Source organism: Jaculus jaculus, chromosome 7 (genome assembly GCF_020740685.1).
Source record: "Jaculus jaculus isolate mJacJac1 chromosome 7, mJacJac1.mat.Y.cur, whole genome shotgun sequence".
NCBI classification, from domain to species: domain Eukaryota; kingdom Metazoa; phylum Chordata; class Mammalia; order Rodentia; family Dipodidae; genus Jaculus; species Jaculus jaculus.
Window position 1 is genome coordinate 18317295 of NC_059108.1, and position 72089 is coordinate 18389383.

At 41.9% G+C, this 72089-nt stretch overlaps 1 protein-coding gene and 1 pseudogene across 1 annotated transcript; both read right to left on the minus strand.

Annotated features, from left to right (window-relative positions):
- Nucleotides 1-1776: 1776 nt before the first annotated feature.
- Spart (spartin) lies at nt 1777-38509 on the minus strand. The gene is made up of 9 exons (XM_004660012.2): nt 38418-38509; nt 29490-30301; nt 23531-23728; nt 20640-20807; nt 18380-18503; nt 14229-14423; nt 12247-12405; nt 12024-12114; nt 1777-3341 (listed from the first exon to the last, which is right to left on the minus strand). Exons 2-9 carry the CDS (start codon nt 30297-30299, stop codon nt 3068-3070), a joined length of 2019 nt encoding a protein of 672 aa, XP_004660069.1. The 5' UTR covers nt 30300-30301; nt 38418-38509; the 3' UTR covers nt 1777-3067.
- Nucleotides 38510-44612: 6103 nt separating this feature from the next.
- LOC101617520 lies at nt 44613-45084 on the minus strand (annotated as a pseudogene).
- Between the last annotated feature and the right edge of the window lie 27005 nt (nt 45085-72089).

A 72089-nucleotide genomic window follows, 5' to 3' on the forward strand; every position in this document is an offset into this window, starting at 1 on the left:
CATTGGGAATTAAATCTCTAGAATTTTGTATAAGACATAAAAGGTGCCTGAGCCAGGCTCCAAATACCCAGGGTCTGACAGTGTGGGAATGTCTGCTTGTATTGTTTGGCCTCTAGTCTCTACATTGTGTATTCTTTCAAACCTTTCTGATGCACGACTAACCCATAGATGCTGGAATGTTAGACTAAGAATTGATGATTCTGCTGTAGCACCCCGGTCTTTTGGACCAAGGTCAGGAATCCTCTCTCTAATGTGACCTCTCAGTTGGTGCTCTTCCACCCACGGGTGACACCTGCTCCCTTGGTCCACCACACACTCTGCTCTTCCTCTATTGCACCCGGCTGACCACACAGTCACCTCTCATCTACTCTGAGTCTTATTGTGATTCTGACTGACTGGACTTCCAAATGGCTGCCCTTGCATTCACAGCTCTCTGCACCTCTGCACGGCCACTCTAATTCTGCTGTCACTCAAAAGATCTTTACCTCAGACATCGTATATTCAAAAACAATTCTCTTCTTTCAGCTCCCAGCAAAGTTACTGCCTTCACAAGTGTTTTTTGTTTTTTTTTAATTCAGTGAAAATACAATCTTGAGATATTTAAACATGCAAACTGTAAGACCCTTTTCTGTATCTTAGAGACCGTGCTTCATCCATAGCACACCGTCTAGCAGTCTGGCTTCCAAATATGCCTTCTAAATTTCAGCAGCATGCTGCAGGGAAGAGGGAGGGAGAGCAGCAGAGAACTTCCCGACCAGTAACTGTTTTCCCCAGTGAGTGACCTCCCCAGGGCCCAAGCTGTCTTTACGTAAAACAGCTCAAACAGAATATAATTTAGGTGTTCCAGCCTTTTGTAAAAAATGTCTTATTCTCCTTCCTAGAACACATTGTGAATAGTTTGTTTCATTATTGCTTTTTGAGAATAATGTAAGAAATATTTGGTTTTATTCCTTGGTTTGTTATATAGAGCTCCTAAGACCCCCTGGGATTTTGAGAGAGGAATACCTATTATTCTTTTTAAAATATTTTATTATTTATTTATTTGAGAGATAGATAAATACAAAAATAGGCAGGGAGAGAGACAGAGAGGGAATGGGTGTGTCAGGGCCTCCAGCCCTGTAAACAAACTCCAGATGCATGTGCCCCCTTGTGCATCTGGCTTACGTGGGTGCTGGGGATCAAACAGAGGTCCTTTGGCTTTGTAGGCAAGTTCCTTAACCGCCAAACCATCTCTCCAGCCCCCCCCTATTATTCTTAATTCCTTTTTAAGCATGCCTTAGTGGTTTATGTTGAAGAGGTAACTACTGGGAAATGGAGTCTGTTGTCAGAGGAACCAACCATGAAGTTAAATAGTTGGAACTTTCGGCTGATTTGAACCTCTAACCTTCACGGGAATGGAAGCCGAGATTATTCCTCAGTGGCCAGTAGCTGAAGTATGTGGAGTCCACCCCAACTCTGTGGAGACAGAGCTCTATTTTCTTTAGGTTAAGATTTTCCTGTAAAGGGTCAGATAATACATACTTTAGGCTTGTTTGGCCCCGTGGTTTCTTCTGCCTGCTCCACTTTTGTGCTGGATTGGGAAGCAGGCACAGTTAATAGGTGAAGAGAGAGGTGTAACTTCTGTATAAAGGTGTATTCAGAGAACAGGTAACCAGAACTATTTGGTCAGTAAAAAGTATTTGGAGATCTCTGGTTTGAGGTAAGATTTCAAGCTTGAGGCTCCACTTATTTGGCATTCTATCTCTTAAATGTGAACAGAGAGACTGACCAGAGCTATTCATCTACCAGCCCGACTTTATTTCCACTCTCACAACTGGGACATTAATGGTCCTTGCCTTCAGAAAAAAGCTGCAGGTTCTGCATCCTGGAATACAAGTCCAGTGAGTACATTTGAGGCAAGCAATTCAGAGGCTTCTTAATGCAAAAAGAACATCCATTAGCCAATTTCAAATAAATCTAAAATACCAGCTACTAGAGGTTCAAAAATGATTAGATAACAGCCATAAAACCAATACTAATCACTGAAAATTAAAAAAATACCATTATGTATCAATTTATGTATCTGTAGCTTTAAAAAAATCAGTAAATATTCATGTTTCCTACTATGTCAAAGTGAAAACTACCATGCCAGCCCCAGGTTTTCATACTTTACCTTGATCATGAATAGGACCTTCCCTTTTAAATAACTTAGTATCTTTTTAGTATAAGTTCTAATGACTGAATCCCAAAACGACAATATATTTACCATTAATAAATTTGACATTTTATATTTTTCTTGAAATTTAGTTTCTGAAAAAAAAATTACCAAAGTACATATAAAAACAGGATTTCTTAAAGTATGTTTCCTCTCAGATTAAGCTCACAATATTAATATCAAATCTTAACAATACAAATCATACTGCAAAATTTCCTAGTCTCAACCCTAAAGACTCAAAGTTGTATTTGTATTCAGTTTCAATAGGAAGACCACTCCCTAACAGACAGTAAAACTAACATTATTTATCATGATGAGTTTCTTCTCTGTTTTGAACAAGTCTTATAAATTGTTATCCCTTTTATTTAGGTTCAGGATAATAGTTTCTTTTAGCTTATATACTGAAAATTCTGTTGGGCATCCAAAAAGATCCACAATTAGTGCAAAACAGACAATATTAAATCATTCTTTTCCAATATAAATAGAACTAAGGATACTAAATGTGAAGCCTCATGTATATGTAATTCCCTACTGTGCTTTCTGAAAGCTAGAAGATATAAAAACAGTTTAACATTAGGCTTAAATAGGTGTATAGTACACATTTTATAAGCTTTATTTTTAGTGCAAAAATATTTTAGCCACATTTAGGGAAAAATAAACTGAGACTATAACTGCCTGTTTGTAAAAAGCCAGATGCAAGAATACTGATTCTTATAAGTGGAATATATGCCCCCAATTTTATGACAGTCACTTTGTTGGAATGAATGCATTAAAAAATACTGATTAATTTGGAGGTGTCTACATTTGCCTATCTGACAACGTTCTTCCATCTGGTAGGTAAGGCTTTGGTATCAATAATTCCCAGCACTGCTCTCATTTATCTTTCTTCTTTGCTCCTTTCTTCTCTTCTTTCTCTGCCTGCTGATCCCTCTCTGCACTCATGCTCACAGCTCCGGGTCCTTCCTGACTTTCTCTCTGAGAGCCATCAATGATCTGATAGTCCTCAAGGATTGTGTGTCCTGCTTGCTTTGCTGTTTTCTTCACCATGGCTTTGATGCCAATGTTGTCGATGTTGTAGGCGGTTACACCCACGTTGATGGCAGAGTCCATGGCATGGTGGGTCGCTTCTCCTGCATTGTGCCCATACCTTACAAAAGAAGAGGTGAGATATATACGATTACTGTGTCATTCTTGCAAGCAATACCTAGTTAACAAAACTTAGTTGCAAAAAAAATCAGTTACAAAAACTATTTGGGGCTGGAGAAATGGCTTAGTGGTTAAGGTACTTGCCTGCAAAGCCCAAGGACCCAGGTTCAATTTCCCAGGACCCATGTAAGCCAGATGCACATGCTGGCACATGTGTCTGGAGTTCATTTGCAGGGGCTAGAGGTCCTGATGTGCTCATTCTCCTCCCCTTCTCTCTCCCTCCTTTCAAATAAATAAATATATTTAATTTTATTTAAAAAAAAAAAAAAACTAAGCTGGGTGTGGTGGTGCACACCTTTAATCCCAGCACTTGGGAGGCAGAGGGAGGAGAAGCACTGAGTTTGAGGCCACCCTGAGACTATATAGTGGATTCCAGTTCATCATGGGCTACGGCATGACCCTACCTCAAAACCAACAACAAAAACCCTGTATTTTTTCCTTTAGTAAATGCATGTGTAAAGATAAAAGACTAGCTGAGAGCAGTATAATAAAGACTGCTAAGTACTAATGAAATGCTATAATAAAGATTGTTCAACTAGTCTTTTTTTTTTAATCCCCCACTTCTGGAAATCAAAGGAAAGGTTATGAGTGAAGCAACTGCAGGACCCAGACCTAGAGTTGTCACAAGTGATCTTTTAAACAAGAGAACGGTTTGCCTCTAAGCAGAGATTCCGAGATAGTCTCTTGGGCCCCTCACTCTCCTGCAGGCTCACTGGACTTCTTGTGGTTTCTTTAATCCACCAAGCACACAAAGGCTTAGAACGTCTGTCCTGTGTGACCTCTGTCTAGACTTAACCATGGCTCTTGCCTCACCCTGACCTCTGTCTAGACTTAACCACAGCTCTTGCTCACCCTCCTTGAATAGGTCAACCATTATTGCAAGTTTCTAACTTATTTAAACAGCCTTGGCCCAAATGCCCAACTTGATGCCAACCAATATCCCTTGACTGTTCTTTCTTAAGCCACAGCTTATACCTTCTACAGCTTATAAACGATCACTGTTTATATATTGCTTGTTCATCTCTGAAATATGTACTCCCCAGAGACAGGAATCCTTACTTTATTCTTTAATGTAATGTACACATTTGGAAGACAGCCTGGCATCTAGTAAGTGCTTCATCAATGAGTAAGCAATGCCTGCTCTACACACCTGTGTTTTCCCTCCTTCCCCTCTTCTTTTTTGGGACAGTCTCCCTATGGAGTCTAAACCGACCTCAAAACTCAACCCTCCTACCTCCTACTTCCCCACCTGAGTTTCTTGATCATCAAAAGCAGATCCAACTGGGGTTTTATCGTGCTCTGCCTGCTCATGGACAGGGGCTCTCTGTACTCTCCCCTCTTTCATGCTCTTGAGTTCTATCTAGAACTTAATAAAAACACTTTTTATATAAAAGTAGTTATTACTAGCAAAGATAACACATATATAAAATACAATCTGGGGGCTGCTGAGATTGCTCAGTGGTTAAGGCACCTTGCTGCACAGCCTAACAATGAGGGTTTGACTCCCCGGTAGCTACCCATATAAAGCCAGATGCACAAAGTGGCACACGCATGGGAAGTCTGTTTGTGGTGGCTGGACGATTCCGTTCTGCTCTTTGCCTGAGGTCAGTAACTAGAAGAGCAGCAGAACCAAGAGCCATTCAAGTCCTAACTCTGTATGACTCTGGCCTCTCCTACCAGACACATGATAAGAGAAGCTTCCGAAGCTGCTTTCTGCCCTCCGCAGCCCTCGTGATTTGCTGGGGATGCAGAAGGCAGGGGCATGACAGTCAAGGAAACTATGAAGAGAGCAAGTGGCACTGGCTAGGACTAAATGGGAAGAATGAGGCGATGACAGACTTAGCAATGAAAAATAAGCCATCACTTTATGGAATAGGTCACCTCTGCAAAAGTGACACTAGCAACATAATCTGGCACAGTAGTTTTCAAGTACAGGAAATCCTCCAGGCTTATAAACTTCCATTTCTGAATACTTGGAGCACTCCCATTTTAAGGATGCTGCTTGAAAGCATGCATAATGCTCATATCTCTATGTGCAGAACAGCTTGAAATGCTACACTGTCCTTAATGAACTTAAAATGAATATTTTGGTACCCTGTTAATTTGTCTTGTTCTTCCAGGCTACAGCAAAAATTCCTGTAAACGTGAAAAACAAATACCAAACTAGAAGTCAGAAAATGAGATAATAATACCAGCTCTGCAAATAGCTAGCCATATGACCTGCCCACCTGCCCTCTCAGCATGCCCACTTCTTTATCTCATAATATATGTATACCCGACAGTTCTTTGTGCATCTGGATGATGTGGATTCTGAGGAATCAAACCTGGGTCCATAGGCTTCACAAGTAAGCACCTTACCACTAAACCATCTCTCCAGACCTTGTACTTTGAAAAATCTAAAGTACTAGAACTAAATGTTAGGGCTGGAGAGATGGCCTAGCAATTAAGGAGCTTGCCTGCGAAGCCTAAGAACTCATGTTCAACTCGCCAGGTCCCACCTAAGCCAGACACAGTAACATAAACATGCAATGTTGCACATGCACATAAGGGAGTGCATGTGTCTGGAGTTCAACTGTAGTGGCTGGAGACCATGGCATGCCAATTTTCTTTCTCTCTCTCTCACTTAAAAAAAAAGTGGCCACACGTTCTCCCTCATATGTGGATCCTAGCTACAGATGATTGGGTTTCTGTGTGAGAAGGAAAATACTTAGTAGCAGAGGCCAATAAGTTAAAAAGGAGATATAAAGGGAAGAGAAAGGAAGGGAGGAGGGTACTTAATAAGTTGGTATGGTATATATATAAGTAGAATGACTGAGATGGGGAGGTAATATAATGGAGAATGGAATTTCAAAGGGGAAAGTGCAGGGGGGGGTGAGGGTATTACCATGGGATATTTTTTATAATCATGGAAAATGTTAATAAAAATTGTGAAAAGATAAAAAATTAAAAAGTAAACATTTTTTTTAAAAAGTGTTGGGCTTGCCTCAAATTTATAATATCTATAAAATGGCTTTTTATTAGCTTTGTTTAAATATGTCCTCACCTATCAACTTTGCTTCCCTATGATCCTTAGAACTAGTTTTCCTAGTAGACATTTATTCTTCTCTTCCCAGCTAATTGCTCCATTCTTGTTGTCTTTTGTACTTAAGATGCACTGTTCAGAGCTCCTAGAAAACAAATATCTGGGCAAGAATATATAACTGATTTTTTACTTTTTATTTATTAATCAAGTAGAGCTTAAGTTAAAATTTTATATATAATACTACAAGTTTAGGTACAATGAAAAAAAATGTATGTCCTAAAATCAATGGACTCTAATTTAATGGTTGGCTCGGATTTTTCAGACATGCCCAATATGTTCACAGATGTATACAGACAGGCAGAGCATTCCAAGTGATTCTAGATTTTACTAACCATATCTCAGCATAACATTGTTCCTGTAAGTTATCTCTAAACCAACTTGAATATGGCCTTTTAAATTATTCTTTGAGATATTAGCCTGAAATACTTAAGGTAGAATAGATTTTTATTCATCTATTCATCAAAGGTAAACTGGTTCTGAGTAGTTTACAAAAGACTGTAGGTGAGTCCAAGGAGTTTAATTTTCTTTTGAAATCAGCACAAAATAAAAAAAAAAAAAACAAGCAAAGGCATGGCACAAAGTCATGTCTCAGCAGACCCACTCTAGCTCTGGTTGCATCATGATCTGAAGAGCATGAGAGTGGAGGCAGAGGAAGCAACTAGGAAACAGCTATGAAGAGGAAGAGAAGTGTGGGTCTATGGTAGGTACAGTGAGGTTTGAGAGCAAGAGACGGATATAAAGTCAACCGGACGTGGTGGAAAGGTTACAGTGGTATGTGACTGGGATGTCTGAATCTGAAGAGCGAGACAAAAGTTAACAAGAAGATTTGAGAGTTTTTGGCACACAGGTCAAAATTATGTCTGCAGGTATACATGAGAGTCTCCAGGAAATTAAAACAGGCCCAGAGCACAGAAAAAAGCAGCCTGTAAGAACAGGTATGAAAGATGTCAGCCCTGAGACCCAGGTAAGCAGACTGAAACACTTAGGTGATTTATAGACCGCTAGCTCAGTAATCTTAATAAGTATTCAGTACTGAAGCAAAGTCAAGAGCAGAGGTAAGCAAGCCTGTGATTAGACCTTATTCACATTTCTGGGAAAAATTTTTCTTAAATTAAAAAAGCCATGTCTTTCAATTCTAGTGATAACACAAACTACACAGGATGCTGGGTAATATATAACACACAGCAAAAGCCAAAGTTAATAAAAGGGAGACTAATAGAGAGAGGGAGGGAATATGATGGAGAGCGCAGCTGTGAAAGGGAAAATGGGGGAGGGGAGGGAAATATTATGGTTTATTGTTTGTAAGTATAGAAGTTGTCAATAATTTTTTTCTAATAAGTAAATCAACTTAATGACCAAAAACCAAGATGAAATGAAGGCAGCATAAGGGAACAGTCATAGCTGTGACTAAAACTATCAGTTATTCAACAGAGCTATTACTCAGTGGAAGAGCACTGCCCATTATGACAAGACTCTGAGTTCTATTCCCGACACTGAGCAAGGAAATAAAAAAGATAAAGATATTAAAGGTGTATTTCTGTAAGTGCTAAATTTGTATGAGTAAAAAAATGGCTATCAAAAATATGTACCTTTGGTCTTCTGTGACATATCTGTCAAGTACAATATATAATCAAAACAAGAGAGTCAGAGCTTAATCTTATTACAAAGGATCTAGACTACCAGAATCAATTCTGAAAAATTTGTCACTAGCACAACAAAAATGAAATACAACAGCAATGAAGGACTTGGAAGACATACTTCAAATGGAAGAGCAATGGGAACAGTGATGGTATTTAAGTCTTTGTACAGTTACTGTATGGGAAAGAGAAGACTGATTCTAGTTACTTCCTGAGTAGATGTTACACAGATCTGGTTTCAGAGACTAGGGCATTAACCACTGGACGTACTTCTTAGCTTCTAATTTAAAGGCCATTTTAATTAAATTTTATTCTAAACAAAGCAATAAAACACTGTGCCATGTATTAGTAAATTTCTTACAAGAAAGTATTATTAAGACTTATGTTGCATAAACATATGTTCAAAGATAAAATATTACTAGGGAAAAATAAATTGCTCTAATTTACTGGAATTATATTTTTCTCCTTTAACAATTTAAAGTGGAACAAAAGAATGTAATGGTAAAATCTAGAAGAGTGATGAATTATTTAAGTATCATATTGTAATTAAGTATAGCAAGTTAATGTTACTTATCGCTTTTCATTGTTCCTGTAGATCTTCTGTAATATATTCTTTTCCCCAGGCATAATGTACAGAGTTTAGGTAGATTTAAAACAACTAGTAAAGATGGCTGGGGAGTTGGCTAAGGTGCTTGCCTGTGAAGCCTGAAGGACCCAGGTTCGATTCCCTAGTATCCACATAAACCAGTTGCACAATGTGATGTGTACATCTGGAGCTCATCTGCAGTAGCTAGAGGTCTTGCCATGCCCATTCTCTCCCTCCCTCCCTCTTTCCCTCTCTCTCTCTCCCTCCTCTCTCAAATAAATAAATTAAATTTTGAAAAACCAACTACTTAAGAGAGTGATACTTTATAAGCACCGAAAGAACAAAATTTCCTTATTATTCTAGCATCAACTGGATTAGAGTAAAACATAAATGTCACTTTACTTTCACAGTACAATAAATGTAAGTAAAGATGTAAAAATATAAATTTAATTAAGAACCAAATTGAATGAAATGATGAATACCTTTTTTCCATTTCAGTTTTGTCACTGAACTGTTACTGACTCAATTCTTTTAAAAGATATGTACTTTTTAATACTTTTAAAAAGATATTTTTAACTTCTTGGCCCACATTATCTTCATAGGTACAAAAGTAGAGCTACCTGGACCAATTCCTTAATTCCTCCTTGTTTTCCCACCTTTCCAAGATTCTGATACCACTTAAGTTGCTGCTAAGAGGTAATCACCTTTACAGTCACAAACACCAAACTGTGTAACTCAAGTCTGTGTTCTTCATGCTGTGAATGCACAGCTAGTTATCTGTGTGCTAAGAAATGACAGTCTCAACATCAGTCACTTCTGCCCTAAAAGACACTTTTGACTCAATTTAGCTCTTTCACAAGAATCTACTTAACTAGTTATGGCTGGCCCACTGAAAGAAACTCAATGACATAATAAACCAAGGCATATTGATAAAGGTCAATGTTATAAGTAGGAAGAAGTGAACTTGAAGACCTGAAGTATTACATTTCTATCAAAATGCCTTTCAGATGCCATCTGCGTTTCCTTATCCAGCTCTTTCAGTAAAAACAGAAAGCCAACATGACCTGTAACGTCACTTTGGTTCAAAAGTATACATGCCCCAAACTGAACAGATGAAAACAATTTAAGATTAAAATTAAGTTTAGTATTTCCTACGCTAAAAGGAATCTAAAAACACAGCAGATAGAACTAGAAAATCATTTTAGAAGTTCAGATGACCCACCAAGGACAATACTGGTCCAGCATTGTTCTCTGAAGAGCAGAACACAAGTCCTAATGACAGACATTTGTTTTAGGGACAGACTCTAATAAGTTCCTTAACTCTTCATGTTTTGCTTTCATTGTCTATGACATAGAAATGATAACAGTGTTAAAAATTAATACCTATGAAAAACAGGGAATATAGTACCAATATGTAAGTATGAACTCATAAATATTGTCAATGAATTTAAGCAAATGACTATGAGTACTTAACACCATTAGAACTTTTCTTTTTGCTTTGTAAATAGGTATTAAGATACAAATGAAGCTGGGCATGGTGGTGCACACCTTTAATCCCAGCACTCGGGAGGTGGATCGCTGTGAGTTCGAGGCCACCCTGAGACTCCATAGGGAATTCCAGGTCAGCCTGAGCTAGAGTGAGACTCTACCTCAGAAAACCAAAATAAATAAATAAAATAAAACCAGATACAAATTAACTCACAGCTAAGGTCCTTCATACTAAATTCAGACCCTGACTCCTCTAGCACTTACTATATATGTATATAGTATATAGCATACATGTATATATGCACTATACTATATATGTATATAGTATATAGCATATATGTATATATGCACTATACATATGTGTGTATGCATATATATACACACACATGTATATATGTATATAAATATATATATAGTAGTAAGCAAGTAGAAAGAATAAAAAGAGGATATAATATAAATTCTATAAATATACAAGAAACTCACAATGAAGCTGTTTATAATTAATAAAAACTAATAAAATTATAAGAAGATGAAGAAGAGAAGATAAATAAAAGATAGTACTTCAAATTTCTTCTTTTCATGCCATGGTGTCCATGTTTAAAAGACCTAAGGGCTTAAAAATCAATGATATCAAACCAGGGCTACTTAAAACTCCTCTTCCTTGTATAGTTGTGGGATAGCCTACTTGTTCCTCTTCACATTCACTCAAAACTCAAACATTCCATAGTACTCACCACAACACAACCTGATGGCCAAGCCCGGTGATGTGAATAAGCTCTCCTTTCCCATGTTTCTCTTAAGCAGTTAATCCACAACCACTCCCCAAACCCAAAGCAAAGGGAGAACACTCATGAACCCTAAGAATGCCACAGCTCCTCTCCCTCCCCTCTGTGCTTGTTCTCTTTTGCATGCATGTCTATTACATCTGCCTCTATTCTCATCCACTGACTGTACTACAGACTTTCTGCCAGCCCTGTGGATGGAGCCCTTCTCTAGTGGAGCTAGTATAACATCTCATTACTATCTCCTACATTCATTTTGCTGTACTATCTCTGCTGTGTCTCTCAGCCATCAAAGCTATCTTTCCATGCAGTCAGCATGCTTTTGGAGTGACCATCTTAGCAGGACAGAGGTCTGTTACAGAACTGGATATAGAGACAGTATAAACTAGTCTCCTGTGACAGGGACACCTACTCATGAGACAGACACCTAGGCACTGCATCATCTGTTGGGATAAAGAACTCTGCAAGCTGAATTTTAAATACCCAAGACCACCTTCTCTGGAGCTCCAACAGGGCTGGAATATAATTTGTAACTACTCTCCAGAGACTTCAAAGCCAAATGAGAAACAAATTCCACCAATTATCAGATTAGCTTGTACAAATCATTCATTTCTATTTTGCCCACTAAAAGTAGAGCCACCATCTGTCTATTCCAATATACATTTACAGTGGTAATTAGCATCAAAGTGTGTCCTAATTTTAGTAGTCATGGCATACAGAATGGGATGTTAGTAAAGGGAATTATAATTCAAGTTGTTTTTCAGACAAGCATCATTATCAAAGAAAGTCACATTGTTAACAATGACTACATTATTCTAGGCTTTTAAAAAATTAATTAAACTTATTCTTTTTGTACCAATGAACATTTATAGCTATTAGTAACACAAAGCAAATTCACAAGAATTCTACTGTCATACTAATAATTCTTCCTATTTAGAAAACTTGAGTGAAAGAAGTTATTTTTGTTAGAAACATGGAGAAAAAACTACATAATCACCTTAACCATCACAGAATTTAGATTCAGACTTTAAAACAGAGTTTAACTTACTTGTATCTGACAGTCTGCACAGTTTCTGCTGACACATTGTTAACAATGCATCTAGCTGCACATTCCAATCCCTGCCAGACAGTTGAAAATCCTGTAAATATAATTTAAAGTAAGTAAATCCAGCTCAAAGCAAGCAGCCACCTAGCATGTACAAACCCCAGGTTTTATCTCTAACACCAACAGAAATAAAAACAAACAAAGAAAATCCAGGTCTTTTAATTACCCTGAACACTGCTCGCTGCAACCACCATGGCGCCGTCCAGGGTGGACTTCCCATCCTTGTCTCTCTTCAGAGCCTCTGGAACAAGTTTGCTTCCGTGCTTCCTGACATGTGGAGCCAGTTCTTTGCCAACACAGTTTGCTACACTGCAGACTCCATCAACTCATATAATCATAAAAAACACTTAGAATCCACTCACATCTTGGTCTTACTATTAATATTTATCAATGTTCTTAAATCTAAAAGTGCTTCAACCAGGCATGGTGGTGCACACCTTTAATCCCAGCACTCAGGAGGCAGCGGTAGGAGGATGGCTGTGAGTTCAAGGCTGCCCTAAAACTACATAGTGAATTCCAGGTCAGCCTGGACTAGAGTGAAACCCTACCTTGAAAAACCTAAAAAAAAAAAAAAAAAGTTTAAAAGTGCTTTGTTTTATATTGTACCATTTCTACTTAAGGATGAGAGCCTAGGGGCTGGAGAGATGGCTTAACAGTTAAGGTGCTTGCTTGCAAAGCCTAAGAACCCAGGTTCAATTCCCCCTACACACATAAGCCAGATGCACAAGGTGGCACATGCATCTGGGGTTCACTTGCAGTGGCCAAAGGCCCCAGCGCGCCCGCCCATTCTCTGTCCGTTCCCTCCCGCCACTCCCCCCCACCGCCACTCTCAAATAAGTAAATAAAAAAGAATGAGAGCCTTTGAACAAAAGCTGTAAGCAGTTCGCAGAGTCTACTGACAACCCCGCCCCTTGGATTTGCACATGCTTCTCGGGTCTTCTACTTAAAGAGAAACCATCCATCTTCATTTCTGCTGATTCAAAGACTAAGTGCCATACATACATTTGATACTTAGCCTTACACACACACACGTACATGCACGCGCGCACACACACACCCCATCTCACTAAGTTTAAAAGAAACCCGCTAAGGATCTACCTCTGCACATTATAAAATCAAATTGTAATTTTTAAAATTTTATTAGAGACAGACAGAATGGGTACAGCAAGGCCTTCAGTCACTGCAAACAAATACCAAATGCATGTGCCACCTTGTACACCTGGCTTACATGGGTCCTGAGGAATTGAACCTGGGTTCTTTGGCTTTGCAAGCAAGCACCTTACCCACTAAGTCATCTCTCCAGCCCATAAAAACATCAAGTTTTAATGCTGTGAATATAAACTGACAAAAAGAGACTCAGCTTGGGAAGACTGGCACCAGAACCATTGAGTCAGCTTGAATACAGGCTTCCCTCTCAACCCTCCCTGACAGCCCTGAACTGTGGTCCTCCAAAGAATGCATCTCACTCTTAAGTGGACTCAACTCTCAACCTTTCCAACACATTAACCCTTTAACCAGTTGCTCAAACTTGAATGTACCAAAAGGAATCATGGAGGGATCTTACAAATTGATCAGATATGCCAGGCACCTGAAATTCTGTATTTCTACGACTCCCAGATGAGCTGATGCTACCGGTCCAGAGGGGAAGCAAGGTAAAACTGTGTTATCCTGCTTCTTTCTTTGTGATAATAAACCATCTAAATGAATATTTAGATTAACCACAGATTATTAAGTTCTTTCCTTTTTTGCATTTGTGTGTGTTATGTGCAAGTTCATATGCCCTTGGCACATGTGTGTGAGCACACATGCGTATGCAGATGTATGTGCATGTGTGTGTATGTAGGACATATCAATGTCATGTGTTTTCCTCATTCACTCTTCACTTTATGGTTTTGTTTGTTTTTGCTGTTTTTTTGAGACAGGGTTTCTCCTTGAACCTAGAGCTCACTGATTCAGCTAGACTCGCTAGCCTATAAGCCCTAGGGACCTGCCTGTCTCTGCCTCCTTAGCGCTGGAATTACAGGTGCATGCTACCACATGCAGCATTTGTATATGGTGCTGGGGATCTGAACTCAGCTCCTCATGCTTGCCCACTAACCTAGTCCCCAGTCCTAGTAAACTATAACTGAAAAGAAACAGGTACTTTACCTAAGAACTGACTGACTTTCGCTGCTCCTCCTGTAGCCTGCTTTGCAATATAAAGTCCCCTGGTGACAGCCGGACTGACTTCCACTGGTTTTTCTTCTGGTTGAATCCGTTCTCGGAGTTTAGAAGCCCCTTTCTGGATAGCTTTGCCAGTGAATTCAGCCCCTTTTACTAAACCCCAACTCACCCAGGAAGCACCTTTTTAAAGAAAAACTTAAAATTAGAGCCAGTCATATCTTTAAGCCCTTTAATAAGTAACATTACCAAGAAGAATAAAAGCTCAATATTTAGATCCCAAATATGTCATACCATAAACTTTCAAGCCAACTAATCTCAGTGTCCAATACTTAGATCCTACATCTCTGTGGCAAAGCTGTACTGGTTTGTGTTCTCACTATTGCCTGTGGAATCTCTGTATGTTACTGACCATGGGTGTTAGAGACTAAGTATGAGTTCTGGTACCATTTAAAGACAACATTTGGCAAGACATCCCAGACATGTTTGTCCTTTTACTTTAGTCCAGGTACCATTTTTTAGTGAAATCCTGAGAAAGACACAAACAATACAAACTTGAAACCTGAAAATGTGTATTTCAAAGATCATGGGTGAGCTATTTGCTTTAGACTGAAGGAGTTACATAGAGAATCCCGTTCCTTCCTTATCCCAACCCCAAATCTCTGGAACTCTGCACCTTTTTTTGTTTGCTGCTCGAGTAACAAAATATGACACACTGAGAGGAAAGGAGAGGCCTGGATGGCTCAGCCATGTCATGAGCCAAGGTGGGTTAGCCTGTTTTGTCCTGCTGTGTGCAGTTCAAATGCCAGAAGTAGTTGTCAAAGAGACAAGATGGCAATACAGACAAGAGGTCCAAAACCAGTAGAAATGAAGACAAAGCAGCTGAAGAGAGACAGCAACAAGAGGATACAGAAACACAGTGTCTCCAATGACGGGAAGAAGGGCATTGCCTTCCTCTGTAGAGCCCAGGACTTAAAATGCCTTTTCTCTTTGGCTAAGCTTGAAACAATAAGCTTTATAAACTGTTCACATAAAATATGTTAAGGATGTTCTCTCAAGATCTGTGGCACAGTTTTGTGATTTCTCCAGTCCATAGTATGAAGTGACAAAATGAAAATTATACCAATTTATTTAAAACGTTAACAGTGAAAAGTGATATATAAGTGGAAAATGTAGTTTATCCTCTTGTTTCAGTCAATAACCCATGTTTATCTCTACTCTTCCTCACAGTCCTACCCAGAAAACAGCAGTAGGAAAGTGAGGGGCCAAACACAGGCAGGCAGATTCCCATAAGCACAAAATGCATGAAGACACCCATTTAAAAAACTTTCTGAGTTCCTAACTTATAGGTTAAGAAGGTTTAAAAAAGGAAATAAAGGTGAGGAAACAAGACTGCAAAATAAGTGATAGTGAAACACTGGCACTACAACTAGGATTTTACGAAACAGGAAAGAAGGACTCTTTTGATGACTGAGAAAAATGTATGAAAATGAAATATAAAAAGTCACAGAACTAATGAAGAGAAATATCAGAAGTGAATAATTAATACCATGTCATGGAATACAGGCAAATATAATAAAACTGCAGATACTGTAATAAAATAACAGCATATCATTGGTAGCTATGCCTTTTAAATGACACGAGTTACCAAATATAGGCTGGCTTTCTTCATAATTCCAAATTGTGTACTCTGCAGTGTTGACATACGGAGATGAGCAGCAAAAAATGAATGTTTGCTGAATAAATACAAGGTAGATCAGTAACTTAGATATCTAAGTCAAACCTAACTACTATGGTTTCTGGAACATTGGTTACTTTCAATGAATTAAAGAAACCTACTATTTGTATTTGTTATTAAAAATAAAAAACCCAAACCACAGCTTTCTACCCTGGGCACAGCTGAAATCCAAGATGACTTTAATGAAAAATTTCAATAGTTTTATAATGATAAAGTTAGTTTTAGAATACTGATTGTTTCATATTTGGTTTCTGATATTCTTTATCTGGCTAGCAGAGTAGGAATTTGGTATACTGGCTACTGCAACCTGAGGACTACTGAATTCCCACTCATATGACAGAGATCTTTCCTTGCATTTTACTTAGCTCTTAAAAACCTGTAAAAGTGACTTATTTTAGCCTTCAGTTATGTCACCAGATCTACAGTTGTTTGAATATAAGACTGCTGTCTGGAGATGCTCTGCTTATTCTTTATGCTCCATAGTAGAATGGTGACCTCGGTGGGAGTGACAGTCTCAAGACCACACTAGGTAACAAGTCTTACAGAGAATTTAATCAAGAATACAAGGGCTTTGTTATGGGTATTCTTTAATAGATTAACCCAAATGGAAAGTTCCTTGCCATAATCTAATGGCACAAAATGATTCCTAAAATATGTGATTTTGTAGAGACTGTAGATGGCTCTTGCTTGCTGTTATCAGCTCAAGGTGAAATATTACTGTGGGTGGGCAGAAAGTCACTGTGTCCTATGTGTCTTTGTTAGTGTTTTTGTTGCTATGAAAAAATCCCTGAGGAAAACAACTTGAAGGAAGAAAACTTATTTTGGCTCAATTTCAGAATAAGTTTTAGTCCATGGGTTAGCTGTCTCCATGGCTTTGGACTGAGGTATGGCAAAACATCATGGTGGACGGGCATGTTGGAAGGAAGCTGCTCACCTCATGGCATTAGAGAAGGCAGAATAAAACAAGAAGAAGCTGGGACAGGCATATCTTCCCAAGCTAACTGTAAGAGACTACATGTAGACATGCAATTTAGCACTTTTAGATTTAAGCTCTTCCAAACCAGATGCCAGAGGGGGGAGCACAGGATAATCAGCCCCAACTGTCAAGTCACTAGTGAGCCTCTGAGTGTTCCTAACAGGTTCTTAGATGTTAAGAAAGCATACACAAGCCATCCCTCCACTTTCCTTTCTGAACAAAAGTCAACAAACAAACAAAGTCTGTTTTTTTGTTTTTGAGATTTTTTTTTGGCTGCTACCATGTTATCCCTATGCTCCTTGCATGCATCATCGAAACCTCCAGAACTTTTAAACACACTGTGGTGGTTTGATTCAGGTGTTTCCCATAAAATTAGGTGTTCTGGATGTTAGGTTCCCAAGCTGATGACAACTGGAAATTAAAGCATCCTGGAGGCAGTGTATTGTTGGGAGCAGGCTTATGGGTATTATAACCAGTTTCCCCTTGCCAGTGTTTGGCACACTCTCCTGTTCCTGTTGTCCACCTTATGAGGGCCAGGGGGTGATGTCCACCCCTGCTCATGCCATCATTTTCCCCTGCTATTGTGGAACTTCCCCTCAAGCCTACAAGCCACAATAAACCTATTTTTCCCACAAGCTGCTCTTAGTTGGGTGATTTCTACCAGCAATGTGAACCTGACTGCAACACAAACCTTTCAACTGTATAAGATAAGTCCCTCTATTGTTTTGCTGCAGTAACAGCTGACTCACATAATCTCAAAGACAGATAAGAATTTCCCTTTTTTCTGGGGGGGGGGTAGGCATCTTAAACTATTTGTACTGCATAACAAAATACTATAAATTTGTGGCTTATAAACAATATAAATTTACTTCTTTGCACTCTGGAGACCGGCATATGTGGTACTCATGAGGGTCTGCTTCCTAGTGCAATACACAGCACCCCTGTTTTTCCCAGGCACATAACAGCTCTCTGGGGTCTCCTTAAAAGCAGTGAGTCATATTCAGGAAGGATCCCCCTCATGCCCCAATCACCAAAGTCCCCATCCTCTAACACTAGCACTTTAGGGAAGGGCTAGCATTCCAAAATTCAGATTTTTGAGAAGACCCAGACCTCAGCACACAGCAGCTAGGGGAGGGTTAAGGCAGACATTTTAAGAGACAGAAAAGTCATTTTATATTCACAGCTACTTTTCACTGGTGCTTCTCCTAAGAGCAAAATATATGAGACTATGCCAGGAAAAATGTATACTTACATGAATAGATGGTATTCTAAAAACTAGTTCTTTCTACTGCTGAGTATTTATTTCTACGTTGGCAATTAAAAATGAAAATACAAAGTATAGGTTTTCTAGCACTCTCGTAAACAATGTTTTTCTTAGGTTCCAAAGTTTAAAGCTGTAGGGGAAATTCAGCATTACTATGATACCTGACAAAATGTTGTGAGCCACCTTTGCACTCCATTCAGGTAATTCCTTAGCTTTTTCTTCTGAAATTGGCTCACAGGGTACCATATGACTCAGATTAACTTCTTCACTTGAAGTATCTTTAGTCTAAATAGTAAAAATATTTTAAAATGTACAAAAGTAAGTATGAAAGCACAAATTATAAGCATTATATAAAATATCAAGCCAATGAATATTATCCATAATTAATGAAAACATCAACTTAAGTTAATATATGTCATAAAATGCAATACCAAAATTGCCATAATGGTCAGAACTGTTCAGGCCTCATGTAAGCTTCCAGTGACAAGAACTACGTTTTGATATAACTCCAAAACAGCACTTGCTAAATAATATCCAAATTGGCTAACTTTCCTCTTTCTTTGACAAGCCTATGAGTTGCATCATATGTAGAAGATATCTTCCCTACAACTTTGCATGCCTATGTATAGCACTCATGTCATGACTAAATAAAGGAGGATACATCTTAAAAGGCCTGGCTCTGTGCTAGAAAGGTGGCTAAGGCACTTGCCTGTGAAGCCTAGGGACTCAGGTTCGATTCCTTAGTACTCACATAAACTAGATGCACAAGGTGGCTCATGCATCTGGAGTTCGTTCTAATGGCTGGATGCACTGGTGCACTCATTCTCTCTATCTACCTCTTTCTCTCTCTCTCTTAAATACACACACACACACATACACATATTACTAGCTCTATTATAAGCCAAGTAAAAGTCCAAATGCAAACATGATTATGTATAAACATGCACTGAACTGACATTCCTTTTAAATACCAGCACTGGACATGACGTGTTCATTGCACTCAGGAACTCACAGCACCTGTGGTGACTGTACAGACACACCACAGGCCAGCCGTCATTCCCTCCTGGGTGAAGGAGGGGCTTCTGAGTTCTTGCCACTCCCTGACGTGCTAGTGATAGTTAATGGTTGCTGAAAGAAGAGGTGTCATTCTCTTCAATGATTAATCCACTAGTATGTCGGGAGAAAATAGGTTCAGCAGAAGTGGGTGGGGGGTATGGGAGTGTAATGTGGTCCATATATCAAATTACAATGTTCATATGAAACTGTCAGAGAATTGTGAATATTTGTTTGACTATGCATGAAATATCCTTGGGAAAATGGCATGTTAATAATTACAAGTCTAGCAAGAGGAGGTAAATAACTATCAGACAGAAAAAGGACACAAACTTTTTACTACATATCCTTTTGTTCCTTTTGTATTTGGTTTCTTGTAATTAAGTTTTTAAAAAATCTTTAAGAATAAAATTTTTCTTTGAACCATTTTTGACTCCTAAAGTTCTCATTAAACTGTTGTGAGATATTTAGGAATATATATCACATTTAACTTTGCAAGTCAATGTAGAATATTCATTGACATTCATTAATTCCAAAGAAAACTAATATGGACTACAGCAATGAACAATGCAAAATGTCCGTAGCACAAGGACTATGCAATGTGCTTTCATTCATATGCTGGCTGTGTGGCCAGCGCTCACTGATCTTTCAAGACCCATCTTGGTCATAATGTCCCTGATGTCTCCATACCATTGCACTAAGCTTATCTCTTAGGCCAGGCTGTACCTTTGGTCTAATCAACAGACAGAAAGTATCTCTGCTAATCTCCTATCTGCTAGCCAGTAAATTTCTTGAGATTGGGGATTTTAAGTTTTCCCAACCTGAATACCCAACATTCTAACACTCTATATTTAATGAACTCTCATTCAAATAAACCATTTAGAGTATGTGTCTTATTTGGAATTTAAAGAATGAAAAAAATGTAAAATATATTAGAAAATAGATGTCAGTTCTACTACTCATTCATGAAAAGAATAAGGTTTTGAATAATAATGGCAATGTAAGAAAACAGACAGGAGCATATCTAGATCAAAGAGAACAAAAAAACTATTGAAAAAGTATGCATTGTCATTATTGTGAATAAAAAATTCAAGCCAGGCTCATGCCTTTAATCCCAGCTATCAGGAGACTTAAGATAGGGAGGACGGCCAAGAGTCAAGGCTAGCCTAGTCTACAAAGTGAGTTCCAACTCGGCCTGGGCTACAGTAAGAAACCCATTCCTTGAAAACAGGCTGAATACAAATACTTAAAAGGGGAATGTTATAGAGGACCATTTTCTGCCAGTGACCAGTTTGTGTTATGTCCTTCGGCGAATATAATCATATACACACATTAGCCAGATCTCACACACTCCTTTTTGCTACTTACCTTTTTCCCACGTTTTCCTTTAGGATGCACATCCTTGGTGCCTTGGTCTAACGCAGGACCCAACTGCCTCACATCAGTTCCAGAAGCTTCCTTCTGGGAGCCAGAGGGGTGTTTTGTGCCTCCAGGGATTTGGAACTCATTTTCACCTTCAGCCCTATTCCAATTGGCCTAAGGAATTAAGAAACTAAGTGTAGCTCAAAGTAGACTTTTCAGACAACTTTCCTCTAGGGACATCGTATCATGCACTCATGATAAACTTGCTCAAATATCAGTGTCTGACAGTCCTTAAGTAACTAATTTCTTTTCTCTAAACTTTGTGTATGTGTGCAAGCATATGCATGAGTTAATGTGGGAGTGAGCATGTGCCCTGTGCCACTGTGAGCATGTGGAGGTCAGAGAACAGGCTTAGGGTGTCAGTCCTCGCCTTCCACATGGTTTGAGACAGGCTCTCTCACTGGCCACTGTGAACACACAGACTAGCTGGTCTGCACACTTTAGGATTCGCCTGACTTCTCCTTGCACTGCATGTCTGGCTTTGAGTGGGGATCCGAACTCCAGTCTTCAGTGCAGCAAAAGCTTTAAACAACTATCCATTTCCCAGGTCTCTTCTTTAAATGTCTATTTCACTTTCTACCAAACCTCAAACCCATTGAGGTACTGTTATACAACATAGAGCTTCAGAGAAAGCACAAAAGGGAAGAATAAAACATAACTAAAAGCAGCTGTTGGAATCAGTTATCATCATATTATTACTTTTGAATTTAATGAATAATAAAATTTAGGAAATATTTAGAAGACTAAAATTAATTTAATGGCAAATTCACAACACTCACTATAACTACCCTATTGTTGGAAGACTTTGTTTTGTGCAATCTTCATTTAATACTGTAGGTGTTTTCTTAGCAAACACTTATGAATGAATGCTTAGAAATAAAAATTATTGGGCTGGAGAGATGGCTTAGCGGTTAAACATTTGCCTGTGAAGCCTAAGGATCCTGGTTCGAGGCTCGATTCCCCAGCACCCACGTTAGCCAGATGCACAAGGGGGCGCACGCGTCTGGAGTTCGTTTGCAGTGGCTGGAGGCCCTGACGTGCCCATTCTCTTTCTTCTCTCCCTATCTGCCTCTTTCTCTGTCACTATCAAATAAATAAATAAAAATAAACAAAAAAATTATTGCGAATGTAATTTACAGTTGAAGTTCTGAACAATACAGAAAATGAACATACTGTAACCTCAAATCAGTCAGTCTCTTTCCTGAAGGCCAGCAGTATAGGTCCAATGATCATGGAGGTAAAGGAAACAGCAGTACTGTATTAGGTCTGGGACTACCAACCAACTTATTTCTTCAGGGAGAAACCATGTCCCAAATGATTCCCTGTGAACATGTGAGGCCACATCATTCTGTATGGAAATTGTTTTGTTAACACTGCTTAAATACTTGCTGGATATTCTAATGTGTTGGCATGTTAATAGTGACTGTTTCATTTGTATGGGAGTATATGTGTATGTATGTGTGCACGTGTGTATGTGTGTGCATGTATAGATCTCATATATTTGTATTTATCTATCTATAACTTTCTATTCTCCTATTCTTACTTGCTACCCTACCATTTAACATAATAATTGGTTAATAACAGCCCAAATACCTGCTGATTATATTATCAAGTTTCTGGCCTCATTAAATCCCATATAATTGTCAATATTCATAAAAATATCATTTTGCCAAATAGGAAGAGCAAGAACACCTAAAGGAAACCCCTGTATACTAATCCATTTCAGCTCCCTAGCAGACAAGTGTGTGCACAGAGAAGACTGGCTAATAAATAAGGTGCATTCACGAGATGATTGCTATGGCTTAAGTATGTAATGTCCCCCAAGGCTCAAGTGCTGGGTCTCCCACCAGCAGATCTAGTAACTGACAACTGAATGGATCATGAGGGCATGAACTTACTGGAATAATCTGTTCATAAGGATCATCAGTGGAGGAACTGGAAGAGGGACCTAACTGGTGAAGTGGACTTTATGGGGTGTGCACTTGCAGGATATCTTGTCCTTGGCGCCTCCCCCAGCCCTGAATGCTGCCTGCCACGATGTGAGCAGCCTCCTCTGCCAGGCTCTCCTGCCATGTGTCTACTTGTTGCATGTTAAACTCACAGCCAGCAGACCAGGAGGCAAAGTATTTTCTTCTTTTCTCTACAACTAAAAGATAACACACAGTACTTTTTGTCTATCCCAAAATGCCAATGTGACACCTAATATTTTCAAAACAATCCATTTGCTAAAGCTAAAATTACCTGCAATTTGGTTCAATCAAAAAGTAAACCAGCTGTGGAAATACTTACCATTCACAGAGCATTACCATGCCAGTAGAGGAGAATCTCCACCACAGCTCAGTGAGGTGGATGCTAGTACTATTTCCCTCATTTTATGATAATGAATATAAAGGACAGAGAAGTTCAATAATGGACTCATTAAACAGCTACTAACTGGAAGAATCTGAATCCAAACCCAGGAACTCTGACTCTGGAGCCTACAATCTTAACCAGTAAGTGAATCAAATTACCGTCCAGAAGTTATAAAGAAGGAAATTATATACTACCAGTCTCCTAACCTTGATCACATTGAAGGTTATTTTAAGTTTTCCAAAAAATGTATATATATATTTTAATTTAAGAAAGGGAACGGAGAAAGAACAAGCACATCAGGGCTTCCTGCCACTGCAAACTCCAGATGCATGTGCCACTTGTGTATATGGCTTTAGGTGGGAACTGGGGAATTGAACCCAGGCCATGCATGAAAGAGCCTTTAACCACTGAGCTACCTCTACAGCCCTGTTACAGTGTTTCCAAAAGCAGCAGCGCTCACTTCATACCAAAACAACACAAGTTACCTGGAGCCGAAGGTCAGACATTTGTCTTAACAGATCCTCAAAGAGTTCTCTATCATCTTCTGGTAGCTCAGATGATAAAACCACTCCCACAAAGCAGCCTGCTGCTTGTAACATAGTGTCAGGAAACATATAGGCTCCCACGGTGCACTTCAGAACTGGAGATCTGTCAGGAACTAGAGGATATAACCAGTCACACACCTGAAAGAATTTTAAGAATAATATGAATGGAACAGATTTTCATAAAATTTTTATACTAGAAAGGTCATATAAAACCACCATCATTAATAAATCCCAAATGAATATTAATCTTTTGCTAGCCTGATCATCCTGTAATAAAACTACTAAAAATACTGTCATTCTACTAATAACAGTCTTGAAACTGATGGCCATAAATAGTCCTGTGTTTAACTAATGATGATGCTAGCTTTAAATAAATGATGATCAAGCAAATTAAAATTCTCGCTTATTCTAATTAGACATCCCTTTGTGTTGATAAACAAACTCAGGGCTGACAAGATGGTTCATTGGTTAAGACACTTGCCTGCAAAGGCTAACTACCTGAGTTCAATTCCACAATACCCACATAACCCAACATACACACAGTGGCACATGTGTCTAAGTGGAACATGCGTCTGGAGTTCACTGCAGTGGCTGGAGACCCTGGCATACCCATTCTCTGTCTGTGTCTCTTCTATCTCTCTCTGCTTGCAAATAAATAATTAAAATTGTGACAAACAAATAAACTCAAATTGCTTTCTAGTATTACAAATATATATATACTTATTTAGGGCTAGATAAATAGCTCAGTGGTTAAGGTGCTTGTCTTCAAAGTCTAAGAACCCAGATTGGATTCTCCAGTACCCACCAAAGTCAGATGCACAAGACAGCACATACATTTGGAGTTCATTTGCAGAAACTAGAGGCCCTGGTCCACCCATTCTTTCTACCTGCTTCTCCCTCTCTCTCTCTTTCTCCCTCCCTCAAATAAAATTACAAACAATATTTTAAATATGTATTTAATCCTCATAACATCCTCTGAAACTACCTAACATTCTAAATTATTTTAACTAGTACATAAAACCATAAAAACTTGCACATATTAATGGTGTGTACCAAGTAATGAATGCTTTGATGAATGTGTATACTGTATAACAGTTAAGTCAGGTTTAACATAATTAACTCCTCATTTATCACTTCTTTATGTTGAAACCTTTCAAATCTGTTCTGTAGGTTTTTGAAGTGTACTGTACATTGTTATCTGTAGTCACCCTATGCAACAGCATACCTGAACTTGTTCCTACCTAATTGTAACTTAGTATCCACTAATGAGCCTTTTTATCTGTCCCCTCTGCCCCATTCATCTTGGCTAATAACCATCATTCTATTCAATTTTTTTTAAGAACAGCTTTTAGATTCCATACATGAGTGACAGCATATGGTGCCTGGTCATGCTATGTCTGGCTTACTTCACCTAATATCATAATGTCTTGTTCCATCCAGAACAAATAGTATTCCACCAGATATATGTAGCATATTTTCTTTAACTATTCATCATATGATAGGCACTTAGGCTGTTTCCATTTTAAAAGTGGTGAGGATTATTGTCCTTTGATTACCAGAACTCTGAGGCACAGACAGGTCAACTAAGTTGCTCAAGGTTAACAACTGAAAAGTGATGTTTGGACCTGCACACATGCAATTGAAAGCAGAAAAGTAGAACAATTATTTTAATTACAAACATAAAACATGTTTGCTATTATTTATTTTGTACTAATCCCAAGAGAAACTGACATCAAGGAGCTATGGACTGAAATTAAAACAAAATGACACAAAAATCTGTGATCCTGCAGTGCCACATGGGTAGGTTGGCTTGCCTAAACGGTCAGACTTAAGCTCGTATCTTAATTCAGAACATAGTAAGTTTAAGTTAGAATTCCCAAATGCTTTTATTTCTCATGGGTTACATTCTTTTAGTAACCAAAATGTAACTGCTAATACCTAGAACACTGTGTCTTGCTATAAAGAAACCTGGGAAGTCACACTACTAAAATGTGATGTGAGGAACACCAGTTAAGAGTGTGAGATTTCATAAGGACAATGGAAAATTCGGACACTATCATTATCTCTCACCAACACAATGTACACAGGCAGTAATACTAGAGACTTATTCTTGGAATACACCTAACATGCATTCCAAATTCTTTTTCTTTTATGGATTTTTCTATTCATTTCAAAAGCCATTATCAGCAAAAAATTCAAAAAACAGTATCTTTGGATATACTCAAACTTCAGACAGGTTACAATAATGCCAATTACGATGCTTTCTACAGCATAACAGACAGATATACGACGTGAAAGGATGCAAGGCAATTTAGAAACTGAGTACATACTTATTTTTCTTAACTTTCTAAAAATTCCATTCATGATGGAAATAAGAAGGCAGACAATACAATAACCTATTATCTAATAGTATGGATATAGATTTGACAAAAGAAGCTAAAATGAATATACTTGGTAAAACTATTATTCTGTGACTTCTGGTCATCTCAATTTCCCTGGAATATCCCTAAATCTGATTGGTGAGCTTTTCCATAACCTGATTTCTCCCTGTTTCACTTTCAGAGGGAAATCATATGTCTATGTTCTGTATGAGATACAATGGGTTTTTAATCACATTAAAACAAAATCCAAAAGAAAAATAGTCTTTGAAGTCTTAGAGCTCCAAGGCTGACTTCTTAAAATAATCTTGTTCTCATTTCTTAAGTAGAAAAATGGTGATTTGTTATAGCATAGAAAATTTTACCTAATGTCTAGCACTTTGAGAGTTTATTGTCTATATTTTAAGGCAAACACACTGAGTAAACATATGTTAATACCTTTTTACAACACTCTGTTACAATTATCTGTATATATGTGAGAGCTTATTAATGAGACACTAACTAAATGCAAGGTACAATTTTACTTTTATTTCAGACCAAAAATGGTACTAGGAAAAAGACTGAAAATCAAATTAAAAGGCAAGTGTACAAATCATCTTAATAGTTCAGATCATATAACCAAGTACAAGATATCTGGGGTTAACTTCCTACATCTCCGGTTGCAAACGACACAGTTTTGTTTTGTTTTGTTTTGTTAAGCTTTATGCTACGAGCAGCACTCTTCTATCGACATCAGCAGAGATGGTCACTCTTATGAGCCCTTCCCTGGCCCTACTCAGTAAGTTACTCTTTCTAATCTTCGAGCTTCTTTTACAAAATAATCTAGGCATTATTATTGTTCAGTAATAATTCTTTCAACAATGTCCCAAAGTATCTCTTATACACAACTCTAATAAGCCTCCAACTACCTTTAAACAAGTTTCAAGTTGACTTCCATGTAAAGCTGCATAAATATTCAGAGCACACCATCCCACAAGGAGAGCGAGTACAGAAAACCACAGCCATGACTAAACCACCTCATCTGGACTCTAGACAAAAGCAACTGCCCTATTTACACAGTGCTCTCTCTTCAATAAAGCTCCTTTGTTATACTCAGTGTAAGGTCCCGGTTTCAAGATGCCAAACTGCCCATGCCTGTAGCCATCCTTTCAGAGACCCTGACATCCCTAGATGACCACCTTCATAATACCTCAGAAAAATCCACAGCAATGTCCCCATACTAACCTTACTTAGGGCAAATCTCTGCTCTTGGACCAACTGCATTCTGGTCTATTTGTCTGGGATTTGAGCTTCTAGACAGACATTTCTCAACCACTGCCTCACAAGGTTGGGGATGATAATGTACTTGCTCAGTGGCTGTGTGTGGGAAAGAACTGAGAGAATGAAATACAGAATGAACTATGAGAATGAATGGAGAAGAAGACCTGCAGGAATACTTATGGACTTTACAAATGATTTTCCTGAGCGTGCTTCTTTTGTCTTTAAGGTTTTTAAGGTTTTTCAAGGTAGGGTCTCACTGTAGCCCAGGCTGACCTGGAATTCACTATATAGTCCCGGGGAAGCCTTGAATTCACGGCGATCAACCTACCTCTGCTTCATGAGTGCTGGAATTAAAGGTGTGTACAACCATGCCTGGCTTCCTGAGAATGTTTCTGTGAGATGCTTTTTTCTGTAAGTTGCTATCTTGTAACTTGCCCTGAAGTTAATCATACTAAGACTTAGCTTGCTTAACGTAATGTAATCGGGTTTCCTCTGCTGTAGTTCATCTTCGCGCTGAACAGCACAGATGACCAACATTGACAAGGGATGTTGAGAGATGCTGGCTGAGCTTACGCCAGTCTTTTCCCCACTTCCTTAGAATGTGCAGGTGTGAGACAGATTAATTACAACTGAAGGCAATGGCTGTGAACAGGAACAAACTGCCCCATAGGAATGCTGAAAGAAACAGGTGGGCTTAGAGTGATAGATAGCATCATAGAACGGTGTGTGCACACCTGCATATTCTGGGTCAGCAAAGTTCACCAATCCTGCCCCTAAATCCTTTCTTTGAGAAAATGTTTAAACACATTTTACAGTCAATGTTCCTTGTTCACATAATGCTGATTCCTTATGCATTGCTGCTTTTTTTTGATTTTTTCTGCTGAATAAACACACCCATGTTTGCTTGTCGTCAGGAATAGCAGGTGCAGGGGCATCAAAAGCAGAGGTGGCCAACAGCAGAAGCACTGGGTTCAGTCTTGGTTTAGACACATCTAAGGGCTAGTTTTACTTACTTCAGGCTCTGCTGTGCTCTTGAGTAAGGGAGTCCAAGAGCCGGTCTCTGTGATTCCAGGACACTGCCCTAGTTGAGCAGATGCACTATCGAGCTGTGCACAGCAATGCCAGGATCCATCTGCTCTGCAAACAGCAACCATCCTTTGGATCCTTTAGATCAAAAATGTCTCCGGACACTGAATGCTTGTAGGACAAAAGTGCCCTTGTTGACTGGTTCTAGCCTAGTTCAGGCCCTCAGTTTGATCTGGATAAATGCTGTGAATATTTTAGTTTTGTATTTCACATGAATTGCATAAATGCCTTTTAAATTTTAAGTACCTATGTTTCTTCTTCAGATAGAAGAATGAAAAGCTTAAGGCCAACCTCTGTGATCTCTTTTGGGTCCTATCATCACAAAACAACACTTTGTAACTTAAAAAAAAAAAAAAAAAGATAAAGAAAGGCCAGCAAACAAAAGCAGGGATGGCAGGGCTCACTTATTAAGTCTCAGGGAAAATATACAAACAGAAAGTGGAATGTGTTTTTTGTTCCTATCCTGGACACATTATAAACAGTAACAAATACAAATAATATCCTCTGCAGGCTGGAGAGGTGTTTCAGTGGCTACTTGCACATCCTGTGTAAGCATGAGGGTCTGAGGGGCCTGAGAGTGCCTGAGTGCTAATTTCTAGGACCTACATAAACAGCTGGGAATGGCCACGCACATCTGTAACTCCAGTCCTGTGGAGAGCAGAGAGCAGAAAATCTCTGGGATTGTGAAAGGCAAGCTCTGGATTCCACCGTTATAATATACTATACGTATATTATATAATACACTAACATATATTATATAATATACTAGCATATATAATATACAGGTGGGTGAGTATTGGAGAGGATGTCCGCTATTCTTCAGCCACCACGGGCGACTCTAAGGGCACCACATCAGAAACGTACACGTGGCTACACCACACACACAACCACACCACACATACTACACACATTAAAAAAATGAAACAGAGCCGGGCATGGTGGCGCATGCCTTTAATCCCAGCCCTCGGGAGGCGGGAGTAGGAGGATCTGTGAGTTCAAGGCCACCCTGAGAATACATAATGAATTCCAGGTCAGTCTGAGCCAGAGTAAGACCCTACCTCAAAAAAAAAGAAAAAAGAAAAAAGAAAAGAAAAGAAAAGAAAAAAGAAAGAAAGAAAGAAAGAAAAGAAATGAAGAAAAGAAACATGCTAACATGTATTTCAATTTATGCTTACCTGAAGAAACCCAGGAGGTCGGTTTAGAGCTGCATCCAGAGAACTATCCAGGAACCTCACAATTCGAAGGTACCCAGGATATGAAGGTGCACTAACCTCTCCTGCAGGATTTACAAAAAAAATCTGCACTCCATTTGGTATTAAAATCAACTCATCTGCATCTAGCCCTAAGGTTTCAAGAGGAGGTGGCTGTGTGTGGCTCCTGTAGAAGTCTTCTCCACCTGAGGAGACCTCCCCCGAGTCTGTTCCATAGGACACAGTGCGGTGGCCCTCGGCCGCCTGTGGAGTGTACGCGGGAGGGGCTTCTGCTGGACAGCTTGGTGACGGGGCTACGAGAGAAGGCGCTGCGGCCACTGGCCCTGCACTCAGAGCTGGAGCGTTCCCGGGCACCTCGGCATGCTGAGGTGGAGAACCGAAGCACTGAGGTTCAGGTAACTTTTCATCCGTGTCTTTGGGTGGGAATTCTGGATATAACTTGGGCACCTCCTGAAGATCGTGCCGCAGGGAAGTGGCAAGGCCCTTCTCTAGAATCTCCAGCCTGGTGCGCACATGCTGCAGTGTTTCTTTCATCTTCTGTTGCATCTGTCTAGCCGACTCCCACGCAGGACCTGTGTGCTCAGGCTCTGAGGATACAATGCTAATTCCTCTGAGCAAGTGTCCTATTCCTTGCTTGTAGTAGTTTTTTGCTTCTTCCTTCTGACCCAATTCATCGGTGTTCAGTCCTTTATTAACAAACATAAAGGCCTTCTTGTATGCTTCCTTGATGATTCCAACTTCAGCAGGTTCTCCATTTTGTGACTCTTGCTCCATCTCTGCAAAACAGAAAATATCCCAGCTGTAATTATCTCACCTGGCTCTCTGTTTCCTTATTGCTTGCCTTTCCTACCTGAACATACTTTAAGGACAGGCGTTTTACTTATCTCAACTTGTTCACTATTGCAAACCCCAAGCCTGCTCTTAGTTATGACACAAAGAAAACACAAAGTAGCTGATCAGTGAATAAATAAATGCACTTGGCTTTAAGAGAATAAATCAGAATATATCTTTTAAGTTTTGTTCTCATTTCTTATAATTTAGTTCCCCACCAGATATCCAAATATGTGAAATGTTAGAGGTGGAACGAGACTCTTATTCTAAAATTCATTCTTGGTTTTTGTTTTTGTTTTTTTTTTAGTTTTAGGAGATATGGTCTCACAGTAGCCTAGGCTGACCTGAAATTCACTCTGTAGTCTCAGGGTAGCCTCGAACTCACAGTGGTCCTCCTACCTCAGCTTCCCAAGTGCTGGGATTACAGGCATGAGCCACCACACCCAGTGTAAAATTCATTTTCATAAACCCAGATTGTGTCTAGCAAATTAAAATTGAGTTGAATCACACAATAAGAAGAAGAAATGATGGAAGACTGGTAGAATCATTAATATTACCTTTTACTTAGAGATAGCACCTGACAGAAATAAACAGGCTTTAAATTGTAAACTTCTCTGAGGAGTATGATACAATCTCATTCCATTCCTCCCCAAATGTGAATCATTTTTGTCCAGTGTGTCCATGTTCTATATGCTACTCATCTGTGTGTGTGTGTGTGTGTGTGTGTGTTTGTGTGTGCATGTGCTACATAGTAGCCATTGTCCTTTATCACAACTGCCAGACTCCAGTGTTTGTGTTCAAGCAACCCTTATTTTACTTAACATTGGCCTCAGAACACAACAAGTGTGATGCCAGCAACCTGAGCATGCCAAAGAAAAGCTATAATGTACTTCCTTATGTGAAAACCTGAAACTTCTCAACTTAGTAAAGAAAAACTTCGAACATTAAAGATGCTAAGATCTGTGTTAAAAAGGCAGCAGGGCGCCAGTCATGGTAGCGCACACCTTTAGTCCCAGCAGACGTGGGAGGACTGCCATGAGTTCAAGGACACACTGAGTCTACAGAGTGAATTACAGGTCAGCCTGAGAAGGGTGCACTATAAAACCCTGAGTCTATACGAAGATTTCAAGTGAGGGATCCACTCAAACAAGTATCATCAACCACTTGCTACAAGTAAAGCGGTGGTTACAGATTTAGCAGTTTGAGAAACAAAAACCACTGGAGCTGCATCTGCCAGTGAAGAACCAACCTTCTGTTACATTTATGCCAGCTGAAGAAATTAAGAAAAAAGGATAATCATGACAAGCCCAGGTCCTCTGACAGAACCTACATTCATAAACATGCAGAGGCGGCAATCGAGCACAAAACATGGAAGAACAGAAACTTCTGATTCCAATGTCCTTCCAAAAGATCTATGCAAATATCCTTCAATGCAAAGGATTCCCAGCCATGGAAACCATCTACTGCTGACATCCAACAATCAACATGTCACAGTATAATGAGCCTGGATCAACCAAACATCTAATACTACATCAGTTCACTGGCAACCGGACACCTACGTCATGCATTTCCCACAGGCCTTGTTCCAGCTTACATCAATACCACAGAAACTCAATACAATAAGATACGTTAGAGGGACACCACACTTGTATAACTTTTAGAAAAGTATATTGTACTTATCCTATTTATTACTAGTTTATTGTTAATTTCTTACCATGCCTAACTCATCAGAGTTTTAACTTATCATAGGTATGCATAAGAAAACAGTATGTCAATGGGCTGGAGAGATGGCTTAGCGGTTAAGCGCTTGCCTGTGAAGCCTAAGGACCCCGGTTCGAGGCTCGGTTCCCCAGGTCCCACGTTAGCCAGATGCACAAGGGGGCGCACGCGTCTGGAGTTCGTTTGCAGAGGCTGGAAGCCCTGGTGCGCCCACTCTCTCTCTCTCTTCCTCTATCTGTCTTTCTCTCTGTGAATGTCACTCTCAAACAAATAAATAAATAATTAAAAAAAAAAAAGAAAATAGTATGTCAGTGTTCAGTATTATCCACAATTTGAAGCATCCATCAGGGTTTTTGGACTGTAATTTCCTTAGGCTTATAAGTGTGTGTGTGTGTGTGTGTGTGTGTGTGTGTACATGCAGACAATTAAGGACCACAAAAAGATAAAGCAATGCAATTTGGTTGGAATGAACAACATGCAGCAAAAAGCAAAACATTTTAAAACCCTAACAATTATATCAGCAAAAAAAAAAAAAAAATGATGATAATGGAACTGGAGAGATGGCTTAGAAGTTAAGGCACTTGCCTGCAAAGCCTAAAGACCCATGTCTACTCTCCAGATCCCAAGTAAGCCAGACACACAAGGTGAGGCAAGTGCAAGGTCACACATGCCCACTAGGTGGTGCAAGAGTCTGGAATTCGATTGCAGTGGCTGAGGCCCTGGCGTCCCCCCCCCCCCCGTATCTAAAATAAAAAAGGAGTAACAAGCTGGAGAGATGGCTCAGTGGTTAAAGCTTCTTGCTTGCAAAGCCTAATGCCTGGGATCACTTCCCTACCACTCATGTGAAGCCAGACGCAAAGAGGAGTGCATGCCTTTGGAGGTGGTTAGCAGCAGCCCTGCAGTGCCGATCCTAATCATTCATTCTCTTTCCTCCTCTTCTTTTTCCCCACATCTCTCTAAATAAATATTTAAAACAAAAAATACAATTATCTACAAAGTAACATAAAGAGAATGACAGCATCGACAAAAGACATGCAGACCCCCACAAAGGACACTCAAAGACTAGCTTCCAGAAATTAAATACAAAATAGTTGGAAAGACAAGCTCAATAGAGGGATAAGGTTATTTTTTTTAAAAAAAAAAAAAGGCCTGAAAGCAAAGCAAAAAGAAAAGCAGATGGACAAGAAAAAAGAAACTTAGGACCTACTTTATAAGGCCCAACATCCTAACATAACATAACAACATAACATAATTCATAAACACAAATACAGTAAATAATGGATGAAAGAATGAAAGGAATAATTCAGAAAGAGTAAGTAATTCCAAAAATGGAAACAAATTTATAGATTTCAATAGACCAACTGACAAAGGCTGAAATAGGGACAGGGTGCTATGGAACTTCTAGAATTTAGAAAAAAAAAATGGTACATTTAATTCATAACCCTCAGAGAAATTTACTTGCAATTCCAGCCAAATAGCAGCTCAGGTACTGTTTCCTACATGCCACATCTAATGAAAAGAATCCCAAGGGTAACAATGGAACCCCCAAGGTTCCCACAATGCCACTATGCTGTAGGGCCGGACTGGAAGAGACTCCAGAAAACATCCCTTCAGAAAACTAAAACTGACAGAAGACTTAATGTGTTTCTAAGTTTTGAGGAGAGATCTGCACAACTTTGGGGAGGAGTCAGTTTAATCAGTGATTAATTAGTTTAATCTAGTGGGCATGTGCAACCTTATGCTAACAATGCTAACATCACCTTTGTGTGTCTGGCTTACGTGGGATATGGACAGAGATCTAACATAGGTCCTTAGGCTTCATAGGCAAGCACCTTAAACACTAAGTCATCACTCCAGCCTGTCTCTAAATTTTTTAAATTCTTACTGAGAACTTCATATGGACATACTGCAAATTGGTCATATTCACATTGGGTTATACTCTTACATTTCCAATCCTCTACCCCATTCAGGTGAGGACCCTCCTCAGTAGGTTTACTGATAATCACAGTCATGAATTCACCACTCACTCATTCTCTGTGGTGAGGGGACAACACCTCAGAGTACACCTTCCCACCCTGTGGCTTTCACATTCTTTCTGCCCCCTCTTCCACAGTGTTCCTCCAGCCTTGCAGGGTGTGCTAGAAGTCTCCTTTGTGCTGAGCTCTCAGCAGCCTCTGACTTTCTGCTTTGATGAGTCTCCTCCGTGTCTACTGCCGTCTCCCAAGAGGAGATTCTCAGGCTAGCAGTGAGAGCAGCACTCATTTGACCTGATCTTGATGCAAAATGATGGGATGAGCCATACCAAAAGATGGGGAAATGGATTAACAAAAAGTTTGTGCGCATGTGGTTACAATGGGGTGATGGAGCTAAAGCTCATCTTTACTATTAGGAAGTTAATTGATAACGTCTACAACTAAAAAGCCAAAATGTAAGTACAATTTTCAGATATACAGGAACATCAAGAATTTAGTAAGAGCCAGGTGTGGTGGCGCACGCCTTTAATCCCAGCACTCAGGAGGCAGAGGTAGGAGGATCGCAGCGAGTTCGAGCCTGAGACTCCATAGTGAATTCCAGGTCAGCCTAGGCTAGAGTGAGACCCTACCTGGAAAAACAAACAAACAAACAAACAAAAGAATTGAGTAAGAAAACAGATAGAAACTGCCTTTGGGAAGAAAGAGGAAGGCTGAAGTGGTAGAAATGACTGTTACTGCAAATACTGCAAAAATACTTAATTCTTTATGTATATGACAAAAATTAATTACTAACTTAAAAACAATAAACAGATCTATTATGGAAGCATTGTCTAATACAGTTATAATCTGAATCACACAGATAATTTTTTTTTTATTTTTCAGGAGCCATGTTTAAAAAGATTAAAAAAAAAAAAACCAAAAAACAGGGCTGGAGAGTTGACTCAGCATTTAAACGTACTTGCTTGCAAAGTGTGATGACAAGGTTCAATTCCCCAGCACTCACATAAAGCCAGATACACAAAGTGGCACATGTGTCTGGAGTTCATTTGTAGTGGCAGAAGACCCTGGCACACCTATTCATTTTCTTTCTCTTTCTCTCTCTCCCCCCTTCTCTCTCTCATAAATAAATGAATCAGTAAACAAATATTTTTAAAAGATTAAAAAACTGGGCTGGAGGGATGGCTTAGCGGTTAAGGCATTTGCCTGCAAAGCCAAGGGACCCAGGTTCGATTCCCCAGGACCCATGATAGCCAGATGTGCAAGAGGGTGCACATGTCTGGAGTTCGTTTACACTGGCTGGAGGCTCTGTGTACCCATTCTCTCTCTTCCTCTTTCTCTGTCAAATAAATAAATACAAATATTTAAAAAAAAAAAGATTAAAAAACTGGTAAAATTTTAACGACAGCATTTTATATATCTAAATTGATTGGAAAATATTTCAATATATAATAATTACTAGTAAGGTATTTTACCTTTCTTTGTATTAATTCTTCCAAACCAGGTCTGTACTTTACTTAACGTGTATATCAATTCCCGCAAACACCATTAAGATTAACCAATACCCACATATGCCTACTAGCTCCAGTGCTGGACACTGTAGGTTTTTTATATTTTATTTATTAGTGAGAGAGAGGGAGAGAACGGGTGCACCAGAGCCTTCAGCTGCTGCAAACGAACTCCAGATACGTGTGCTGCTGCCTTATGTGGGTCCTGGGGAACTGAACCTGAGTCCTTTGGCTTTGCAGGCAAGCACCTTAACTGCTAAGCCATCTCTCCAGCCCTGGGCACTGTAGTTTTAAAGATTCTTTTCTTGTTGACTCATTAAAACTTACAAGAAAGCAGACTGTTGCAGAAGCAAGCTACATTATTAAAGTGCCACATAAACTGTAGTCTAGGCTCAGTAATAAAATAACCAACTTCCTAAAACTGAAAAATAAGTCACGACAGTAAAGAGAACATATTCAGCCCAAACTTTAGAAAATATCATAGAATCAATCATATACAAACCAGGACATTTGCCCTGGCCTGAGCTCACTATCAAAACTACCACCTCCCTTTTCCTGGAACTCTGTGTTGCTGCCATCAGCATGCCTTCCATGGATCCTGATCCCTTTCTTCTCTCAGAAACCATGGGACATCCTGTCTTTCACTGTCCCTTAGGGTGCAAGCAGGCAAAACAGTAGCAAAAAAAAAAAAAAAAAAAACAGTAGCAAGAGAGCCGAAGCCTATCATTTCCTCAGCACAACTGTTTACCAACTGTTGTAAAAAGATTATTAAAAAAAAGTTATGATTCATGCATTGATTTTGAAATGTCAGTCTCAAGTATTAAGTAAACAATGCTTACACTAGCATAATAGTCAACTCATAAACCAAAAACCACTTCCAGATAGCAATGGTGTACTTAAGTTATATTATTTAAACATTATAAGATGTAAAAGGTACAAAGGTGCCTACTTCAAACAGCTATGTGGATGTGTCTAGGCTCTACTTTTGTACCAGCAAAAGTAAAATTCTACACAGAGGAACTGGGGAGATGAGCAAAAGCGCTATTTCAAAGGCAAGCCTGAAAACCAGCCCCAGGGTGAAGGAACTGACACTGAGGACACTCGGACACCTACCAAAGCAGAGATCCAGAGGCTCCTAAGAGCTCATCACTGAAGCTGACTTAAAACACACCAACCAAGGTTCAGGGAATTTTGCAGAAGAGGGAGCAGAAAGATTCTAAGAGTCACAGGTTGGGACTGCATGCCCAGAGGCATTGCGTCCCACCAATAACTGACTGCTGCTCTCACAAGGTATAACCCACAACCCCAAGGGGATACCAGCAACCTCACTGGCGAGGGCCCCAGCGAAATGGGGGCAGGGAGGAGGGAAAAGAACCAACACACGATGTATCCATACAAAGCATGTTCTTAAATAAGAAAAAAAAATACTTGGCAAGTTGGTTCAATCACGTGGCCAGTGAAAGTGGTGAACAACAGCGCTTCTGGGAAAAAATCACAGGTAGTCTTTACTAATTCTGCACTTAATCTCCGTAGAGTTAGAGGCAACAGTTGCCCTAATGCCTGCCTTCCTGGCTCTTTATAAAAAGGGAAAAGGTGGATGTGTTACTGACGTTACCAAGTGGTAATTGTGGAGTACAAGCGTATTTATGGAGTACAAAGTTACGTTATATTGAGTTTTTTATTACAATGTAGAATGATGAAATCAATCTAATTAACCTTTCACATCAAATATTTGACATTTTGGAAATGAAAGCATTTGAAATTCTTATTGAAATAAATGCACAATATTTAATTAGCTATATTCACCACATTGTACAACGGATCTGAAAAAAAAAAAATTACTGCCTCTGCTGAGGAGAAAGCGTAAGGAAAGGACTTTTTATTCTATGTGTATTTAACGCCTCTGCCCACCCTACACCTTTTCCTGGCTTGTTAGGAAAACTGTGTTTCAGAAAGCACCATGAGAGAGAGAGACCACATGCCACCCAGGAAGGAAGGTTTCCTGAACCCAACAGGTCACTTAAAGCGCCAATTAAATCGAGCACTATCAGAATTTTGATAACTATCTAAAACCGGGGGCATTTTAATATTACCTTTATTTACTCGTCTATTTGCTCGGCTAAATTTCAAAGAAAAGTTGCTAACTAAACTCCTAACTATTTGAGGCCTTTTTCTTTTTTTTACCGTGGCGATTAAAAAAAAAAAAATTCTGAACACAAACTCATGGAGTTGAAAGACAATAAAACAAACCTCGGGGAAAATCCTTAAAAAACTAGTATCAATTCAGGACAGAGAGAGAAACCAAGCCAGGCGCGCAGCCACGCCATAATGCAGTGTCACGGGGCAGCGCGCAGAGCAAGGGAAACTTTGTCCCGGATGTGGGGGGCGGGGGTCTCCGGGACCCTGGGGGAGGGGAAGGGGGGCTTAGTCCTAAATCAGCAGCCAGGAATGTGCTGGAAAGAGGAACTCCTGGCTGCCCGCTGCCCCGCCGCGCTGGGCCTCCGCGGACGCCCGAGCCCAGGGCGGGGAGGATGGCGACGGCCGCGGGCAGCAGAAGATGCTCGGTCCAGGAGGACCACGGCCCGGGCTCTCCATGGCAACCGGGTACCGCCGGGCCGCCTAGGGGTCCCGAAGTCCCAGCTGAGACGCACCCAGGAACAACTTCTAGAAACTTCCCTGCCGAAATGGCACCCTTCGAGGAAAGCTCATCCGGGCGAGCGGGTTGGACGGGAGCCAGACGCCGCCCGCCCGCGCCCCGCCGCCCCGGGGCCCACAAAGCGCCACGTCACGCGGGGGAGCCCACTCGGGCCGCCCGCCCACGGACCCGTCACCAGCCCGGCCACACCAAGCTCTGCCACTCTGACCTTCTCCGGGACGCGCGGGAGGGACACGCCGCCGTCGGAGCGGGCGCGGTGGGTGGAGAGCAGAGCGCCGAGAGCCAGCGGCGTCCCGAGCACCCCGCGCGCGTGGGCCCCGCTCGGCCGCTCCGGGGACACGTCGGCCGCCCCGCGCCTGCGCAGTCTCTCCGGCCAGAGGCCGGGAAAGGGGAGCGGAGTCACGCACGGGTGCTGAGCGCCCTTGGCCGCTAGAGGGCGCGCTAGGGGCCCTGTGCCCCTGGAGGCGTGGGGTGGGAAACAAAGGGTGGATGCCCCACTCTGGAGCCTAACCCCTATCTTCCTGTCTACCTTATCCGGAAGACCCGTGGCAAACTACTTTAGAGAAGGCGAGGTTCATTCATCTGTTCTCCCTGGGGAACTTTTGCAAGATTAGTTTTCCTATGAAGAAATGGTGAGGATTACCAAAAGGGGAAAAGTTCTTTAGACCTGTTAAGTTTAGTAGAGTTGATTAGAGAGAACCTGATTTGTGAATTTGAAATGCACCAGTTTCTGAGAATTTGAATTAACATTATGATCTGACAGCGTTTGTAGCAAGATGGAAGAAGGCCTAGGACAATTAAATTAGCTCCAGTCTGGTCAATCAGCCACGCAGTTATAGATAAACTAGCTGCCTGTAGCTTAATTAATTAGTCACAGGTGCCTTCTGTCACTGTGTGCACAACTCATTTACTATGATTAACCTCTAATAGTTGGATCCAATGCAGGTACAGGATCCAAAATCCATGCCCCCACCCGCAAGTTAGAACAAAATAATAGGGGAGGGGGGTTAATGCTGAAAAGAAGTGACAGAGGAGTGTTCAGCACTGAAACATCTCTTATCACACCGTCCAAGGCTCAGGGTTCATTGCAGGACTCCTTACAATGCAACCGTCCAGATAGAAAATGACCTTCATATCCACGACTTCTTAGTGCCTAGCAATACCTTCACAAGACCCTCTTAATAGGAGAAAAAGATGATGACATCAAAAAAAGAGACTAACAGAGAGAGGGGATATGATGGAGAGTGAAGTTGTGAAGGGGAAAGTGGAGGAGGAGAGGGAATTATGGTTTATTGTCTGTAAGTATAGAAGTTGTCAATAAATTATACATTTAAAAGGGGGATGGAGGAAAAAGTATTAAGGGGTGTATCAATCATCCATATAATAAAATAATTTTGTTATTTTTCTAGACTTTGCCATATCTATAGTATTTGTTTACTTGTTAAATTTATATTTTTTAAAACGCTTATGTTATTTATTTGAGAGAGAGAGAGGGAAGGAGGGAGGGAGAAAATGGGCATGTTAGGACCTCTAGTCACAGCTAATGAACTCCAAATGCATGTACCACCCTGTGCATTTGGCTTGTGTGGATACTGGAGAATCAAACCTGTGTTCTTAGGCTTCACAGGCAAGTGTCTTAAGTGCTAAGACATATCTCCAGCCCAAATTTATAATTTTAAGATTTATTTTTCTCTGTATATTTGTATTTTCTTACAGAAGGTCACCAAAATTTGAGTTCATCAGGCACCAAACATCCCACACATTCTTGAGCTGATCGTACTTGAGACTAGCAGAAAATAATCTTTAAAAGCATGTAAAGTAAATTTTCATATTTAATATATCTCACTGAGGTAAACAATGGCTCAGATGTTTCAGATAAGGAAGAATTCTCATTTTTACCCAGACACACAGATATAATAGAGATGCTTGGCTGTCTCTTTAGAACACCCTGGGGCCCCTGACCCGGCACATGAGGTCACTCACTAAGGAATGGCAGCCATCACACATGCAGGGCTATTTCAGTCATGGGTTTTCTCCCTTTTATACATACCAGAAGTATATGGCTGACACCGATACTTTCCAGGGTGCTATCCCCTGCATACCCGTAGCCTGGAACTAAATTACTTCCAGCAGATCTTTTGTATGCCTGATGAACTGTAAGAAGAGGATAAAGAAGAAATTCCTTTTTTTTTTCTTTTTCTGAATGCAATACTAATTTTAAAGATGCTTAGTTGATTTTCTCTCTTTTCCCTGTCAATTTCTTTGGTGTGTGTATCTGAACCCAGTTGAATTCTGTTTGTCAGTGTCTGGGAATCAATTATGTATTAGAGTGAACAGGACTCTCCCTCTCCCTCCTCCCCCCTCCCCCAGTGTCACAGCTCTTAATCTCCCCTTCACCTGTTCCCTACAAGTCTTCTATCCTCCCTGATATTTTTACCACCACTAACCCCCCCAAAAAATTAGGGTTTTTATTTACCAGAGACAAATTGTAATATGAATGTCCAGTTGTGTTAGCTTGTGCAGTTGGTCAAATCTTTTGAAATTATTCTGAAATTAGATCACTGTTGAAAATTGGCCTAATATAATACCAGCACACAATAGCTTATTCCTTGTCATCCAGTAGACTTGAGGCTGTCCTGTTCCATCATGTCTGCATAGACATGTCCCAGCAGATCCACAGTCATAGTAATAGAGCCCGCTGTTTAACTTCTTAATTTAAATAACGACTAAAAGATGCAAGAAATAGGTTTGTGTCATCTTTACACGACTTTCTTCAAAGATAACATCCTGTATATCCCTATATAGCCACAGGGTGTTCTCAAAGCCAGAACATTTGCATTAAGACAGTAGTGGCAGCTAAAATTTGAATTTTACATTTTCAAGTGCAGTGAATTTCTTTGGAGGGGGAGCTATACCATACTGTGACATTTTCTAGATCTCAGAATATATGCATGTAACCACCATTCCACACTGCTTGGTTATGAAAGGTTGGTTTGTGTCCTGAGCCATAATCAGTTTTGATTCTACATACTTTCCCTGAACTTTTTCTTTCTTATCCACAGTGACGTCAGCTGTCTTGCCTATCTAGAGAGTGCTAACACATAAAACCCTAACCTCTCCCTTGGACGTGGCTCACCTTTCCAATGCTAAGTTCTCGGCACCTACCCGACAGTTCATCTGTATCTTAAACTTTAATATCCAAAATTGAACTTGTATTCCTTTGCATTTAAATAGGCTCTATTTGGGGATTGGCACCCTGTAGCCCAGGCCAGAAACCCAGGGACTATACTGGATGCAAATGGATGTTAATCCAATCCCACATAATGAAAATAGCGGACACAGAGCAGCCACTGTGAGCTGGTGGAAATGTCCTACACATATCCTCCACTGATCAGCTCAGTTCATCCTGACGGCCATTGTACACATTGTCAGGAATAAATCCAAGTTTCAGGAGGACTGAAACTTACACGGCTTAGAGAGCCACATAAGGCAAAAAAGCAAAAATTCACTCATAGCAAGGTATTTTTTATTGGGGCTGGAGAGATGGCTTAGTGGTTAAGATGCGGGCCTGTGAAGCCTAAGGACCCAGGTTCAATTCCCCAGTACCCATGTAAGCTAGATGCATAAGGCAGCACGTGCATCTGGAGTTTCTTTGCAGTGGCTAGAGACCCTGGCATACCTATTCTCTCTTTCTCTCTCTCTCTCTCTCTCTCTCTCTGTGTGTGTGTGTGTGTGTGTGTGTGTGTGTCTGTCTGTCTGTCTTTCTGTCTCTCTCCCTCCCTCTCAAATAAATAAATAAATTTTATTGATTATTTATTTGCAAGTACATATAGAGGATAGATTGGGTGTGTCAGGGCCTCCTGCCACTGGCAACAAACTCCAGACACATACACCACTTTGTGTATCTGGCTTTACATGGGTGCTGGGGAATTGAACCCAGGCTGTCAGTCTTTGTAAGCAAGTGCCTTCAACTACTGAGCCATCTCTCCAGCCCATGTCCATGTATTTTTATATGCGTAGATGTTTGTATGAGGTACATGTTTGTGTGCATGCATGTGTGTGGGTGCACATGTACATGTGTGCCTGTGAATATGGAGGCCAAAGGACAAAGTTGGATGCCATTCCTCAGGAATACTCCCCACCTGTTTGCTTGCTTGTTTGTCTGAGGCAAGGTCTTCCATTGCCCTGCAGCTTTCTGAGTAGCTAGACTGACTGGTTAGCCAGCCTCAAGGGTCTGTCTGTCTTTTCCTCTGGTATTACAAGCAGGTGCCACCATGACTGGCATTTTTGTTTGTTTTTCGAGGTAGGGTCTCACTCTAGCCCAGGCTGACCTGGAATTCACTATGTAGTCTCAGGGTGACCTCAAACTCATGGTGATCCTCCTACCTCTGCTTCCCAAGTGCTGGGATTAAAGGTGTGCACCACCATGCCCGGCCAATGACTGACATGTTTCTGTGAGTTGTGAGGATCAAAGGCAAGCACTTTGCTGACTGAGCTGTCTCTCGAACCTGAAAGTTAGTACGTAGAAAGTGAATGCTTGGGCTGCTACAAGTGAGGCAGCCTGAAGAGTGATCTTTGCTCTCTGTCTTTGTGATCTACTTTTGAGGGGGAAAGATTCTTTCTTTCAATATTTTATTTATATATTTGAGAGAGAGAAAGAGAATGGACATGCCAGGGCCTCTAGTCACTGAAAATGAACTCCAGATGCATGTGCCTGATGCATCTGGTTTTACATGTGTACTGGGGAAACGAACCTGGGTCCTTTGGCTTTGCAGGCAAGCACCGTAACCACTGGGCCATCTCTCCAGCTCAGGAAGAAATTCTTACTGCTGTTTTACTGTAGGACATCTGGGACTCAGAAGCACCGCGAATGCAACTGCCCTGAGAGGTCTCCTTACTCCTTTGACTTTGGAATGATGACAATTCACATTTTGTGTATGTTACACCATAGAATAATGACCACATCCTTTTGTTTCTGGAATTCCAGAAGGTAGGGGAATGTCTGCGGCGCATTAGGTGGACAACATGAATAAACCAAAAGTGCTACTTCACTAGAACACCCGGCATTAGGATCAGAGCTCACCCTTAAGTCTCCTTACCTCTTCTCCCACAGAGCCAGTCAAGTCTTCAGCCCCCGCCACTGCCTATCAAGCTTATCTACGCTCATCTGGACTTTTGTACAAACCTCGCCCTCTCCCGTCTTTCTCAACGAACCCTTTGTTTACGTGTGACCAGTGTTTCCTAAAACACCATTTGCTCAATTCATTCTTCTGTGGAAAAGGATTTAGGGACTCCACACTGCCTGGAAAGGAAAACTCATTACAGTAGACGGGATTTTAAAGCCGCCATAAATCTGGTCTGAGTTTCCTCACCTCTCTCCTTTCTTTACATTGTTTCTGTGCCAGCTACTCCATGCCTGCAGCTGTTCCAGAACAGACTGAATGACGCAGCTGTTTGCTCCATGTTGCTCCCAAACGCCACAAATTCCGTGCATCCCTGTGGTGTCTCTCCACCAAAGCTGTCACACCACCATCAGTACCCATACCATTTTCAACACCAACCTTACTGGCATGTCTCCACCTTCTGCACTTCCTTCATGATTACAAAGATGACTTTTATTTTTCTTCTCACTCCAACTCCTTGCACCACATAGGAATAATGTTCTCCACTTGCAGTTCCAACAAATAATGTTAAATATCTGGGCATCTATTACATATATATATATATATATATATATATATATATATTCACTGACTTTGCCTGTGATACTCAACTTAGATTCCATTTGAAATTCTGAATGTGGTTAAGATCTGAATAAACAATACTAAAAATTTGAAAACCTCCATGCATGTTTTGCTTTAAAATTGTTTAATCAGCCGGGCGTGGTGGCACGCATATTTAATCTCAGCACTCGGGAGGCAGAAGTAGGAGGATCACTGTGGGTTCGAGGACACCCTGAGACTACAGAGTGAATTCCAGGTCAGCCTGAGCTAGAGTGAGACCCTACCTCGAAAAAATGAAAAAAAAAAGTATATATATTTATTTTATTTATTTTGAAACACAGAGAGAGAAAGAGGGGGAGAGAATAGATGCACAAGGGCCTCATGCCACTACAAACAAATTCCAGATGCATGTGCCATTTTGTGCATCTGGCTTTACATGGGTACTAGGGAATCAAATCTGGGCCATCAGGCTTTGCAAGTCAGCGCCTTTAACCACTGAGTGATCTCTCCAGTCCAACACATTTGTTTTTAAATAAAAGTCCCTCATACCATAGAAACACCCCATGCCCCGAATCTCAGGATATGTTCTCCATTTAACACACAGTCATAATCAATATGTTCTCAGGTCTCTGTCTTCTATGGGGGGATCTATAGAACAAGTTGTCTGTGAGATTTGTGGTTCAGCACAGAAATAGGAATGGCAGTGTTTCATTTATAATGAATGAAAGTTCTATGGAACTTAATTTCTTAGAAGGGCGAGGTATACCTTCTTCTCTTTTCATTCTGCTGATGTAAAGAATCAAGTCACCAAAATCCTCTTCCTCCTCTGCTGTGGCATCTTGGTACTGCTGATACTCGGAGACCAGGTGGTTCATGTTGCTCTCAGCTTCAGTGAACTCCATCTCGTCCATGCCCTCACCTGTGTACCTTCTGGCGGAACATGGCTGTGAACTGCTCTGAGATGCGCTTGAAGAGCTCCTGGATGGCCGTGCTGTTGCCAATGAAGGTGACTGCCATCTTGAGGCCACGAGGTGGAATGTCATAGACCGCTGTCTTGACATTGTTGGGAATCCATTCCACGAAGTAGCTGCTGTTCTTGTTCTGCACATTGAGCATCTGCTAGTCCACCTCCTTCATGGACATGCGGCCCCGGAAGAGAGGATTTTGGAGAAGAGGCTGAAGAGGAGGCCTAAGCAGATCCCTCCCTCACCTCAGGCTTCTATTTCAGTTCCCTCCACTGCCCCTTTCCAATCCTTTCCATTTGTTTCTGCTGCCTCTGTCCTGATTTTCTTTCTTTTTTTTTTTTTTTTTTTTTAAGGAGGGTAAACCATGCCTAACTCTTGGGTAGGCACTCAATAAATATTTGTTGAATGTCTCCTCTCTTACCACTTTGGAAAATCTAGATTTCTACCATTCTGGATTACCCTGTATCTCCTTCTATACTCACTACTCAGAACTGTCCAATTAATATTTCTGCATTCAAAACAACTTTCCAGTAACTTGAGTCTCCTCCAAATCATATTAGGAACCAGCCTGGTGCTGAAGAACCCAGATAGAGTGGCCATTATCCGGGGTTAAAGGGAGAGGTAGCAGGTAGAAGTCACTGAGGAAGGGTTAGGGGCTTCAGTCAAAAACAGATTCGGGGAGACAACCAACTGAGGCTTTAAATGTCACACCTTCCAAGTCTTTCCTACTTCATCTCCCAGCTTCAGGTGAGGTGTTAACAGTATTATCTCAATTTGTAGTCTTTTTTTTTTTTCCATTCCAGCTGTCCTGAGCCCTTGATGGCCTACGCCCCCCCCCCCCAACCTTGCCTAGCAGATTCCTTCCTTTCCCTTGGCCAAAGACTTATTGATTGGAGAGGGGTGAAGCCTTGGTCTGAACCTCCAAAACCCTGGCCACTTAAAAAGTATATCCCTGATGGGTGGAAAGGTGTGTGCTGCCACATAGATGTTTGGGTCACTCCCCAGAGGAGAGGTAAATGACACCCTCCATCTTCATGATATCTTTTTGCTATTGCTGTTGACTTCCTACCCTTTATTTTGTCCTATCCTACACTTCAGATTTCTATTTTGTGTTGAACTTGCTTTTTTTCATATTGAAAAGATGACATTGCCCCAAGAGCCAAAAATAAATGGGAATTGACAAAAAAAAAAAAAAAAAAAAAGAATCAAGTCTCAAACTGGAATGGTCGTTCAGTGGTTAAAGGCACTGACTTGAAAAGCCTGATGGCCAGGGTTCGATTCCCCAGTATCCATGTAAAGCCAGAGGCACAAAGTGGTGCATGTGTGCATTTGGAATTTGTTTGCAGTGGCAGGAAGTCCTGGAATGCCATACATGCTCTCTCTGTGTCTGCCTCCTTCTCTCCCTCCCTATCTCTCTCAAATAAATAAATAAAATATTTTTGAAAAGAAGTCTTGGGCTTGAGAGATGCCTTAGTGGTTAAGGTGCTTGCTTACAAAGCTTAAGGACCCAGGTTTGATTCCCCAGTACCCACATAAACTAAATGCACAAAGTGGCACATGCATCTGTAGTTCATTTGCAGTGGCTAGAGGCCCTGTCCCTAACTGCCTTTCTCTTAAATAAATAAGTAAATTAATTAATTAATCAAACCTCATAGCCAACATCATGACAAAGAAGTGATTCTAGAGGCTTATGAGCAGTACTTTTTCAAGGCCATGAAATCAGATCTGCGTTTGCACACCTCCTCTGTTGTTATCCACCTTCCCCTCCTTCCTTCCTCCCTTCCTCTCCACACAGAGTTTTGGATTTGACAGAAGGAGAAATAACATAGGAGGCTGTAAGCAGAGGTCTGCTGCAAATTGCTTATGTTGGGGGTAATTTCATCTCTCTGCCATAAAGACCCAGGCTTCATTTGTAAAGTAGCTGACTGAAAACTACTCATTGGCCCTAGTCCTATCAAGTTTAGCCTACAATGTATTCTCCCAGACACTAAGAAATTTCTTTTCCATTCATTATTTCTATGAAATCTTAAAATGTGCATCTATAAGCTGGGTATGTATGGTGGTGCATGCCTTTAATCCCAGTACTCGAGAGGCAGAGATAGGAGGATTGCTGTGAGTTCGAGGCCAACCTGAAATTACATAGTGAATTCCAGGTCAGCCTGGGCTACAGTGAGACACTACCTTGAAAAAAAAAAAACCTGCATATATGTTTGTGACATGGGACATGTTTGTGTGCACCCATGTATTTACCTGGTGTGAATGTGACTCTGCCTCAGCCTTCACCACCCTAAATGGCAGCCAGGCATCTCAAGGTTTCCAAAATGCTTCTGAATTGAGACTTTCTGCTAGATTTAACCTATACAACAGCACTTCAAGCCTTCCTCTGAAATGTCACAAATGCATCAAATCATTTCACTTCTTAAAGCTACTCACTCACTATATTCTTGGCACTTTATATTTCCAGAAATACCTGTAACATCTTGCTAAACAGTCTCTGATGATGCACAGAGCAGAGCGTTCAATGGGCGGTCTTGACACGAGAAGCATGCTGTATGAGCTTGCACCGGATGACAGAACCACTCCAGCTCCCAGAAGCATGTGGTTAGTGGCAGACATGCAGCACCCACTGTAGTTCACATCCATGCGGCTCAGCACCAGAGGCTCAGTATTGCTGCACTTCACACCCATGTGGCTCAGCACCAGAGGCTCAGTATTGCTGCAGTTCACACCCATGTGGCTCAGCACCAGAGGTTCAGTATTGCTGCAGTTCACATCCACGTGGCTCAGCACCAGAGGTTCAGTATTGCTGCACTTCACACACATGTAGCTCAGCACCAGAGGCTCAGTATTGCTGCAGTTCACAACCATGTGGCTCAGCACCAGAGGCTCAGTATTGCTGCAGTTCACACCTGTGTGGCTCAGCACCAGAGGCTCAGTATTGCTGCAGTTCACACCCATGTGGCTCAGCACCAGAGGCTCAGTATTGCTGCAGTTCACACCTGTGTGGCTCAGCACCAGAGGCTCAGTATTGCTGCACTTCACACCCGTGTGGCTCAGCACCAGAGGCTCAGTATTGCTGCAGTTCACACCCGTGTGGCTCAGCACCAGAGGCTCAGTATTGCTGCAGTTCACACCCGTGTGGCTCAGCACCAGAGGTTCAGTATTGCTGCAGTTCACACCCGTGTGGCTCAGCACCAGAGGTTCAGTATTGCTGCAGTTCACACCCGTGTGGCTCAGCACCAGAGGTTCAGTATTGCTGCAGTTCACATCCACGTGGCTCAGCACCAGAGGTTCAGTATTGCTGCAGTTCACACCCATGTGGCTCAGCACCAGAGGTTCAGTATTGCTGCAGTTCACACCCATGTGGCTCAGCACCAGAGGCTCAGTATTGCTGCAGTTCACATCCATGTGGCTCAGCACCAGAGGTTCAGTATTGCTGCACTTCACACCCATGTGGCTCAGCACCAGAGGCTCAGTATTGCTGCACTTCACACCCATGTGGCTCAGCACCAGAGGCTCAGTATTGCTGCACTTCACACCCATGTGGCTCAGCACCAGAGGCTCAGTATTGCTGCACTTCACACCCATGTGGCTCAGCACCAGAGGCTCAGTATTGCTGCACTTCACACCCATGTGGCTCAGCACCAGAGGCTCAGTATTGCTGCAGTTCACACCCATGTGGCTCAGCACCAGAGGCTCAGTATTGCTGCACTTCACACCCATGTGGCTCAGCACCAGAGGTTCAGTATTGCTGCACTTCACACCCATGTGGCTCAGCACCAGAGGTTCAGTATTGTTGCAGTTCACACCCATGTGGCTCAGCACCAGAGGTTCAGTATTGCTGCACTTCACACCCATGTGGCTCAGCACCAGAGTCTCAGTATTGCTGCACTTCACACCCATGTGGCTCAGCACCAGAGGCTCAGTATTGCTGCAGTTCACACCCATGTGGCTCAGCACCAGAGGTTCAGTATTGCTGCAGTTCACACCCATGTGGCTCAGCACCAGAGGCTCAGTATTGCTGCAGTTCACACCCGTGTGGCTCAGCACCAGAGGCTCAGTATTGCTGCACTTCACACCCATGTGGCTCAGCACCAGAGGCTCAGTATTGCTGCACTTCACATCCACGTGGCTCAGCACCAGATGTGTAAGTGCTCCATAGGTATAATGCCACTGTCGTTCTCACCCGCATGACTTAGTACTAGATGCTACAGAAGGACCCTAGCTTCTATCCCCGTGAAAGAGCAGGGACCTGAACATATTTTTGTTTGTATGACAAATGCTACCAACTAGTAACATTGTACAAGATTACCTTTAGCCTATGTGCATGCATTTGTTGTAAATGAAACATCAGCTATCTTATTATGTACACACAAATCTATTCAGATCTGAACATAGCTGTGATACTGGATTATTTAGGGGAATATAAAGGAAAAAAATCTATGTACGTTCAGTATGAATACAATTAAACAATTCCACCCACTCTTTGTTGAATGTAGAGAAGCAATGTGGAGAGCCTGGCCAGGAGTAAACAGAACCTGAACAAGAGCGGAGAGAACATTGGCTCTCCTGGCCTGCAGGGGGCAGAGGAAGCTTGTTTAAAGACAGTGCGGAGTTGGTGGTCTCCGTGAGCCTCACACCTCCACTTCCAGACACTTTCCTGCCTTATCCCAGTTACCATCCTGCCTTGTGGCTTGAATCATCATTCCAGAGTCAAAGCTTGTTGTCATTGGAGGCTTCACTTGGGGAGATTTGTGCCAAATAGGTAAGCTTTGCCCTCTAAAGGGCATGGAGGCTCATAAGCTACTGAGAAACTGCAGCTTTGTTAAGTGTAAGAAAGTAAGAGATTCATAAAGTCAGGCTCACTTTGACATTCTGAGCTCAAGTCTGGTGTAAAACTGCCTTCCCAAGGGTCTATATATCCTTGGGAATGTGTTGTTTTGTTTTGTTTTTGTTTTTTTTTTCCTAAATAATTCTGGGGCTTATGACATTCATGAAAGAGTGGATTTGGTAAAGAAACTTCCTAGGAGTACAGCCCAAAGCTCTGGGTGCTCCTGTACTGGGCCATGCCTCTTCTCTGAAGAATCTCCTTTCTTCGCGGTGCACGTGGACCTTGTGAGGAAACTGCCCTGAACAAACAGCTGCAGCCGCTTCCCCGCTCCTCTTGGCAGACTGGTTTCAGGTTCTAGTCTAACCTTGTCGTTCATCACAGGATGCTTCGGTTGGCTACGAATGCTACGTTTTGTTCAGACTCTGAGCTTCTAGACGTCCCTGTGTGCCTGCAGTCCCGAGGTGCCTGGGGAGTGGCTGTGCCTGATGGTGGGAGATTCAAGAAGCTGTTTCACAAGAGGTATAATCCCATCTCTCACTACCTGATGTAGATTCCTACTGCGATTTGATGGCCTTGGCCTTCCAAAGGGTACTCAATAACGAGGAGCCAGGAATTCTACTCTCTAACTCCGCTGCTCATTACCGCTGCTTTATTTTATGCATCTGAGCTCCAACTATTCTGTGACATGGGCCCAGCGTCTATAATATGGGCCTCCTAACAGCTTGGGGACATTTTCTTCAGGCTGTATATACAGAACTTAAATTGGGTCCTAACTAACTACTGTAAATCTAGAAATAATGTAAATCATGCTTGACTCTCTTTATTCTCAGAATGGCATTATTCCAGGAGCAAACAAAAATAAGTAAATAAAGGCTTGGATGAGGAGGAAGAGCTATTACTCGTGGGGTCTCTAGTGGAGCACATGGCCTGCTTCCCTGCAGGTTTCTGAGTTCTACAAAGTTCTTTGTAGGTTTCTGGAGAAACAGACCAGAACTCTACTTAGATTGCATTGGCCGCACTAGGATTCTGAGTCGTTCCCAGATGCAGTGTGGTGATACTGCAGGGGTGCGCTGCAACAGGCTGCAATGGTTAGAGGAGTAACATGCACGAACGCCCTTCGTCAGCCAGCGTGCTCACTTGTCCTCTACCCCAAGACTGTCCTGGCCTTTCTGCTTTCATTCCATTCTGAGGGTCACCTGAAGGGCACAGATTCTCAGCATTTCTGACTCTTCCTCTCACACCTGCATCTGAGCCCACAAAATCCGCATCCCCGTTTTCCTTCTGTGGCCACTATTCTCATCTTCTAGTCTTGCTTTCCACGGCAACAGCCTTCACACTTTTTTTCACCCGTATTGTGGGAATAAAAACTGTCCCTGGTTAAGGAGGTAGGTACATGGAATACTCGGGAGGCTGAGGAAGAGGATGGTGAGTTTGTGGCCAGCCATGGCTACATAAAAAGACTTCACCTTGAAAAACAAAAACAACACCAAAAACATCAAATTTTCTCATCCTAGCCTTTTCTTCTATGTGTTTATTTACAAACAAATGATTCTACATCTCAAATTTCCCACACAGAGAGCCGGCACCTTCTCCTTGTTTTCTCAGTAGACATATCTCAAATTGCCCACAGAGAGCTCTGTCAACCACTGTCATCCTATTCCCATTCCCCTTGAGCAAGCTGTTGTCATAATTTATCATGCTGAATTATAATTTTTTTTGAATTATAATTTTATGTACTTGCATCCTCTAGAAAAAAACAACTAAAACTTGTAAGAGTACCTATATGATGGGAACCATTTTTGAATGTTTTTTAGCAAGAAAATGGCAACTAAGACACTAAGTGCTAAGTCCTCCTGCCAATTCAAGATCCTTAACTGAGTTCCACCTCCAAAGCCTACATTTGCTACAGGTTCCAGGGACGGGGGAATAGGTACAGGAACCATTATTCAGCTTACCACACTTGGCAGCCTCAGGCCAATCACTGTCTTCAAACTGCTCCAATGATGAAAAATAAGAAACAGAAAGAAAATTTGTGAACTCTAGAAGGACTAAACAAACATGAGGTTTCATACCCTCGACCTCTTCATTTTTAAGAAAATCTCACCAAACAGAGAGTCCAAGGAAGCAGGTGGTGTTTGACTTTAAAAAGACAGGCTAAGGCTAGAGAGATGGCTTAGCCATGAAGGCACTTGCCTGTGAAGCCTAAGGACCAAGGTTCGCCTCCCCAGAACCCAAGTAAGCCAGATGCACAAGGTGATGCGTGTGCACAAGGCCATGCATGCACACAAGATGGCATACACATCTGGAGTTTGAGTGCAGTGGCTAGAAGCCCCGGCATGCCAATTCTCCCTCTCTCATAAATAAAAGAAGAGACAGGCTAGCATCTCATTGCCCCCACGGCCAGAACAAGCTACTCAGAGACTAGGGCTTAGGACAGGTTTGGGAGGTGCGCATTGCTCACAGTGATATCTTCCTCTCTACAGCTAAGCCCTGCAAGAAGTCAGGGGTCAAGTGAGAAATAACTGATATCTCAACATTGTTGGAGCAAGAAAAATGTCACTGGCTTCTATTTAAACCTCAGCATGGTCCAATATCCCTTCAAAAATATTGTTCTCCTGATTGAAATATATCAGCAGCTGATACTCAGTGGCAGTTGAACCAGTTTGGAAATGTCAGGATGGCTGGATCAGCGTTGAACACGGAGGTATAGAGGTAAGGGAGTGGGTGTTGAAAATGGTGTGTGGCCACCCCATGGGGAAATGCCAACAGCCCTACTGAGGTAGGACCTCAGCGGATTGGGGCAGGGAAGAGGGAAAGGATGGTACCAACACATGATGTGTCCATACAAAGCACATTCTTAATTTAAAGAAAAAAATTGAACGGTGTGTGGGTTGGAGGAGGACAGGGAGGTGGAGACCATCCCTGCAAGTGGTATTTGATAATTAACACCATAGCTGTGAAATAAGAAAGAAAAAAGTTACTGATTATTTTAGGAGGTATAACTTGTGAGTATAATTAAATTAGCAGGCTTAAGCACTGACTTTTCCAGAATATTATTAGCAACTTAATAAAATAGGAAGCCATCTGTACTCTCAGAGGCTGATAACTAATGGGTCCATATAGAACATGTAATATAACTGAAAATAGTGTGAATTTACCATATGCGATTATACCTGAAGACTGCAGTTTCTTTAGGTTATCTGATGAGGTTTGGAAGACTTCCAATTGTTCAAAAGAAAGCTTTCTGCTATAATATGACAAACTTAGGGTTATTTAAAAGTAAATGTCAGCTGTATGTGGTGACACAAACTTGTAATCCTAGCTACTTGAAATCTTGAGGTAAGAGGATTGCAAGTTGTAAGGCAGCCAGAGCAATATGGGGAGACCCTCAAAATAAAATAGGTAAGGCTGGGGGTTCAGCGTCAGAGTGTTTGCCTAGCAGCATGAGGCCCTCATGTCACTGAAGCATGCTGGGGAGGCCAGAGAATAAATCTTAAATACTTAGAAATATCTTCAGAGTTCAATGGATTTTTAAAAAATATTTTTATTTTTATTTAATTATTTGAGAGAGAGAGAGAGAGGCAGGTAGAAAGAGAGAGAATGGATGCACCAGGACATCTAGCCACTGCAAACGAACTCCAGATACATGCACCACCTTGTACATCTGGCTTATGTGGGTTTTGGGGAATCAAATCTGGGTCCATAGGCTTTGCAGGCAACTGCCTTAAATAATAAGCCATCTCTCCAGCCCCCATTTTTAGATTTATTTATTTATTTATTTATTTGAAAAAGAAAGAGGCAGGGAGAGAGGTTGAGAAAAAGAGAAAGAGAGAGGCAAGCAGATAGAGAATGTGTGTGCCATGGCCTCCAGCCACTGGAAACCAACTCCAGATGCATACATCACCTTGCATCTGGCTTATGTGGGTACTGAAGACTCGAACCTAGGTCCTTAGGCTTCACAGGCAAGTGCCATAAAGGCCAAGCTATCTCTCCAGCCCTCTTCAATGGGCTTCTGTGTGAGAAGGAAAATACTTAGTAGCAGAGGCCAGTAAGTTAAAAAGGAGATATAAAGGGAAGAGAAAGGAAGGGAGGGGTGTACTTAATAGGTTGGTATTGTATATATGTAAGTAGAATGATTGAGATGGGGAGGTAATATGATGGAGAATGGAATTTCAAAGGGGAAAGTGTGGAGGGGGGAGGGTATTACCATGGGCTAATTTTTATAATCATGGAAAATGTTAATAAAAATTATGGAAAGACAATAAATAAATAAAATACAAAAAAAAAAACCCTGCTTCTTAAGCCAGAAACACAGCTTCTCAGGAAGCTGTAGAAGGATTGCTTGAACCCAGGAGTTACAGGAGAGACAGAAATGAGGGAGTAAGAGAGACAAAGAAGTGAAAAGATAGGAGAAGAGGTAAGAGGAGGGAAAAAAGAAAAGGAGAGAAGACATGTTTTGACCTGACTTTTTAAAAATTATTTATTTACTTATTTATTTAAGAGAGAGAGAGAGAGAGAGAGAGAGAGAGAGAGAGAGAGAATGGGCACACCTGGACCTCTAGCCACTGCAAATGAACTCCAGACACATGCACTACTTTGTGTATCTGGTTTACGTGGGTACTGGAGAATTGAGCCTGAATCCTTAGGCTTTGCAAGCAAGCACTATAACTGCTAAACCACCATTCCAGTCCCCAAGATATGACTTTTATTTTAAGTCATCAGACCCAATGCACATAAATCAAAAATATGTATCTAGCCAGGCATGGTGGCACACACCTTTAATCCCAGCACTCGGGAGACAGAGGTAGGAGGATCTCCAAGAGTTTGAGGCCACCCTGAGACTACATAGTGAATTCCAGGTCAGCCTGAGCCAGAGTGAGACCCTACCTCGAAAAAAAAAAAAAAGTACCTATAAACTTTCCAGTGAGCCACATAATGTTATTCATTGGTTGACTGAGCATAAGACAACTGACTCTTCCACCAGGCCAACTTGAGCTGGCACTACCGGAGTAGATGCTCAAAGAAATACCAGGTATTGTCTTTACAACATGGAGCTGAAGACAGCAAGGAGGCTCTTGGAGCAGAATGGAGGCTGGTCCCCTCTTAGAACACTGGGCTAATAATACAGATGCCACAGGGAAGCTTGCTGGCAGATGACAGAGATTTGGTCTATAGTTTTGTTAGGCTCAGGGCAAAAAATATTACTAATTAATTTGAAGTCAGTGAGATCCTGGGGGAGCTGATTTGATCAAACCAACAGGGACACTATTTAGTAAAGCTGAGAACCACTGTTAACTTGTATTGGGAACAGAAACTGGGATGATAGTTTGGTACCTGCTGTTTACTCTGGGTGCTCTGCCCTGGAAGCCATCCAGAAGACTGCATCTGAGGCTACCCTGGAGGTAGGAGCAAGGTGTGACCAGCTAACATTCTTCTTCACAACTCTGGACACATGCTGGTCCAAATACAGGCTCATTATGAGCCTGTGTTACCTCAGATGTATTTTACCAAGAACCTCTCCTGGTACCCTCCAAATATATCTATTAAATCTCTTTATTAAGATTGGTTGATGAGGTATATGTTTAAGTTCTTTTGAAGCTCATGGGGCTCATCCCAAGCATGCTGATTCTATATATCTATGTATCTTCCATGTTAGATGTCCTATCTTCCTTTTTTTTCTTTTTTTTGACATGTCCTATTTTCCTAACCCTACAACTTGAGATGTTTTCTTCCACTTCTCAACGTTATTGGCTAGATATTTTAATTTTTAGTCCAATTTTACAGCTCTCCTACCACATCATCAATAGTATGTGACACAAGGAAAACTCAAACCAAACCATGTCATTTCCAAGTTTAAAGACTGTAACGATTCCTTGTTGTTTGTGACCTAAGGCCTTCACTTTGTAGTCCAATAAGCCAGGTGCTGTGGCTGACCTCTGGCCTTCTCTGCAGTCACCCTCAGCAGCTTCCCTTCCTCATGACCATTCTCTGCACACATACACATCTTTCTGCCTTGATTACCCTCAACTTGCCTAGTTGGGTTGGAAATAACTTTTTTTTCTAGCCCCTAATCTCCTTAAAGCATTAATTGCTCTGTTTTTATTCTCCAAAGTGTTTGGAATATATCTATCACAGCAACTCTAGTGCTGTGGTTTTCTGTGTATTTATAGATGCCTAAGACTGCGAGCTGGTATGTATTTTGTGCTGAGCATTATACCAGGCATACAGCAAGACCTCAATGAATGTTTACTGAAAGGATGAATAAGAGTCCATAACATGTTGAAGAGTCCATAGCATGTGGAAGCTAGAGATGAGAAAAGGGGAGAAAAGGAGTGTTACATATTGGAACAATATTGTGTTCAATAAGAAACATGATTAGCAACTAACTTTAGAACACATATAGGTGATTTTTGTTTTCATTTTGGTAAGAAATGTTCAATTTTTATAAAAGAGCAGGTGCTATGTAAATTTGAGTGGTGAGATCATGAGAACAATTCTTATTTTGTATTGAGAGCATTGTTATATGATCAAAAGGCAAATTGATCATATTCTCATTGGGTTATACTCTTATATTCCCTCTTCCTCACCCCCATTCCACAGAGGGCCCTCCTCAGCGGGTTATGGGTCAAATAAGAAGGGTATGAGGTTTGAAACCATGATGAACCTAAGCTGTCCTTCTCATGTATGTGCAAGTTTAGGGCTAGTGAAAAACTGTCTCTGTGGGCTGGAGGAATGGCTTAGCAGATAAGCCAGATGCACAAGTTGGTGCATGCTTCTGGAGTTCATTTGCAGCAGCTGAATGCCCTGGCATGCCCATTCTCTCTCTCTCTCTCTCTATCTGATTTCTTTCTTTCTCAACTAAATAAAAATAATTAAAAATTTTAAAAAATAAATAAAAACTGTCTCTGTGACCAGTTGTTGTGCATGATGTAGGCCAGGGTGGAGGTGGGGATTGGGGTGAACAGTTTTTATCCAGGGAGATATGGAGACATGCAGGGCACAAGGACATGTGACTCAGATTGCTAGCCTCCAACACTGGGAGAGCATAAATGCCTGTTCTGTTAAGCCACCTACTTCATGTTGCTTTGTTAGAGGAGTCGTAGCAAACGAACGTCATCAGATCTGAAGCCATGAGTTATACGAATTTTATTCTCCTTTTAAGTTCTTAATCCACATATTTACTCAGAGAAGAAAGATTGACAATCCCTTTTGCTGTGTGTGGGGACACACGCGTGAAACACCAGCACTCAAGCTGCTGAGGCAGGAGGACCAAGTGATCATGACCTGCCTGGACTACAGGTGAACTCCAAGCCAGCTGGGACTGCATAGAGAGACCCACACCCTCATCATCGATTCACTAAGAGATTTTATTCCATGCTTTTATTCCAGTTCCTTGATCTTTCTGGTTTTTGTTTTTCCCCTCAGACCAACATAATACTTTATCCATTACTGTTTTCAGTTGTGGGATTTGAACCTGGGAATGATCTATGAAGTTTTCAATGAACTTTGAAATTCCACATGATTGTTCACATAAGCATTCCTGTCACTGTCTATAGGAATCATGTGGAATGTGCAGCTTGAATCACGTATTTCCAGTTCAAAGAATATTATGGGACTCAAGAGATGGCTTAGCTGTAAAGGTGCTTACCCGTCAAGTCTAAGGACCCAGGTTCTATTCCTCAGTACCCATATAAGCCAGATACAGGAGGTGGTGCATGTGTCTGGAGCTCATGTGCAGTGGTTAGAGGCCCTGACACACCCACTTGTGCTCTCTCTCTCTCTCTCTCTCTCTCTCTCTCTATCTGGCCTCTTTCCCTCTCTCTCAAATAAATAAATAAAGTATTGTTTCAAAAAGAGTATTACGTTATTCAACATGTGAACAGGATATTTCTTTGCATTTACTGGGAATGTTCATTTGTTTCAGAAACCTATTATAATTTTCATTGCATAAGTACTGATCATTGTTCATTTCCTTATCTCTTAAAATATTTTTAAACTTTTATTGGAGACAGAGAGAGAGAAAGAGAGAGAGATGAAAGGCAAGAAAAGAGAGTATGGACACTCCAGGGCCTCCCGCCACTGCAAATGACCTCCAGATGCATCAGCCACATTGTGCATCTGGCTTTATGTGGGTCCTGGGAAATGAAACTTATGCCTTTAGGCTATGCAAGCAAGGACCTTTAAACACTGAGCAATTTCCTCAGACCAAGCTACTTTTCTTTTCTCTCTCTCTTTTTTTTCTCCAGAGAGAAAAGAACTTTATGTATTACACTGCAGAGGGAGCAGTGGGCAAGGCAGTGATGGTGATCCACGGAACTGTCTATGGGAGGCTGCACGGTGGAGAGTGGGATTGTATGCAGGCCAGGCCCCATACAAACATTTCCATGCACCACACTTCCCTGGGCCTACAAATCCTTTAAAATAATCATCACTTGAGCCAAGTGTAGTGGCACAAGCCATTAATCCTAGGACTTAGGAGGCAATGCAGGAGGATCGCCATGAGATTGAAGCCAGTCTAGGGCTACAACGTGAATAACAGGTCAGGCTAGGCTAGAGGGAGACCCTGGTTCAAAAAAATAAAAGTGTGAGAGAGAAAAATTATCATGGGTTTAACCTTCCCCAATGGAATAAAATCCCTGCTGAAGGCTGGAGAAATGGCTTAGGGGTTAAGGCACTTGCCTGTGAAGTTTAAGGATCTAGCTTCAATTTCCCCTTGTCTGTATAAACCAGATACACAAGGTGGTGCATGCATCTGGAGTTTGTTTGCAGTGGTTGGAGGCGCTGCTATATCCATTCTCTCTATAAATATGTATCTGCCTCTCTGCCTTTCAAATAAGCAAGTAAATAAATAAATAAAAATAACATTTTAAAAAGCAGGAAGGCTGATGCCCTCATGAGTCCTTTTTTTTTTTAATTTTTTTATTTATTTATTTGAGAGCAACAGACACAGAGAGAAAGACAGGTAGAGGGAGAGAGAGAGAATGGGTGCGCCAGGGCTTCCAGCCTCTGCAAACGAACTCCAGACGTGTGCACCCCCTTGTGCATCTGGCTAACGTGGGACCTGGGGAACCGAGCCTCGAACCGGGGTCCTTAGGCTTCACAGGCAAGCGCTTAACCACTAAGCCATCTCTCCAGCCCCCTCATGAGTCCTTTTAAAAAATTAAAATTTAAAAAGTCCCTGCTGAAACAATGCCTCTCTCCCTTCAAATTGCACATAACATACATATATGTGCAAGATGTAGTGAGTATGTGCACACAGTTTTGTGTGCAGAATTCACAGAGAACTTCACATGCCATTACATTTAAGTTCACTTCATCTATCCTGGAAGGGGAATGCTGGCAAGTTTGACAGACAAGGAACCCTAGACTGAACTAGAAGTTGCTGTCGATGATTCTCAGTCCCGTAATGCCAGGGGCCTTCTACTTCCTTCCGTGATTGCCTGACATGTCCTCCCCTCCTTGACCCAAGTGCTAGTCAAACCAAAGATCTGGTGGGTCACCAAGGGCTATGGCAATGGCCTGCATTGTTTGGGGGGGGTGGGCTCATGGGCTTTTTCTGACCAAGAGCTCACTGTGAGAGGTAACCAAATTCTGGCACTGAGTCTAATCAGCAACAGCCTATGGTTTTAGGATAACGCTTTCTCCCTCCATCCCTTCTGGGTACTTCTGCCCCAAATATTATCCATTTCTCCCTTATTGAGAGAATTATATCTTTTCTGTAACTTTTTATGAGAGGGGAGGTATGAGAATTGGCATGCTGGGGCCTCCAGCCACTGCAACCAAACTCCAGATGTGTGTGCCACCTTGTATACATGTGCGACCTTGCGCACTTGCATTACGTTGTGTGCCTGGCTTATGTGGCAGCTGATGAGTCACACATGGGTCCTTCAGCCTTGAAGGCAAGTGCCTTAACTGCTAAATCACCTCTCCAGCCTGAGAATTATATTCTTGAATTAGCTAATAACATGGAAGACATGGAATGTTTCTGTGGTACTGGCGATTCTTACCATTTTCAGCTTTGTGTATCTACCGGTTCCCCTCCTTCCAATATTCCAGTAACCCCAGGCTAGTTTGACTTCTTCCTTTCCATTTGATTACCTTTTGTTATTTATTTATTTATTTATCATGTTTTCAAAGTAGGGTCTTGCTCTAAACACAGGCTGACCTGAAATTTACTATGTAGCCTCAGGTTAGCCTCAAAGTCACTATGCTTCTCCTACCTCTGCCTCGTAAGTGCTGGAATTAAAGGTCCATTGCCCAGCTTACCTTTTACTTATTTCTCTTCTTATTACTTGAACTAAGACTTGAACTAGTATCTTTAGTAGCGGGAAGAGTGGATTCCCTGTCTTGTTCCAGATCTTAGTAAAAATACTTTAAATTTTTTCCCACTTAGTACATAGGCCTTTGATCTACTATTTATTGTAATGATTATGAGATATTTATCTGTCCTTAAGTCTATTCATGTGATGTATCAAGGTGTCTGATTTCCATATGTTGAACCATCCTGACATCCCTGAAATAAAACCTACCTCACTGAGGTGAATGATACTTTCCATAGGTTCTTGGACTTGATTGGCATGAATTTTATTGAGAATTTTTGTGTGTGTCACTGCAGCCAGACAGCTCGGGTAGGAACTGCAGCAGAGCCTGAAACTAGGAGAGTTGGCGTTTCCTCCTTTAACCTCTTTACTTTTCTGCTGATCTCACACACTGCCAAGCCACTGCTTCCACCCCCGTGGCCAGTGTTCACTCTGCTGGACCGGCCTGACTCTCTGCCTGCAAGTTCCATGGGAAGCCCGTCGCCACCAGGTCTGGGTGGGGTTTCCTATAGCTGGTCCTGTGCAGCCCCGACTCTCCAGCCATCACGTCCATTAGAACCCTGGCCTCTGGGACCGGATGTGATCTGAGACTCACCTTCCTGTGCTGCAACACCCACTGTGCCAACTGTGGACCCTTGTGCCTAGGGCATCCGGTCATAATCTTTACCCAAGAAAATTATCTTGGTGACAAGTGGTGGGGGCAAGCTTCCTCACTAATCAAGATGAGCTGCCCTTCACCCCTGAGGGTGCCCTCTCAAACTCACGGACTACCACGTGGCAGACAGCATCCCAAGTACAGAAGGAGAGCAGCAATGATGGGTTTGTGTGGTTTTGGGTAAAGCAGGCTCTCTTTCTAACCCAGACTGGATGGCCTGCAACTCATGGTGATCCTCCCATCCTCAACCTCCTGAGTGCTGAGATTTTAGGAGTGAGCCAGCACACCTGGCTGCAAAGACCCATTTTTCATGGAGACCCCTGGCCTTGTTTGTGGGGTACTGCAAGGTGAAAAAGTGAGATTGCATGCAGGCCAGTCCCACATACAAACATTTCCATGGTCCTAGAAATCCTTTAAGAAAATGGGTATTGACACTGGGTGTGGCGGCACACACCTTTACTACAAGCACTTAGGAGGCAGAGGCAGGAGGATCCTTGTGAGCTTGAGGCCAGTGTGGTGCTACAAAGTGAACTCCAGGTCAGCCTGGCTTTAGAGCGAGACTCTGCTTAAAATAAAGGAGAGAAAATCACCATGGGTTTCACCATCCCCATTGGAATAACAGCCCTGCTGAAACAATGCCTTTCTCCCTTCACATTCCATATGTGGTATACTGAGTGTGGGCACACAGCCTTGGGCTCAGGATTCACAGAGAACTCCACCCTGAGTGAGAGATGCTGTCAAGTTTGACAGACAAGGAACCCTGGACTGAATTTAAAATGCACGAACTTCCAGACTTGAAGTGAGAGCAGTATTCATGTCCCCATTTCCCCTGTAATAGGTGCTGGGCCCTGAGGGATGAGATGGAGGTGACCATCTCCTAGTAGACAGTCAGTGCTACCTTCTGGATGTATTGATGTCTCCTTTTTCTCACCTGTACTCTCCTCGGCCTGTAAAATAGAACAGATTCTCCATCCAAAAGTGAATAAAATGCAATAAGCCTAATCATTAGAAAGATATATTCATGTATATGTCCATTCTTCGAGTTAGAAAACAGTGGAGCTTTTGGTCCTATTGGTTTCCTGTTTTAAGGAATCTGGCTTCATTCCCAGAACCATATGAATTTTTCCTCACTGAGTAGGTCTCATGTCCAATCCATGAGCAGTTAGTTACCTACACTGGCAGTGTACCATTCTTGCACAAGTGTGTACTTCTTGCTGGGCTGGTTGATTTTGTAACTGGCAGGATCTCCTGCTTACTCAGTCAGTTGGCAACTGTTGTTCTCAGCTTTTCTCATAGCACTTTCCAGCATTATGTGGACTAGCCGGGCGGGAACTGGATTCCCTCTTGGTTCTGCAATGATCACTGTGTGTCCTGAGGCTGCCGGCTCTGGTCTCTTCAGCATCTATACACCTCTGTGGACATCACCATCCACTCTGGGTGGGACTTTTCACCGATGTGGCTGTTTTGTGCCTTCCACGCGAGTGCACGTCTCCTCCTTTCCACACGCTTGTGACTCTGCTCCAGGTCTTTTCTCCATCCTACTTTCCCTTCCATAAACCCCACAATTTGTGATTTCTCCTTAAATAAACTCAAAAATCATAATTTTCTTGAGTCTGTTTTTATCAATTCTTTGCTAAAAATAGGATAAAGATCCAAAATTGGTGTTCATAAGTTTGGGAGACCTCTTCTGAACCTTAAAATCCTGCACCATCTAGACTCCCCTCCAAAGCAAATGCAAAGGCTATTCGAACATTAAGCAATGGTTATCAATCTGCTTATGTGTACATTATTAAATGTTATCATTAGTGAATAAGACAGGGGGTGTGAATCATCTTAATGACAATGTAAGTATTCTAACAAAAGTGTATAGAGTCATTTGCTGGACTGAAAAGATGGCCCAGCAGTTAAGGTGCTTGCCTGCAAAGTCTAACCACCCAGATTGGATTCCCCAGAACCCATGTAAAGCCAGATGCACAAAGTGGCAAAGCATTTGGAGTTTGTTTTCAGCGACTGGAGGTCCTGGGACGTCCCCTCTGTCTCTCTTCTCTCAACCTCTCTCCCTGCTTGCATATATATATAGTTTTTCTGAGGTAGGGTCTCACTGTAGCTCAGACTGGAATTCACTATGTAGTCTCAGGGTGGCCTTGAACTCATGGTGCTTAAGAAAATGACTTAATATGTTAGCCTGGCATGGTGCTACATGTCTTTAATCCCAGAAATGAGAGGCAGAGTTAGGAGGATCACTGTGAGTTTGAGACTACCCTGAGACTATTTAGTGAATCCAAGTCATCCTGGGCTAGAAGGAGATTCTACCTCAAAAAAAACAAATAAATCTAGAGAATAGAAGAGAGAGAGCTCCAGGCAGTGAGATAAGAGTAGTAAGGAGAGTTATATCCACGGTTGCCCCGAGTTTAGAGAAATTACACAGGTAGGAGGCCCAGAGTTTAGGGGAAATGCTAATCTGGAAGATCTAGAGTGCAAAGGAAATACACACGCGGTACACTCAAACAGAGATCAGAGGAAAATCATACATGTAACTAAATTGAGAAGTTAACCTAAAGAATAAAGCAGAGGCCAGCAGAAGATTGCCTAGGCCAAGAAACAGCGCTCTCCTCTTCCACACTAGCCAGCCATGGTGGGTGGAGATGGGGAGGGAAACACACTTAGATGTATGCAGGCAGCGATCACAGGGCAGAGAGAGAGCAGAGACAAGCCTTTAGTCAACTGAAAGTGGATTCTTGGGCTGGAGGGATGGCTTAGTGTTTAAGGCACTTGTCTGAGAACCCTAAGAACACATGTTCCACTCTCCAGGTCCCATGTAAGCCAGACACAGAGATACAAGCACTCAAGATCTCACATGCACAGAAGGGAGCGCATGCACCTGCAGTTTGCACACGCATCTGGAGTTTGATTGCACTGGCTGGAGGCCCTGGCACGCCAATTCTCTCACGCTCTCTCTCTCTCACTCTAGCATTTTAAAAAATGCAGTCCGTGGGCCGCCTCAAAAAAAAGAAAAACAAAACAAAAAAGAATGTTGATTTTTAAGTCAGATTCAGGTATGTAAAGGGAAGAAGACCTGATTGGTTTTTAAGTCAGATTCAGAGATGTAAAGGGGAGAAGACCTGATTGGTTTGTGGATCTAAAGGGCGGGCTCCAAGACCAGCCAGCTCCTCTAGGTAGTGTGCCAGACTGCGGGCAGCAGGGGGCACTGCAGCTGTCCTAAAGAAACTGGATCAGACACTCCTGCCGAGGCGGAGGCCTTACTGAAACTGCCTGAAAGAAGACAGCTTTCTCCTGAGTCCTCTTCATAGATACGGATTGTTTTTTAAGCCAAAGCAGTAACAGATTACACACGTGAATGCACGTAGGTATGTACACACACACACACACACACACACACACACACACACACACTTTGTTTTCAACGGAAGGTACAGGTTAATTCACCCACCGCTGCAAGTGCCAGGTTAGTTCCCCCGCTTTGCAGACCCCCTTATCGTTGCTCGACCACTCCCACACCCCCGCCCAGGGGCTTTAGGCTCCCCACGTGGCCAGGGCACCTGCGCAGTGACCCCCCAACTCGAAACCTCTCCACTTGTGTCCCGCAGGCGGCTGTTGGGAGCTCGGGCTCCGGGGCAGGGAGACGGTCCTCGCCGGGGCGGGCCGGCGGCCGGGCTCCTTCCCGGGCGGGGACACCGGCCAGCAGGGGGCGCGGGGGGCGCCGTGCGCGGCGGGTCCCGGCTCGTCCCGGCGGCTGGGCGGCGGCGGCGCCGCGGGAGGACCCAGCGTGGGGACCGCCGCGGCCCGGGAGCCTGTCAGGTGAGGCGTCGCCATGGCGATGAGGCCGCGCGGTTGCCATGGAAGCGGCGGCCCCTCCCGCGGCTGGGCCCGGGGAGGCCGCTGATTGGTGGATTCAACAGACGCGGGAGGGTTGAAAGGGATGAGTGGCAACCGCCGGGAGCCCGGCGCCTGGGCTGGAACCTCCGCGCGCCACCCGGGCCGCTCCCTCCGCGCCCCGCCCGCCCCGCCGGCCCCTCACCCCGCCAGGGTTGCACCTGCTCCGAGGTCCAGTTATGACTTTGGAGATATCTTGTAGCCAGATCGTCTCATCTGTAATGCAATGGAAGAGGAGAAGTTAGAAGAAACTTGGGTCAAGATGTGCCCAATCCTGTCTTTCATCCTTTATTGGGGGTAAGCATGCCCCCAGACCAGGATCTGGGGGAGGACATTTTTCCCCCAGACCATCAGAGTACTGTAGTGAGTCCCAGACCAGGAATGAACAGAAGATCACCCAAATAAAAATTTAAAAGGATAGTCTTTATTAAGCTGACCAGCGTCTGTCTCCTGACAGCAAAGAGTAGTCCTCTCCTTCCTCTACAGTGAGTTTTTTAAAATTTATTTTATTTACTTGACAGAGAGAGAGAGGGAGAGAGAGAGAGAGAAAGAACAGGTACTACAGGGCCTTTTAGCCATTGCAAACGAACTCCATATGCATGCACCACCTTGTGCATCTGGCATATGTGGGTCTTGGGGAATGGAGCCTGGGTCCTTTGGCTTTGCGGGCAAGCGGGCAAGCGCCTTAACTGCTAAGCTATCCTTTCAGCCCTACAGAGAGTTTTTAAAGGCAAAAACCACAGTCCTTTACAATGACCTACCCCTCACTCTTCAATCACCTTCTACCCCAACTATCTTTTGCAAGAGTAAGCAAGCAGAGGGAGCACAAGATAAGAGCAAGACCAAACACAGGATGAAGCTGTATGGAGTACTGGACCACCTTGACCTCAGGGCAAGACTAGCCTCAGATGTCTTTACTAGAATCCTGCCCTCAGGCTTGTAGTTACAGCTCTGTGTTAATCTTTAATCTCCTATGGCTCCTGGAGAATGTCAAGATGTCAGTGACCTAAGATGGCTTCCCTTAGGTTTGTTCACCAGAGGTTGTTTCCTTCCCCACTGGCTTTAGTAATGGAGTCAAATCTTAGACTCATCAGTTACCATAGCCTCATACTCGGTCCTGAGAGCCATTAATTTTATTGAGGAATTTCTAGGCTGGATAAACTTGATTAGAGCATTTAAAATGCAGGGACCTACAATCAATCCTAAAAGTAACAGAATTATGGGTCTGGAGATGGCAGCAATTGGAGTGGTGAGCCAGAGTGACTAGGAAAACAAATTTTCATACTAGCAAATGGGCAGCTGGTTTACAGAAGCAGGGCATGACAGTTAGCTTGCACAGTCTATATGAGTTAAAACAATTTTTTTTAATTTTTATTTATTTATTTATTTGAGAGCGACAGACACAGAGAGAAAGACAGATAGAGGGAGAGAGAGAGAATGGGCGCGCCAGGGCTTCCAGCCTCTGCAAACGAACTCCAGACGCGTGCGCCCCCTTGTGCATCTGGCTAACGTGGGACCTGGGGAACCGAGCCTTGAACCGGGGTCCTTAGGCTTCACAGGCAAGCGCTTAACCGCTAAGCCATCTTTCCAGCCCTAAAACAATTTTTTAATATCTCACGTTGAAGTCCTCAAGCTTCTGCCGTGCATAGACTATTCAGCTTCTGGTGGCACATGCCTGTAATCCCAGCACTTAGAGGCAGAGATAGGAGGACTGCCATGAGTTTAAGGCCAGCCTGGAACTATGGAGTGAGTTCCAGGTCAGCGTGGGCTAGAGTGTGACCCTACCTCAATGTGTATATATGTATATATATATATATAGTTTAATATTGTAAGAAAAGTGTAAGAGAAAAGCAAAAGAGAACACTGGACTTGATTGAGAGGTGCAGTGAGGGGCAGCAGGCTTACCATGGGATGAAGGCTGAAGCTCTGGGCCAGGCTGGGGTCCAAACTTATAAGGAGGATCCCAAGGCAAACAAATTGAATGAGCTACAGGTCCAAGGGAAGTAGATCAGGAATCAAAGTTATTTGTGTCCTTACTCAGAACAGGCTTTTTAGCAGAATTGTCCAGGGAGGACTAGATGTTTCCATTCTTTATGGCCTTGTAAGCTTAAGGTTAATTATTAACTCTTTAATGCTCTGTAGTTTTCAGGAAGGCTATTAACCTTTCAAAACTTACCCTCAGGATGAGGGAGAATGGAATGTCAAAGGCGAAAGTGTGTGTGTGGGGGGGGGAAAGGAGGATATTTCTATGGGATTTTTTTTTATAATCATGAAAAATGTTAATAAAAATTAAATTAAAAAAAATTACCCTCAGGCTATATGTATAAGGTATAAATGAAACAAAATCGTGTCTGGGCTTGGGTCATATCTCTATGATATCTCATTATGTATGTGCAAATGTCTCCACATCAAAAAGAGAAACACTGATCTCAAACATGGGATAAGGGGCAGTCAGCCTGTCATGGTGAGTAGCAATTACATGAATGGCTTTTATAATTTGAAGTATTTCCATATTCAGTCTTTCACTCTCAGAATTGACATATGTTACTATTTCCTCCTTCCTTATGTTGTTTTTAACTATAGAACCAGACTGTCATGCTTTTCTGATTATCGTAATTATGCTACATATTTGGCTTTGAATCAGTATCCTGCTAACTTTTGTTGTGAGATTGAAAAAATAAAATAAGCCAGGTATGGTAGCGCAAGCGTTTAATCCCAGCACCCAAGAGGCACAGGTGGGAGGATCACCATGAGTTCAAGGTCACCCTGAGACTACAGAGTGAATTCCAGGTCAGCCTGGGCTAGAGCATGACCCTACCTAAAAAAAATAATAATAATAAATAAAAACTAAAATAAAATAAATTGGAAACAATAGTGAGGAATGCTCTTGCTGCCCGTGTAACTATTTGAAGATGGAAACTTCCTCAACAGATGAGACACAGACCCAAGGCTCACTACATGAGGAAGCAGCCGGACATCACAGAGGGCATGCGCACCATCCTGGTGGACTGGCTCGTGGAGGTTGGCGAAGAATACAAACTTCGCACAGAGACCCTGTACCTGGCTGTCAACTTCCTGGACAGATTTCTTTCCTGCATGTCAGTTCTGAGAGGGAAGCTGCAGCTCATGGGGACAGCTGCTATTCTTCTGGCTTCGTAAGTGCTCTTTCACTTGAATCATGTGACATTCCTCCTGCCAAAACACTTGTCTTTTTTTCTCTCCAGTTATTGATGAAATGCAGTGCTTGTAATTAAAATGATACATACATCTTCTGACAAAAGATCAGCATCTTTGCAGTATCCACCAAAAAACTGAATCTTCCCCACATGTTCACTCTTCAATTCAGATGTTATAATTTACAGCAAAAATATTATGAGTAGGACTGGAGAGATTGCTTAGTGGTTAAGGTGCTTGCCTGCAAAGCCTAAGGATCCAGGTTTGGTTCTCCAGGTCCCACATAAGTTAGATGCACAAGGTGGCACATACATCTGGAGTTCATTTGCAGTGGCTAGAGGCCGTAGTGTGCCCATTCTCTCTCTCTCTCTCTCTCTCTCCCTCTCTCTGTTACTGTCACTCTCTCTCCCTCTGTGTGTGTGTCTCAAATAAATAAAAATAAATATTTAAAGGAGGGTACTTAATAGGTTGATATTGTATATATGTAAGTACAATGATTGAGATGGGGAGGTAATATGATGGAGAATGGAATTTCAAAGGGGAAAGTGTGAGGGGGGGAGGGAGGGAATTACCATGGGATATTTTTTTATAATCATGGAAAATGCTAATAAAAATTTAAAAAAAGAAAAAGAAAAGATGCAGAGAGGTTAAAATAAATAAATAAATATTTAAAATATATATTATGAATAAGGCAGCCATCAGCTCAAATTCAGGATGGAACCTAACTATTTTCTATTTTACACTATAGTCTGTTGGCTAAATACTAGTACAAGTATTTTTTTTTTAATTTTACTTTTTTATTGACAACTTCCATAATTGTAGACCATATCCCATGGTAATTCCCTCCCTTCCCCACTTGCCCCTTTTGAAACTACTCTCCATATTCCCTCCCTCCCTCAATCAGTCTCTCCCTCTCTCTCTTTTTTTTTTTTTTTTTTTTTGAGGTAGGGTCTCCCACTAGCTCAGGCTGACCTGGAATTCACTATGTAGTCTCATGATGGCCTCGAACTCATGGCAATCCTCCTACCCCTGCCTCCCAAGTGCTGGGATCAAAGGCATGTGTTATCATCTCTCTCTTTTTTGATGTCATCATCTTTTCTTCCTATTATGACGGTCTTGTGTAGGTAGTGTCAGGTACTGTGAGGTTGTGGATAGCTAGGCCATTTTGTGTCTGGAGAAGCATGTTGTAAGGAGTCCTACCTTTCCTTTGGCTCTTACATTCTTTCCACCACCTCTTCTGCAATGGACCCTGAACCTTGGGAGGTGTGATAGAGATATTTCCATGCTGAGCACTTATCTGTCACTTCTTCTCAGAACCATGATGCCTTTTGAGTCATCCCAAAGTCACTGTCGTCTGAAAAGAGAAGCTTCTCTAACTAAAAGTGAGAGTAGCATTAATACATGGGTATGAACATTAAGAGAAGTTTTTACTGGGCAGTTTGGTGAGCATAGTATATGCAATTAGCCAGACACCAGCAGACATTATATCCCTAGGTCTCATGACTACCACTCTTGTAGGTTTTTAGTACCAGGAATGTATTCCCTCCCATGGAACAGGCCTCCAGCCCAATTAGAGAATGGTTGGTTTCCTCCATAACAGATGTGCCACTCTTGCACCTGTTGGATCATTTGGCCTGGTTGGCCAAATTTAAAGCTTTCAGTGTTCACTGCTTAGTATCTTCACTGGTGATGTCTCTCTCTCCCATTGAACTGCAAACAGAATAGCTTTTTTGAACTTTCTGTCAGCTAGTCTAAATAGAGGAGGTTTTCAGCTCAGTTCCAGCAGGATTTCTCAGTGACCTTGCAGCCCAAGTATGTGGAGTCATCAGCAATAGGGTCTATTCCTGCTGGGAAACCAAGAGCCTAGACAATGGCTTGTAGTGTTTTGGGGGTATCAGGGACCTCCCTGGCCAACAACTCACTGGAAGGTATCCCATCCCTGGCACTGAAAATTTTCTAGTAACAATCTATGGCTTCTGAGTGTTCTATTGTCCAAAAAAGTAGATTTCCATATGACTTATTTATATCCTCTTAGATTTTGATTAGCCCTCCCTCCACCTTTCCTTTACTCAATCTCTTCCCCTGACCTCACTTAGACCTTTTCACCCCCATTAATCTGTTAATTTTTTATATTGACAACTTCCATAATTATAGACAATAACCCATGGTAATTCCACCCCTCCCCCACTTTCCCTTTGAAACTCCACTTTCCATCATACCCTTCCCTTTCCTCAATCAGTCTCTCTTTTATTTCATTATCTATTATGATGGTCTTATCTAGGTAGTGTCAGGCACTGCAAGGTCATGGCTATCCAGGCCATTTGTGTCTGGAGGAGCACGTTGTAAGGACTCCTACCCTTCCTTTGCCTCTTACATTTTTTCCTCCACCTCTTCTGCAATGGACCCTGAGCCTTGGAAGGTAAAATTTTTATTTAAGGAAAATTTGATTACCCAAAGGCTGTCTTCATGATTTAGCAAATAATCTCTAATAGCATAGTTTATTCATTTTGTTACACTGAGTAAACATGTTTAGCTGGTTCCTATTATTTTTTCCATTTATTTACTTATTTCAGATAGAGAGAGGGAAAGAGAGAGAGAGAGAGAGAGAGAGAGAGAGAGAGAGAGCAAGCAAGCCAGGTTCTCTAGCCACTGCAAACAAACTCCAGACATATGTGCCACCTTGTGCATCTGGCTTACATGGGACCTGTAAAATTGAAGCTGGGTCCTTAGGCTTCATAGGCAAGGACCTTAACACTTAAGCCATCTCTCCAGGTCTGGTTCATATTACTATTAACCATTAATTCATAACAATATCCAATTGTGTGAGAAAAGAGCTGAGATATGGTCAAACTGTCTTTATGTACACTGTTGCCAAATAGTAGTTTCCTTTCTATTCTAGCCTCAAGTATTCTAATTATTTATACATAGAAACCTGCTAATATTTTCCTAAAGAAAGTGAAAACAAAAGCAGAAGGAAAGAAATGATGGTAGTGAAATGTAATCATAGCTAGTTCTCAGATGTCCACTAAGCATCATTTGCTAATTCAATAGAGAAAGTCAAACATGATATTATAAAAGTAAAATCAAAGGCCTGTGGTGTTTCATTCTATTATTGTGTTCATTAGAACATTGCTTTCCACAAAATGATGTGGGGTTTATGGTATCCATAGGAGCCCACCTTTAGTCTCTGTCCATGATCTTTCATTGTGTCAGAGGTGAAGACCTGCATGTGTCGGTTGAAATGGAAATGCACCCACCTGTTAGCAATGTGCTCCACCCCACCCTGCTGCCTGGGAAGTCCGGCTTTTGCCAGCTCCTCAGCTTCAAAGTCAGAGCTGGTCCTGATCCACACTCTCCTTCTTGTCAGAAGTGTCACCCCAGACTAGTCCTTGTCCCTCTCAGAGATGCTTCTGTGTCCACCTGCTCCCCAGGGGTCATTCTAGCTCCTACTTCCTGGCATGCTGTCAGCTGTATTTGACGGTACAGACCTGTGTGACACAAGCCCAGGGCTGGCGTCACCTGACACCACAGGTGGATGTGGACACGTACTTGTGTGCACGAGCTCACACGGGCACCCAGACCACCATCCACAGGTCCCCAGGTGCCAGGAATCATTAGGGCTCTTTCCCATCACAGTTGATTGGGTGGTGGTTAGGGTGGGGTGTCAAGTGTCAGCTCAGAGAATGGTTCCCTTTCATTTTCCCTTTCCCTTGGGAGTGACAGGGTTTCTCCACTGTGTCCTGTGCATTCCAGTGTTTTTTTTCTACTTGAATCCCACATCCATAGCAGAATGACTGTCACCTCGTCCTGAGAGAACTGCAGCCTGTGCTGTGACTTCAACATGTGTGTATCACAGCGCAGATCACAGACACTTTTACCACCCTGGGAATAGTATTGATTAGCTGAGACTTTGATAAATTTTAATTCATCAAGAAATTTCAGGCCAGGCGTGGTGGTGCACGCCTTTAATCCCAGCACTTGGGAGGCAGAGGTACGAGGATCGCCGTGAGTTCAAGGCCACCCTGAGTCTACAGAGTTAATTCCAGGTCAGCCTGGACCAAAGTGAGACCCTACCTCAAAAAAAAAAAAAAGAAATTTCAGGGCTGGAGAGATGGCTCAGAGGGTAAGGCACTTGCCTTCAAAGCCTAATAACCTGGGTTTGATTCCCCAGTACCCACATAAATCCAAATGCACAAAGTGGCATGTGCATCTGGAGTTCATTTGCAGTGGCCAGAGGCCCTAGCAGGTCCATTGTCTCTTTCTGTCTCTCTCTGCTTGCAAATAAATCAAAAATAAAATATTCTTAAAAAGAAATTTGT

Bases quoted from the DNA above. Each gene is read 5' to 3' on its own strand.
- Spart (XM_004660012.2), bottom strand. From the start codon at position 30,299: ATGGAGCAAGAGTCACAAAATGGAGAACCTGCTGAAGTTGGAATCATC. The intron at 12,406-14,228 runs GTAAAGTACCTG...TGATTATATGAG, and splicing joins GAAAGTCAGTCAGTTCTTAG to TTGATGGAGTCTGCAGTGTA. The intron at 12,115-12,246 runs GTAATTAAAAGA...TTATATTTACAG, and splicing joins TGCAGCGAGCAGTGTTCAGG to GATTTTCAACTGTCTGGCAG.